Source organism: Lepisma saccharinum, chromosome 13, assembly GCF_977018435.1.
Source record: "Lepisma saccharinum chromosome 13, izLepSacc3.1, whole genome shotgun sequence".
Taxonomy (NCBI): domain Eukaryota; kingdom Metazoa; phylum Arthropoda; class Insecta; order Zygentoma; family Lepismatidae; genus Lepisma; species Lepisma saccharinum.
Window position 1 is genome coordinate 78,657,186 of NC_139241.1, and position 60,945 is coordinate 78,718,130.

Genomic DNA, 60,945 nt, shown 5'->3' on the forward strand with positions numbered 1-60,945 from the left:
CTTTTAATTTTAATCTTCTATATGTATAAAAATGGATGTATGTGTGTGGGTGTGTATGTATGTTTGTTCCGGAATAACTCTCGAACGCCTGGAGCAATTTCAATCAAACTTGGTACACGTATCACTTGCAATCTGGAAAGAATACTTTGGGGGTAAGACACCCCTGGCACCCCTAGGGGTGGGGTGGGAAGGGGTGACATGTAAAAATAATCGAAAACGACCGATATTAAATTCAGCACAAAGAGACATCCGTGACTCTATGCTATCCCGCACAACGATAGTGTTTCTCGGGTTGTCTAACATTCAGGCTGATATGACTTTGTGTTGCGAAAATGCCCGATATAAGTGTGGAACCCATTGTTTTCGGAGTCGCTCCCAATGCCGTTCAACTCCAAGTTCATCACCTATCGGCATTGGAGGTGAGAGGGGGTGAAAAATAAAATGCTACAAATGACTTAGAATAGTGTCGAATCCATAGTTTTCAGAATCGCTAAGCTAATTTGTGAAATTCACGATCACATTTAAAATTGGTTACATTTTACACTATAGTTAGAATTCATTATTTTCCTGTCGAATACAAGATTGGGATAAGTAAATACCCGGGCAACGCCGGGTAATCAGCTAGTTTTATATAATAACAGCAGTGGCTATTGTTAGGGATGCCCATCTCCCCCCCCCCAAGGCCCATGACGCACTCCCCCCAAAAGGTAGAACATTTGCTTCCCGTCCGTTTATGCCGAATTAATTACTCAAATTATTTTTGTCGGACAAAATTTGCAGAAAAATATAATACCAGAGGTGTAACCACGAATTTTTGTCTGGTGGAGTCAAGTACCAGGATAAACGTACCAAAAATAATAATAATAATAATAATAATAACATTAATAATGGCTTTATTATTATTATTACTACTACCAGTAGTAGTAGTAGAATCAAAGACGTTTTTATCCTCATTAATTATGCAAAAAGGGGGTAGAAGTCTGTGCTAAAGCATTTGTTTGGAACAAACGATTTGAAATATTTTTTCATCACCGTCAATTTCACATTAGCTAATAATGGAAATCAAGCACACAAATTGTATTTTTGAATGGCAGAAAATGAATGATAAATTCATTCCGAAGATACACGTGTAACTTTCATGTACAACATATGTTTTACACATACGCAACATGGAGCGACATAAAATAAGAAAACACATATGCAACAAGCTAACACTAAATTGTGTACGTATTCAAAGCTTATTCAATACAAATATACAACACATATTATTTAAATACATACATCACAGAAAACAAGTAGATTGCGAGCGAACCGAGCAAGAAAATTTTTAGATTCAATTTTTGCAATTGAAAACAATATTGATTTAATATGGCGCAAATAATTTCACTGGACGACATGGCATTCTCTCTTTTACAATTTTTTTTTTAGATCATTCGGCGCCCATGGTCGACTCCCGCCGCCCCTAGCTACAGCTGTGAACTTGGCGAAAACGAGAAAAGAAGATAATGCGAACGAAGCAAGCAAGAAAATTTTACAAAATGTATTTTTATTTGCATAAAATTTGAAATCGGGGGGTAATTGCTCCTCTGTGCCCCACTGCAGGTGACCTTGTCCATAATATTTGTCCCACCTTGCCCCCTAGAATTGACTTCCGTCAAAGGTGGGGGGGGGGGAATGAGCCCCCTGCCCCCGTGTGGTTGCGTCACTGTATAATACAGATATATTTAAGCAATATATGTTTACTTTAGATACTTTAGGCTCACTACCATTGTTAGTCAACCTCAGGCACGTATCCAGAGGGGGGCTTAGGGGGCTCGAGCCCTCCCCCGAAAGTTTTAGGTTTACACTAGATAAAAAGAGGTTTTTGATTTCTTGTGGTGTGAAATAATGTGACAATAATTTAAGGAGAGAAATAATTATCGAGGCAAGACGGAGAATGTTCCGTAACCCTGTTATTGATAATAGCACGTATCCAAGATGGGGCACAGGGGGCTAGACCCTCTACCCAGGAAATTTTTCAGTTTACGTTAGATAAAATTAGGTTTTTGGCTTCTTAAATAATGTGAAAATAATGTAAGGAGAGAAATAATTATCGAGACAAGACGGAGCATGTTTTATAACCCTGTTATAGTTAATGGCTCGAGGCCCCCCCCCCTCCTTCAGGAAATTTTTCAATTTACACTAGATAAAATTAGATTTTTGGCGTCTTGAATAATGTGAAGATAATAAATTTATAAATCTGATAGAAATAATTATCGAGACAAAACGGAGAGTGTTCTATAACCCTATTATTGTCAATAGCACGTATCCAAGGTGGGAATCAGGAGGCTCGAGCCCCCCTTCAGGATTTTTTTCTGTTTACACTAGATAAAACTAGGATTTTTTCTTTTTCAATAATGTGATGATAATTTGGGAGAAATAATTATCGAGACAAGATGGAGAATGTTCTATAACCCTGTTATTGTTAATAGCACGTATCCAAGCTGGGGTTGAGGTGGCTGGAGCCCCCCCCCCCTCAGGGATTTTTTTATTTTACACTAGATAAAATCAGATTTTTGGCTTTTTGAATAATGTGACGATGATTTAAGGAGATAGACAATTATCGAGGCAAGACGGAGAATGTTCTATAACCCTGTTGTTGATAATATTGCACGTTCACTTTTCTTGTGCTTTCGGTGTTCTCGCAGCGTACTTGAGCACTATGTAGAGACTTGTCAGCATTTGGAAGCTGCACAACAAAGGTAGCGCCACACTTAGGGCAATTCGTTGTAATTTCTAATCTCTGGAAGGCGGGAGAGGGTACGTTCTTGAATGAGAGGAGGAGTCAACTACTGGCGGTATTAACGAATCGTTTTATCTGCGGAACGTTCTAGAATATAATGAGGATATAAATACGCGGATTCAATTTTTCGGTTGATCTGTACAAAGAATCGGTTAATGAGATTTCAGAGGTAAGTGTGACAATTCATACAGTCGTTGGTGATCAGATCAGTCAGCGTCCTCTGATTGCTTTATAAGATATAGTGATTCGAAAATGAAGACATTGACAACAGCAGAATTTCCGGGGCCTCAGTGTAGTGCTAGTTCGGTTCGAGGGCCGAAGAGATCAAAGGTCTCTCTCTAAAGTGAATATTTCAGCAGTACCGGATATTGGAGTGGTGTTAAAACAGAAATAAACTGCATAGATCAACTGAAAATCAAAGTTTTGAGTGATGATTTAGTTTTGCCAGAACTAAATTTCGTATATGCAGTCCGAGAATTTCATGGTATAAAAAATACTTTTGTTTAAGCCTACTGGGTTCGAAACACATTCGAACACTTAACTACCATAAAGAGACAGCCGAAAATTTTATGAATGTCAAGAAGAGAATGCAAGAAGATGTTGCATATGTAGACATTTTAGGCGGTAATTGCAGGCTCTGCCAGGACCCAAATCAGGGCTCTACCAACTGAACCACCTAGCCATCCTTGACTTCAACCGATTTTTCGTTAAAATGTCTACATAGTACATGCCCTGTGTATGTCAAATCGTAAGGTGTTGCCTGTATAGTGAACAAGCACAGAAAATATAGGAGAGAGAAGAAAACTGAGGAGCATTATCACCGGTTGAGGATAATTTTTTCTGTGGTCAACAAGAGCTACTACTTCGAGGTGACAATGACAGTGGCCTAATAAGGGAGATTTCACACCCTGTCGCCTGAGGATTTCACAAATCGAAATTAGGTTTGTGCGGCCTTTTGTGTCGCTACGGTGTGAAACGTTGCTGCTGATTGGCCCATTCCATACGACATGTATCACGTGTCCCTTCGAACTGAAACCTTCCTAAGTCTTGAAAATCCAAGTCACAAGGATGGAAAATTAGGGTCTTGTTAAGGTTAGGTGTGAAGGCAGGCAGACGACAGCACCCTAAAGGATCATATCCAACCCTACAGGAAGAACGCATCTTACTTCAATCTCCAATACGGAATGATAAAAACTTCTGGTGAGTTGATTTTAAAAAATGCCCGAGATAAAGAGAGGTGTGCCCAGGATTTTTGTAAGGGAGAGGGGGAATACTGGGTCAAATGGGGTTATTACCTCACCAAACCTCCCTTGGGCACGTCACTGGAGATAAATGCGTAAGCATTTGATCATACTGGGAGACGAAACATTAGATGTGTTGGGAACGGAAGGGTTTTCACTGTGCATTAATTGTTTCGTGATCCATCTGTATTCGAGAAGACTTCGTTTGTTTCGTGCCGATATATGACAAGACAGAGGAAGCTGTGACAGGCATTTTTGAACACTTGGGAGTGCTAAGGCCTGAATCTGAACAATTTGGTGGGTTTCGGCTTTTATAAGAGCTGAAAAATGGGAGGACAAGACAGGTTAGTGGTGTTCAGGCTCGAATCAGAGATCCATATTCGAGAGCTGTCTGCGTCCAGTTCGCAGCCCACAATTTGACTCTCGCGTTGTCGAGTGGATTGTCCATCCCGTGCATGTGTAACAGCTTCGTAAAAACACTCAAAGACACCATAGATGTTTTTATGTCTGATGAGATGAAATGGACAAACCCACATACTGAGATGGTTCCGGCACACAATATTAATGCATGGAAACAGAGGAGTCGAGTGGTAAAAAATGTTCCGATTTCACGTTCTGATTAAAATGACAGCCTTACAGTGGCAACGATTTAAGAGATAGTTGTTCCCCATTTTTTATTTTTTTGCCTCAACATTATGACCTCTTAATGTTAAGCCTTGGCTACCAAGAGAAAGTAAACTTTCCTTGCAACGCCCTCCGCACCCCCCCCCCCTCGTTTTGGAACCCAATTGCCACCTCTGGTCTTAAACACACAATTGTGAGGTTCTTACTATACCCCTTAAAAAATGGTGTTGAGCCCCCCCCGAAAGGAATTCCTGGATACGTGCCTGGTCAACCTTATTGTGCACAGTTTGTCTGCTCGACTAACCTTGTATTAATGCGAACAGCACGCACCCCCCCTTCCATCCAAACCGATTCTAAAGGAATAAGAGGTGGTGTTTCATTTCAACCCTATCACCGCGATCAGCCACAGGTAGGTACAAAAACTACACGTAATAACCAAAATTAAAAATGAATAACAAGTCAATCAAACGATACGATCCCCAATTCTGTCCCTCCCCTGTGGGCACCCCTGGTTTGAAGAATCTATTTATGATAATTTTGATAGCCTTTGCATTGTTCCGTAATCCTACAAGATAAATAATGTAGCTACACGAAGTCACACACGTCACAAAATTTGTCACACCCGTCACAGGCAAAAAGTGTTTATTAAAAAAGCATGCAGTAATATTTTTTAAAACTAAAAGCATCTAAATGCCGAGTAAAGTGTGGTTTGTGGAAATAAAACAATTTTTTTTTCAGTAAACCCATGTTATTCCACTGATGAAGGTCATAAATTACAAAATATGTATTTTCCGTAGCTGAAAATTGAGATAAGGGAGGAATATTCTGAAATTAAATAACTTTCATCAAGGAAAATTAAGTTACATGCATTGATAGTGTCACATATTTGAAGGTGCTAAGAAAACATAAAAAAAAGGATGTAAATTCACAATGGAATTGCCCTAAATGCCATTGTTAACCACGTTTAAAAAGTTGTTCGAAGACAATAATCCTAATCGGCGATCATTTTAAGGGGGGGGTTCAGTTAATTGGTTTTTTCGAGTTCTTTACTGCTTTCATTTGAATATTTTGATTTTCTCAAAATTTCGGGGGAGGGGGTTGTAACCCCATCAGCTCCTCCCTGCGTACGCCAATAGCTAGACGCTACATAATAATATCTGAAAAGGAACATGTTCGGGGAAAATAGGACGTATATGGTAACCCTAGATAAATGTCATCGAATATACAGGGTGTACCAAAAGTCCTATTACCCCCCTTGTTTATTTTTCTCATATTGATGAATAATATTCATGGTTCAGTAGCATGATAACAGGAGATACATTTGATCAGATAAGGCTATAGAGTGTATCTGTGTATGCCATCATTTTCATAACAGAGAATTATTTGCCTTCAAGTACAATGAGAAATTCTCCTCAGTATTGCTGGAATGATTGAAGCAAATGCATTATGAGTGGCTTCTTTAAGTTCGTCAGTTGTCTCGTAACGTTTGCTAGTCACCAGTGGCGTAGCATGGACATTTCGGGTGGGAACGCCAAGTCCGAAGGAAGGGTCGGCCCTTTCTTGGTATTAGTCGCCACAGGTATTGTTTATTTGCCTGAAGTCAGCTGGGTTTTCAATAAAACATCATCCATGCATGTTTTAGCTAGAAAATTAGATGCCTCACTATGCCACAAATGTTTTGAACTCTGGTGTTTTATACCTTTCTGCATGACGCAAGTCATTAGAAAACCTACCTGAATCACAAGCGCCTTTGAACAACAGCAGACGTCATTGTTGTGGTTGATCCAACTACTCATTGATTTGGTTTATTTTATTTAGCTTTTCTACCACTTTTGGTTAATCGCGAATATGAATATGAGTGATGATATTGATGAAGGGACACTGACAAAGAACACCCGTGCTCACGCTGGGATTCGAACCAGGGACCTCTGTTATCTTGGCTCACTGTGCAAAGCAATCTGACATGGAGGTGGGCGGATGATCCAACAATGCAGTGGCCATTAAGAAGCAGTATATTTGAGATTGGTAAAGTTACGTCAGTCAATATTGCGTATTGTAGCATCACATACCACGAGTTGCATGAGCGCGAAGAGCGAAGAACCGGGTAGGAATTCTACGGCTGTCGTCTGCTTCAGAAGGCAGGAAGGGTCACATGAACCAATCGCGGTAGACCTCTCGTACGCCGGCGTAAGAGAGCCCATTTACGCGCGTGCTGGAGAAATGGAAGCTTTCCCTCCATAAAGGCAGCAAGGAATATAGGAGTCCTGTACGCCGAACCTGCTTGGCGTCCGGCCGGGAAAGGCATTGAAAAGGGATGCTAGAACGAGTGTTGAGAGTGGAGCGTTGCAAGCGGATCGCGAAAAATAGCTATTATAATGCCATGAAGGTCAAACATATTTGAAATTAGTCACGTTTTACTTTATAATCACAGCATTTTAGCATTTTTGAAATTTTAAATCTGGGAACGCCGGGCGTACGGGCGTACTATAACGCTACGCCACTGCTAGTCACCTGTTTGATGTAACCCTACAATGCATTATCACACAATGGCAGACAGATCCGGACTTCTGAGTGGCCACTCAGAAGTGCTGGCAAATGTTCAGAAGCTCTTCCAATCCATTTGTTTCCAAACCAATAATTGAGATATTCTCATACGGCAATAGCTTAATGTACTGGTGCACCATCCTGCTGGAACCGGACTCGACCGAGAAGTCCTTGATTTTGGCGTTCAGGAATAAAGCAGTCATGCACCATGGTGAGATTATTAATTTCGTTCAGAGCACCTTCAAAGAAATATGGACTAAACAGGGATGTGATAGATATTGCAGGCCACATCATCACCTACTTGAAGGCGAATATTTCTCTGTTATGAAAATGATGGCGTACACACATACACTCTGGAATAAGTTGTTGTCTATAGCCTCATCTGATCAAATGCATCTCCTGTTATACTATACTGGACCATGAATATTATACATCAATATGAAAAAATAAATTGAGGGTAATGGGACTTTTGGCTCACCCTGTATATTAATTAAACAACTAAAAATATCATAATAGAACTTTGTATATGAGATAGGTAGGTGGTATATATCCTATGCTCTATATGGCAACACCATTGCCGCAGATGTTTTCAGAAACGTATCTTGAGACACAGGGACGTCTGATCACCCCCACTGATTTATCCCCCCCTCCCCATTTACTCAACACCCGCATTAATGACCTGATGGCTTAGCGGTACCGTTGTCGCCTTATAATCAAGGGGTCCCGGATTCGATATCCGGTGGGGTGAGGTACATAGTGGTTCGGATGCCACTTTAAAGATTGATATAAGGTTGAAACGTCACGTTTATAGTGTGTTATTTTCCAATAAATTCTGCCTTTGTCAGCTTTTTGAGTGTTTTAATAAAAGCGGACTTTAAAACTCAAACTGGCACAGCACGCTACGACGCCAGGAGTCCCGAGTTCGAATCCCGGCTTGGGTGTTCTTTGTGAGTGTCCCTTTATCAATTTCATCGTCGCGATTAGTCAAAATGTCTGAATAGCGGCGCTATATAACAAAATACGTCGTATGAGAACCAGATGAACCTAACTAAACAAATGCGGCTCTCAATTTTGTTTAAATGATCGACATAAAAGAATGATAAGAAAAATAATACTTCTGAAACAATAAATATAATTATACCCCATCGTAGGCCACTTCCAATCGTTAGCAGTAAGGTGGAGTCGTCACGTATCTTCCTAAGAATATATTATTTCCTCTCTCCTGTAAATTTGATAAATTGGAGTTACCTATGGTTGTCACACGACAAAATATAGAAACACTTGAAACTTAACCCCATGGCATTTTTCACGAAGACCCAACTTGTCATTTTTGTTCTAAATTGGCCCCCACCCTCCAAATAAGAATCCCGGGTTCGAATCCTGGCCTGGGCATGGATGTTTGTGAGTGTCCATCAATTTCATCACTCATCCACATCTTCGCAAATTAGCCAAAAGTGGCACAAGAAGCGAAGTAAAATAAAGCAAATCAATCAATCAATCTAAATAAGAATTTATAATCCCCAGTTAGGAAATTGTGGCTAAACCCTGGATCACCAGAGGGAGCCAAAAACGTGTCACATTATTTATTTAGAACATTCTAAATTTAAAATATTCAATTGCATAATCGTCTCAAATTCTTCTGGATGTATCGTTGAAGTGGGTTGAAGTCGGAAGCTCGAAAGTTGGCGTACCAACTGGTTGGCACCTTAACAGATTTTGCACACGGAAATGGGAGGTATCAACTATCAAAACTAAATCAGATCTGCGAGCGGGCGCGGGCACCATTCAAGGACGACCTTCGGATATCCTGGTGGGTGCTGCCAAGGGTGGCAAACGCTGGAACTGCAGCTATAGTTGTTAGTTGTCGTCATCGCCATATTGGAGGCTTGGTTGACGTTCCTAACATCATTTTGACGTGTAAACTTGTGTACGATGATAAATTACAGTGCAATTGATACAATGTTTGGAGTTATTCTTTTGGATCATCATTGTGAGCTCGTCTGTTCCGTCGAGAGTGCCAACACTGTCGATCGTCACTAGAGAAGGTAATTATTCAATCGTATCAATCAAGTATGTAATCCCGTCATCAACGGTACTGTCAGATTTTGATTGCAGATTATTGAATTTGCCAAAGATAGGCTAGACTGTTAATTTATTTTGTTCGTAATGAATTGTCTTTCCTCAAATGTTTACCTACCATAATAAAAGAGCAATCTGTAAGTTTTGGCGCATTAAAATCTTATAATAAATTTAGCATCATCATCAGTTTTATCATAGATGAGGATATCATTTTTGATGCAACTCGAATCTTACTTGTCTAGCAATCTCTGCACAGCATTCAGTTGTAAAACAGTTGTACTCCATAAAAAACATTGCATTTCATTCACGTCAAATATTTTATTCGCGGGGATGTTCATCAACTATTATTTCATTATGCAGGAAATGCTTCAGCAATGTTCGTCATGTGAACGACTTCAGAAGTATTTCTTGCATAATAATAATGGATCATTACAAATGCACCGTAACAATTTGTTTTAAGTGACATGAAGGTGAGGGGGAGTGGTTGAAAGTTACAGTAGACTACAAGGTTAAATTGTAGTATTTTCGTGAGAAATTGATTGAGTTTGTAATCGAAAATACAGGCTACTCAGAGGGAAAGTGCTACTTTATTATGTAGAATTTTCATTTAGAGGTGGAAGGGGGAGGTGCATTCTTGGATGTTGTGAACTGATGTAAGCTGGAGAAAAATTAGTTAAATGATTAGCTGCAATTGTAACCTATAGGTACATAAAAAGCGGAAGTGAGAACATGTAACTTTGCTTGCCTGATTGAATGAAAAAAGAAAGATGAATCATGTTCAAATGTTCAGTTATACCATGAAGTTAGTAGCTCAGTTTGTGAGCACTGATATAGGATGATGAGGTCCGATGTTCAAGTCTTTGTTGAGCCATTAATTTCAATATTCATGAGTAGTAACGTGTGTGATTTTATAGTTCAAAATTGTGCCAAATGATATCTTAATATGTAATTTTTCTTATCTTTTTCAGGCTTTGTTTACTGATAATGGCAGCTTAAATTGTATTTGGTGTTTTTTGCCCCCTCGTTGGGGGCAAGTAAGGGGGCTGTGTCTGTGCTGGTCTTTCAGTAAAGAGTGAACTTGCGACTAATCTTCATTTGGAGTTTCTTAAACCTGAAGAACTTTTTGTATGTTTTGGAGCGTTCTTGTTTATTTGCTCAAATTGTCAACACTCTGAAGATGTGCAACGTACATGACATCCTTGTTTCCAGTGAGAAAATGTGCACTCTGACCTTCCAATGTAAGTGAAAACATTGTGAAGTAACCTTCTGGACGTGTTTTTAAAAACACAAGTCCGATAGAAGGTTTGTTAGGCATTAACGCCATACCACAAGATTGCTGCTTGGACAGTGTTTAATCTTGTTCAGTGGTGCACTTTTTCCTCACATTCTAATCTGTTCAAGTCAAAAATTCAGTTGAGAATTTACTAAAGTCAAAATCATCAGCGAACATTGGGCAAATTTGAATTCAGTTCTGTAATTTTTTGTTCATGAAAGTGCTTCTGTTGTGGATTAGTGAGAGAACTTGAAACTTTTCTAGTCCTATCTTCCTGAAGGCGTAGACTGTGATATTTTCACTTGAAAAGTTAATTCAATATATTTTGAGATATTTACAAAGTGCTGTATTTTTGTATGGTTCTGAACTTATATTGGGCACTAGCTGTGTTGTGGTCCATACCATGGTTCATCATTTTGAGGATACGTGCGTGATAGATTTATGTGTGAAGAGTGAATGCTTTCGTGTGCACTTCAGTTGTCTTAATGTAGATTAAGCTGGTTGCTACAAAGATACTGATTGAAATTGATTCAAAGGGAAAACAGGACAACAAGATGAACCAATCGGTTTCAAGTGTGGTTCAGAACGAACCGGAATGCACGCGGCGATGCCGTTCGAAAGTTCACGGCTCCATCATTATGGCAGCAATTACCCGAGGGAGCGAAGACCAAGTGCTGTCTTATCTGGAATGGATATGCTGCAACTACAGTCACGTCATCGATTCAGCAGGAAGAACTGCTCTCCATGTTGCTGCGGCTTGTGGGAAGCGGAAGGTGGTCGAGTGGCTAGTTCGGTACAAGGATGCGGTCATCAATGCAAGGGATGTCGAATCTGGATACACACCTCTTCATCGTAGTGTATTTTACGGCCAGCTTCATGTTGCAAGGAATCTTATCAAGGTAAGATACCCGAAGATTACGATCATTATATTCTTGTTAATTAGACAGGGTGTTTCAAAAGTCATGGCACTTTGATCACTTGTACCTAGAGTGACTGATTGCATACCCTTTTCCAACAAATTGATTTACCACAGAATGTTGCACCCATATGCTTTTCCTCTGAAAAGATTAAGAGTATCTAAGAGCCTGATGAACACCATTGAATGAATTTGAGATTAATGTACTTTCACCTAGTGATTGTGATATCTACAAATCACTTATGTGCATTATTCTTAAAGAAAAGCACATTAAGGTGATGGGGGGGGGGAGTAAGTGCGCCTTCAAACTTCAGGGTTGCCTCTAGGTACCCATTCATTTGAGGCTGAGTGACTTTATGCGGGGACAAGTCTGGAAAAATTCCGATCTTAGATCATTCACCCTGTGTCTCCCGCATGGTAATCACCCTACGAACTAGACCACCATGGCTCTTCCCCTAAATGTGTCTTCATGTCATGGTGATATATGCATGGGAAACTTTACCTTTAGCATTATTTTATAAATTATCTTTTTTTTAAAAAAAATCGCATGTTTAAATCAAACGATCTTGCTCAACTTTCGGGCCCAAGTTCCTTTTGTTTTACTGCGATTTCATGCTATGAATGCAATTTTGCTAAAAATCTGATATTCCCCAGACACCTATAACTTCTTCGTTTTGACAATTTTTGACATTTGTACTTACCTATCTGCTTCGCGGAACATTCTTTAAGGTGTATTCACGTTTTTCGTCCGGGAATCGGTGGGAAATTTAGACTAAAAAATTATTTTTGTTTGAAATTTTTGAGTCCAAATTTCCCACCGATTCCGGGCTCCGCCCCTGGGGTAATTCACCTACCGCCCCCAACTGCTAACATGGCCCTGCCTCCGCTCCGGCTTCCTGGCTTTATCTATTAGAGTCCCTGTTAAAGACATGTTAGAAATTGGCCGGAGTCACCTGCCCCCAAATGAGCCCCAAACTTTTACATTTGAAGAGATCTGTTACATCACACAAAACACCTTCCAGATGTTAGACAATGCTACAGGAACTTGTTACCGTAAGTAGTTTCTTCTGTAAAAATGAAGAAATCTGTCCAGGGAATATCAGATTAGTAGCACAATTTTTACATGGTTCGATTTCGATGTATGTCTGTTAACACTATACTGTGGAGTTTTAGCGATTACTTATGATTTTGTTCAAAATATTCTTTCGTGGTTAGGTTAGGTTCCCTTAGCATTAAAATAAAGTCCCTAAATGCATTCTACTAAGGTTCTGATTTACTTCTACGATATTTACTGTCGCTTGTTGACGGAGAATATCTTGTCCATGAGAAGTGCGCAAGGTAATTTTCAAGTTGTTTTTTTTCAACATAAATAACTTTTTTCTAGTCCAAACAGTGCTCATTACTTTAAACAAGGTTCAAATTTCATGTAACAATGATTTCCAAAATTCTACAATAATTAGTCTTTGTGCTAGGAGAAATCATAAAACAAGCGAAACCGTTACCGTCAGTGGACCTAATTCTGTTTCATTCTTATCATCAGATGGGCGCCAATGTTACATCCTTGGACCATGATGACCTAACAGCTATTGAACATGCTATGAAGGACCAGCTTCCTATTGTAGAGTACAGCTTGTCTCCGCCCTGTGAGGTGTACGTCTGGGGAACAAATATGAACTACAATCTTGGACTGGGAAACCAGCAGAACCGCCAGTTGCCGGAAGTGTGTGAGCAGTTCAGGAAGGAAAACATCAGTATTAAACAGGTACGTATTGATTAGTTTAAGTTAGTATGTTGCATTTACATAACCCATAATTTAGGTTTGTTCAGTTTGGAGAACTGCATATGTATATGTTGTATAATAACAAGAAAATACTAAAATACACACAGAGCCTCTTATTTGAAGTTGTCACCAGGTTTGGCATGTTTAAAATTACTTGTTTTAAGCATTTGAAATGCACAACTTTGTTTTTTTTACAAATGTTTAAAAATCAGTGTTTTAAACATGTTTTTTTTAGACTTGCTTAAACACATTTTTATATTTGATAGTCTGGGGTTGTTTGTGTGTTATGGAACTTTGTTTTTTCGTTCAACCCATAACATTTTGTTTACTGTGCACAGAAATCTATTTAGTGGCTGGAAATGTGTATTCAGTTAATAAGGAAACATATCGTAATGAGTACTCGTGAAACACGGTGTTGCCTTGGATAATTGGAAGATTTCTTGTTAATCGTTATTCTTGAAAATAAGTATTTTTGGCATTACGAGATTTGTTCAAAAATAACAAATTTGTACATTCCGATACCACAATTGCATTAATCTCCTTCAAAGTAGTCCCCTTGGGCTGCCACACACTTCTCCCAACGGTTCTCCCACTGTTGGAAGCAGTGCTCAAGCGCTTCTTTTTGGATTGCGTGCAACTGGTCTGTCACATTTTGCATGATGTCTTCTCTGGACTGAAATCTGGTTCCTTTCAGGGGCATTTTCAGTTTGAGGAAAAGCCAGAAATCACATGGAGCGATGTCTGGAAACTAGGGAGCCTGACGAAGCACAGGTATGCTGTGTTGGCCAAGGAAAATCTTTATCAAATGTGAAGAATGTGCAGGTGCATTATCGTGATGAAGCTGCCAATTGCCCGTTGCCCACAGGTCTGGCCCTTTTGAACCCCTCACAGCATCACGAAGACGACACAGAACCTCTTGGTAGTACTTCTTGGTGATGGTTGTACTCTGTGGTGCATACTTGTGATGATCCATGCCACTGGAGTCAGAAGACTGTCTACATGACTTTGACATTGCTGCTTCACTCTCCACTGACGTGTGGTTGTACCACTCCTTTATCTGTGGTGCCCATTGCTACATCCCCGAAGGCCTGTCAAATCTTGCGGATAGTTTCCACTTGGGATTCTCCAAGCTTGACACAAAATTTAATGCAGTAGCGTTGTTCAAGTTTTTCAGCCAGCCATTTTGTCAAAAACAAAATTCCGACGCCGCTCACTTACACTTCCTCACTCTGCTGGCGACTGACTGCTTGTGCAGGCTCAAAAAGAAAGTGCACATTAGGATCACTTACATACGTGCATCAAACGTTGCCTCCCTAACTACGTTTGTTTACACCAGAAAAATTAAGGTGGGGTACTTTTTGAACAAACCTCGTATGTTTTAATTTTTTCCCCTTCATTATAACATTTAAAACAAAAATAACTAGTTTTATTTGTTTCTTTTAAGTAATAATTGCAGGAATGCAGTGGAATCCCCATTTTTCAATTCCAGATTTTACATTTTTCTACATTATACATTCATTCCATTTTGATGTTCCCAAAATGTCATAAATTTTTCCTGAGTTTTACATTTCCCCCCCGGCCCCCTGAAAAATGTAAAATTGAGGTTTCACTGTTTCTTTCCTTCCTTTTTTTTTAACTCGTACTTAAATACGATGAAAACTAGTAAAACGAGCATATCTCACATTTACAACACTTTTTCTTTCCCTTTTCAGGTGGCCATGCACAAATTTCATTCAATCTTCGTATCACACGATGGTCGTGCATTTTCATGTGGCCATGGCCAAGGTGGACGCTTGGGGGTGAACGTGGAGCAGGCCATTCTGGCTCCTCGTCAGATGAAGATACCTGGGGATGGGTTGTGTGCGAAAGTTAGCGTAGGCCGTGACCATACTGTGCTGTTATTTGAGAACGGGCAGGTAAGTGACTTAGTGCATGAGGATGGAGTTTCGTTTTGAATGGCCAGTTGCAGCTGTTCAATGATTTTGATAAATTCAGGGTTGGTTAGAAAAATCAGAGTTCCCATTAACCTGGGCAAAGTCAGGAAAATTGGTTTAATAGTGTAAGGTTCATGAAAAAGATAATTTTGTAAAAACATTCAAGAACCAGGGAAATTGAATGTTTTTCTGCTTGACAGGTTTAGAGACAGAACAACATAATTTCACATTTTTCTCCTCTTGATTGTAGATATCTTGTGCAAGTATATTTTTTATTTTGCTTTTCTTCATTTATTTTCAACAATGTTTGAATTTTGCTTTAAGTTCATTTGGTACACATGGAAGCTAATTGGGACTGGACCTACAGTTTAAAGTGCAATTTGCAGGGGGCATAACCCCCTTCTATGACCCATAATTCCTTAAAAAAAAAAGAATATCAAAGGTGCTGTTTGCTTGTAAAATGATATATAAATATTTTATGACAGTTATTATTTAGGTGCTGATTTGGCCATCTTCAAAATATGTGACACACAGACTTATTTGCGCATTCATTTGCTTTGTGTACACATGGGGTGAAATTTTCGTGATATTGTTTCTAATTATTATCTAATTTAATATAATCCATTTTATGTAATTGTACCTCTCTTTTAAATTTAGATTAAAGTTCTATTCTGGCTTAAATCTTCTTAAATAGATGCTAAAATTAGGACTGATTACTAAAAGAAGTATATGTAATCCCTCCCTTATGAAAATCTTGGGCACGCCACTGCAATGCATAATGTCCAATTAACATTGCATGCTAACTGAGAACCATTATCACTAACATTCAGAGAACTATTAATTCCTTCCTTTTGCTTATCACTGAAAATATGATACTGCACTTCATTTGCATTGTAATTGTTTTCCAGGTAGCTACTTGCGGAATGAATACATACCATCAGCTGGGCCATAACCCTCCACCGCAATTCCTGCTGTCACCAAGGTCTCTCCCCCAGAAGTTAATTAAGGGGGAGGTGGTCGGAATTAATGCAGCACGCTTCCATACAGTCATTTGGAGCCACGATGCAGTGTACACGTTTGGACTGAATGCAGGACAGCTAGGTCAAGATCAGGGCGAGAAGACGCAGAAGATCCCCAAGCAGGTATGTGACAGTAACAAGTCACGTTCAGAATGTGTTTCAGTATTGCTGACCTTCATGGCAGAGTCTTTGTCAGCAAGATACGATGGCAGGGATCCCAGCTTCGAATCCTGGGCTGGGCATGTGTGTTCTCTGTTAGTGTCCCTTCATCGGTCTTATCATATCAGTCATCTTCATCTTCGTGATTAGCCAGAAGTGGCAGAAAAAAAGGTTAAAGCATAATTCACACCACGTGCCAACATTTTCACATACATATTCACATTTTTGGTATGTACCTTTTCTTTCTTAAGCTTTCATCATATCATAGGCTTCTTCAGGTGGTTGGACAAAATTGGGATAATATTTTAAAAGTTTAAAATGAAGGTAGCAGATGCTTCCTGTTACGACTGTCAAAAGCTAGGTGTCTACCAGTCAGGGAAATTTCCCCCTTTTGTTTTATTATTATGATTATTATTATAGAACAGTAAAACATATTTTTGAGCAAAAAATATTCGATTTGTTAATGAAATATACTGAGTATTATCAATAGTTACAGTAGAAATTGTATATTAAATACTCCAGGAGAATGGGTCATAATTAAACTACTTACCAATATCTTGTTGCAATTTTTGGAAGGATGTTTGGTAGCTAGTTGTCTGGGGTAATATATTGCTAAATTTTATTATAATTATGTATTATTTGCATTATTATTACACATTTTTAGGAAAAAAATCTTTGTTAATCAGTAGTCAATATGTTTGAAGCATTACACAGAAACTCACCCCTGATATATACTTTCTGTGCTTCCCCTACCCTTACTGTTGTTCAATTTCTCTTTGTACTATTTATGTAGATAATTTTCTAAAACTTGGTTAACTGGAAATCTAAGTGTGAGTGGTTAGTTAAAATATACCATCTGTCTTCCAGAATGTTCATCTACACTAATTTGTTGGGAACCTCGATTTTTTGTATTTTTGTATTGGAATATTTATTTTTTGTTTGTTATTTTTCTAAAAAAATGCATTTTTATTTTAAAACATTTTTCTGTGAAATATACCTAAAATTATTATACCTTCATTGTTTTTAAACTATATGGTGTACACTTTTAGAAGGAACATGAGTTCAGCCAATACGCAGCCAGTGCTTTGGGCTATTGCCAGACTAACTGCTGGCGGAAGGGAAAGAGAGAATTCGCTGTGCCTAATATTCAGCTGTTTTTTTTATAATGCATACACAGTATATATGAGTACAGTGAAATAATATAGTGGATATTTCTACACAGGATTATAATATATATCACTGCAGCACATAAGAACTCAAACTGACTCATACTCGCAATGTTGAAGAACCCCCAAGACAATGAAGGGTCATTGTGTATATTGTGACGAGTTTGACACCCATTGTTTTCCCAAGACACAACAACTCAGCTGTCAACAAGTGGCAACAAAAGAAAACAGACAGAAGGAATATGAAAGGGTTATAGTGTGTGTTGAGACGTGCTGTTTCCCAGTGTTTATTCGAGAAATGATAACTCCTGCTGTAGGGGACGGAAATTTATGGGACTTGGACTATCAGGCTCAAAATCTCTTGCCCCATCTTATGATGAACTTTAAATGCATGTTAAAGGGAATAGAAAACCCTGTAGATAATTAGTAGAGCCCGGAAGTTCAGGCATTTATTTTCGTTAAAATAGGCAAAAGGCATTTATAATGTGGAAAATAGGCACTAAAAATGAAAAAAAGGCAAAATAAACCGAAAAAAGGCACATTTGGAAGTCGCTTGCTTTTATCTATAATTTCTGGCAAAATGTTAAAATGTACATTGGGAAGAGCATTTCAATTTTCTCCATCTTGATTGCACATAACTACAAGGTGTTTTTTTTAAGTTCTCAACATTTATTGATAGTCATCTGTCAGAGAGAATGTTTTTCATAATAGAAAATAATCTTTCTACTTCGACAGAAGATATTGGAGCATATATGAAACAAGCTAATGTAGCTGGACTCATTTCGGTAACAGCATTTTCAGCTTTTAGAATATCACAAATTGTTTTCAATTGTTTCAAGTCCTCATTTGCACTCACTACCCGTTTGCACTTTTCCGCAACAGCTGACCCCTTTTCTCCTGGCACTTCCATCATCTGCTGCATAGATTCCTCGAAGATTTTCATGGATGCTATAAGAGTCTCACCTCTTTTTTTCTAGTTTTGTAATTGTCTCTGGCAGTGCACCATAATGTGCAAAAATAAACTACAGTTCATTCCTCAGTTCTGAATAGCACAGGAGTTTTTCACTTCATGAATTGAAGCTGCTTCATTTTCTGGAAGAGCATCGATCACCTCACTGATTTTTTCAAGGTGGTTAGCATAATATATAGCTGCTGATATCCAGGTCCCCATCTTGTCAAGACTGGTTGTGGAGGTAAACTAAGCTCAGGCGCAACTTCCTGAAATTTTCGGGTTCGAGAGGGAGATTTCAGAAATATCTTCTTTGTGTTCGAAATCAACCTGTCCACTTCAGCAGTCAATCATGCACAAGGAAATCTTAATCTTAATCTTAACCGAATTCTAACTGAGCATGAAATACTTTTATCTCACACTTTTCTCCTTCAGCAATGTTGGAACATGCGTGAGTTCAATATTACTTAAATAAGGCGAAAATTATTCACATAATAAACGGAAGAAAAATAAATGCCAACAACGCTTTTTGGGAGAAAAATAGTTTATATGCACATTTTTTTAAAAAAATGTTCAAATTTCATTGAAAAATGCAAAAAAAGGCATTATAATTAAAAATAGGCAGTGGGGTCCTAAATAGGCAAAATGAAAAGGCTTCTAAAACATTCGAAACAACATAAGAAACTTATATCCGGAAAAATTTTATCAATATATGCAGTAGATAAAAAGAGGCATTTTGCCAAACTCCCGGGCTCTAATAATTAGAATATGTATGTGAGTACTAAAATGATTTCCGTGACACTTACTTGTAAATGTTCGATTAAGTTCGGTGACCTCTGCCACCATCCACAATTAAAATCACTTTAGTACTCGCGTATGTATTCTGATGAACTTTAAAGTGGCTTGTTTTATGAAGACTTATTGCGTGCAAGAAAAATACAGAACACGGCGTTTAATTTGCACGCTGCAGTTTTGTAACCGTACAACGTTGCACTCCTGCCATGAGCTGGTAGCCAAGGACCCTTCCGATATCGCTTCTAAAACCGTACGCTGTATAGTATTCTAATGTGTATGCCAAATGGCCGATGCGTGTTTGTAAGTTTCATACTTAGCAAACGATTTTTGAGGAAGTGATGTGATGCAACATGATAAACTTGATTTTATTGAATAGCATCTGATGTTAAACACACAGCATTTGAAGACCCAGGGGGAAAAACGATGAATGTGCCTGAAAAACGCATTATTATTTTTGGATATATATTCACGTATATATGAATAGAAATACTTGTTTTTCATTTCCTGGCAAATCGTCTCGAATGAACATTCATCGTTTTTCCCCCTGGCCCTTCATTTGGTTAGTAACATATTAGAATATGGATAGAACTGCATTTTAATATTACCTGAAAAAGTCTGAATTTGCTGAATTGGGGAGGGGGGGAGCCCAAGATATCCAACTATCTTCTATTATGCTTTCAATGCAATCTTCAAGATAATGTATTTTTCCTAAATTGCTGTTTTTTTGTTTTTAGGTTTCAGCTCTCAATGAGAAAGATTGCTACATAACTCACGTTGCAGCTAGTGATGGTGCCACAGTGGTAGCCACAAGAAAGGGAGACATATATATACTACATGAATACCAGCGCAGAAAAATAGCTTCCAAGTAAGTGTCCATACTTTTCATATTGTTACGGGATATAACCTGCTGTGAGTAGGTTATGCATTCTCTTGTGTTTAATATTATATGTGAAATTTTAACCAATCTAAAATAGCATACATTAGGAGCTTCTTTTAGTTATTGCTTCAAATAGAAAATATTTCTCTTGAAGTGGTGCAGAAATAGAAATATTAGGGAAGTTATCCTATTTACAGACATCCCCAATGACATAGAGGTAACGTCAACACCTTCTAATCAAGGGGTGTAGGGTTTGATACCCAGTGGATGCACATAGTGGTTTGGATCCCACTTTAAACTGTAGGTCCAGTCCCGATTATCCTTTCTGTGCATAAAGTGGACTAAAAACAAACGTAACGTACTTACCATATTTATGCGAGTGTCATGCTCATCTTCGATTCCAAAATTCAAGCCGAAAAACTGTGTGGAAATGTATTGATGTAAGATATCTGCTTCAGGATATCCAGCAATTAATGGGTCCTCTATCCGATACAGGTTTATCGGTAAAATTACTGATTATATTTATGCCTGTAAATATCTTATAATTTAGTGCAATATTCTGCTATTTTGTTATAATTTTTATGAAAAGTAACTCTAAATATGCAGCTTCTTTTGTGTTGCAGTAATCTAATAGCATACATTTATTAAGGAGGTCAATGAACAATTGAGGTTCTTCAAGGACCATTTGGAATTTTATATCGGTACTTTATCGGCCAAAATTTCATGTTGCTCTATCCCTAGTTTCGCCAGTTGGACACGTATTGATATAAAATATTTATTTCAGGCAATTGGACATAGGGCAAATCTCAGTTGTCGGAGGTCACTTGGATTCTCGCGTCGACACTGGTGTGCTGATGGAGAAGGGTGGTGAGGAACTCAAAGTTATCGTTCTCACAAAAGGAGGAAAAGTCATGCTGTGGCAGGAATCTTTGCAGCAGCTTACGAGGTAAGAATATTTGTGTACATATGATACAATCTGAACAAAATATTGTCTTGGAATAAAATAAAATTCACATTTTCAAAACTTTTCACCAGGGGTAGACAAGTACAGGGCACCCTGCCACCATGGTGGTTGAAATTTTCACCGGGAACCTGAATTTTCAAATTCAGTTAAAAAAAAATTAAAATATATATATTTTGTGTTTGTTGATGGGAATTCCCATTACATTTCTTTTAAATAACAAGTACAGTATATGTTTTTTGGTGATTACACATGCTGTTGTAAATTTTTGCACTGTTGCTAGCGGAATTTTAAACTGCAACAATATGCTAGGGTCGGCCAAGTAGCTACTCACCTGGAATGATGCATGAATTCTATGTGAATTTTTCTCCAAATACCATTGAATGTATACATATTTATTTATTAATGCCCTGATGCAAGTTTTTCACAGTTTAGTTTTTTTTTTATCAAAGAAGAAAAAGAAGAAGAAACCTGCATGGAAAATAAAACCAAATTCTCTCCGTTAGTTTCCTTTGTTGGTGTCCTTTACAGAACAATCTATCTGACAGACGGAAGATTATTGCAAGATATCTTGAAGTTGATAGGTGAATTGGAGTTTGAAATTATTTTAGAATTAAACATTTTTTTTGTAGATTAATATAACCCGTAACATTTGTGACTTGTGTTTGTAGATGTATTTCGAGTGGAATAATGGGTCGGATTAAAAAACAACCTCTTGAAACCTATTAGTACACGTATTTCCGTAATTTGTCTAGTAGTGGGCACTCAAATGTACATCGTGAAGTGAAAGATGCCGTGGAACTTAAGTGAACAAAGTCATCATCTCCATGTTAAAAAGGAATTTAGTCTATCTTACCAATACATAGCAATATATGAAAATGAATAAATAATTATGGGCTGAAACTAGTGATCAGAACGCTACATTTTAAAATGTAGCTTCGCTACAGCTACAACTACATTTTACCAAAAGTAGCTCGCTACGCTACTCATGTGTGCTACTCGCTACTTCGCTAATTTTGCGCTACTTCTGCATAAGAAAAAAAAAACTTAAAACAAGCAGAAGCCCCTAGTATGATAGTTGTACTTACTGGAAAATACGATCGTAGATCGTTATACGAGCGTAATTTGTTAGATGTTTGCTCTAACATTGCGGATAGCTGGGGGATGCTTCTTTGGTATAGCTAAATGAGTGATAGGTGGAGATATGCTTTATGTAAGTTTCCTGTTGGGAATGTTTCCCTGAAGGCACAGTGGAAATTTTGTCACCTTGTAATCAAAGGGTCCCAGGTTAGAGACCTCGCGGAGGCACTAGTGGTTCAGATCCAGTCTGGATTAGCTTGTCCCTGTGCATAAAGTGGACTCAAAAAAAAAAAAAAACTAGGAATGACACATAGTTGGGAGGATGGATCCTCCTGCTCCTCCATTCCCCACACTGCTCATCATCATCATTCACCATTCTTCCTCATTCTCAGAATTAGCCAAAAGTGGCAGAAAGCGACTCTAGATAAGAGAATAGCAAAATAAACCATTCATCCTCATTGTCATGATTATGAAAAGTTACATAAATGCGACGTAAAAGTAGAAGAATTACATACATTTGGAAACTGTATATTAACTAAAGAAAATTATCGTTTCTGCAGAAAAGTCAATATCTCGTACATACTTTTTACAGTATCATAAGATATATTGAGGAAAGTGGTGTGTAAACTTGAGTGTTCTAAACGTATTGCAATTTTAAAATTTCTGAACAAATATTATATCGAAAAATATTAATTCCAGAAAGTGTATGTCTATCATTCTTGTAACAATAATTTCTTGCTGGTGAGATCCTATATGCTAACAATGATTAATGCTGAACCATTGATTGCTGGCACTATTGCTTTGTCATTGCAGTGTAGACTTGATCGCTCGTTTTTGCACTGCAAGTTGTGTTTTACACAGAGATTAATGACATTTACCTGCCTCTTCCACCATGGATATCAACAGGATTTGTTCCTGGGCTGGCACAAATGAGTCCTTTTTTTTTAGGGCTACCACAAACAAGGCATGTTTCTCCCCAAAGTAGCGATGCCGCTAAAAAAAGTAGCCGTTAGCCAGAATATATTCATATATGCCAGTTCAGTTTAGTTATCTGGATTACGCAGATACCTATAATCTGCGATATCAAGATATTTATAATCTAGATTATTCGTATTTCCATGTAATACACTGTCTTTATGAACCTCCAAAAGTAAGCATTAGTGTCGATTTTTTTTAATGCTGTGGTCACTTTCAAAAGTTTCCTCATAATGCAGAGAAGAAATGTAGCTATTTTCGCTACAACTACAGGAATTTTGTAGCTTCGCTACAGCTACAATTTTCAAAATGTAGCGCCGCTACAGCTACCGCTACAAATTTTATAGCTAGCCACAGTAGCGACGCTACAAGTAGCACGCTACTTCCGACCACTGGCTGAAACTACAAGTACGAATTTTAAACATATATTTGTCCGATTATTGTCACACTGAAATGATATTTGATGTTCTATATATTAGAGTGTGGGAGATTCGATCAAGTTTGAGTGAGTGGATATGCAGTACTCTAGTACTCACACTGGATGTCATATACTCCTGGGTTGTTAAGGGTTGAGAGGAAATATCATTTGTGTGTTTTTTGAGTACTGGCTATTTTGGTCACTGGTTTGTGTGCTAGTGTGATGTCAATCTGTCTCAGGGTCTTGGCAAGGCTGTTGGATGTGCTATGGTGGTAAGGGATGTAATTTCTTATTTTTGCTACATTTTTAACAAATTACATGTTTAATCAATGAATCAATCAAATAATTTTGAAGCAAGTTAATTTTCTCTCTCTCTCTCTCTTTCTAGGTGCATATTTTCAATCAATCGTCTGCTTGTGGTCACTGACATGTGCTTCAACAGAAATCAACTGCTTTTTGTCACAAAGGAAGGGGAAGCTTTTCATGGAGAGTTTCAGGGAAAGAAAAAGAGGAGTGTCCCGGATTCCCCCCAGGATAAAGGTATGCATTTGTACTGAATTCCAGGGTTGTTATGGTTCCAGGAAATAAATTCAATTCTTGTTGAGGAGAGAAAATTAGCAAGCGTAAATGGGTTCTGGACCGTAAGGAACGAGTGACAACAGTAAAAGTAAATTATAAAGATTATAAAGTATTTCAATGCAGTCTAGGAACATTTTTGTCCAAATGAACTTAAATACGTTCCAGGAACCTTTTTAAAGATGAATTTAAATATGATCTAGGAACTTTTTTTGTTGATCAATTTAAATTCGATCGAGGAACCTTCTTTCCAGATGAATTTAAATACTGTCCAGGAATCTTTTTTCTAGTTCAATTTAAATCCGGTACAAGTTCTGTATTGAAATGAAACAATACACAACTTGGACCAAATTTAAATTGTGTGAGAAAAAAATGTTCCTGTACTCTATTTAAATTCAACAGCACCCTCAGCACAACGCAATGGCCATTGGAGAAAACTAGGGCTTGCCGGGTGATTTTTCGCTGGGTGGTTTATGGTGAGAGCATATTATCTGGCTTTGCCTGCTACTTCTTTTCAAGTAACTCCCAAAATGCCCTCATGGTTCTGGGTTTGTCACCGATATTTTTGAACCCCAGATAGATCCACATATTTATGGATAACAGAATATCAAGATTTCAGTACAAAAACTGGACATATTTTGGGATGAAAATGGTTAAATTTGATTTAAAAGCTATTATTACACAAAATAAACTTTTTCCTTCTAATATCACATTTATGTAGTTATCAGAGTATTAAGGGGTTGTGCATTTATTTCAATATTGTCCGAATAAATACTGCTACTAAAAAAAAACTGCATATAAGAGTATGAATTTCTCGTCAAGTTACAGGTGAAACCATTTTTTATGTTTATTATTAAGCTAGACACGATATTTGAAAAATATGATGAATAAGAATTTTCAGAATCTCGTGTATTCCTGTGGGCAATCAGCTTCAAGTTTCAATTTTTCTTCCCATCAAGTACCTATTCAATCTGTCCTCTTTCTGTTGATATATTTTTCTATGCCATCGGAAGTTTGAGCCAAGAGAACAAATAAAATAATACTCCATAAGTGCATTGCATTTCTCCTTGCCTCCTATGGCAGTGTTGCCAAACCTGATGTGCATAAAAGAGCTAAACTTCATCTTAAATGGAATTAATACTGACTTTCAAGGAGCTAGATTTACAAAGGCTGGATAAAGTGCATATTAGGGTAATTTTAGTTGTCAAGGGGGTGGGGAGCGATGCCATTACCATTAACTTCAAAGTGATCACAATTTATTCTAGTTTTCACCGTGTAGATCCATCGGCATCACCATGTCAATAATCCACCAATGGTCGTATGAAATAAAAAATATTCCCAGATAACAATATTATGTCATCTTCATGTCAGCCACGGTGCTATAAAACAGTAGCTGAGAGGTAAGAGGGAGTGGGGCGATGCAGCACATATAACTTATAATACATGTGCAAAATGTATACTCATGGCAAAAGTTGGTCTATGTGGGCCAGAGCCAGTGATGGCATCATAGTGGGGCACGGAGCTGGCTGCCCCAGTTCACAGGCAAACAAGTGCATGAAGGGGCCAGACCTGGCTCCAAAAGAGCTACGTTGACAACATTGCCGAGGTGGGAAGCGTCTCGCAGAAACTGTTCCTCATGCTCTTAAAGTTTATTTCTTTGTAAAGGAGTCAATTTTTTTTCTCAAATATTTACAGCAGAATTAATCAATTTTCTGTGATTTCCATAACTCTCAGGATATTGTCACTAAATAAAACTACATTTAATTTTTAAGATATTATTTCGCATTTTGCAGTCCATTTTTGTATCATTTTGTAACAAACGTGGTAAGAAAATGCACCTCATATGTTAAAAACATGAAAAATGAGCATGTTTTATTTAACATTTTGTGTTTTTGTTAACTAAATATTCATGCTTTGACTCTCAGCAAAGGCAAGAGAATTGATCATTTGGTTGTGCAAGATCTTATTTGTACTGAAGCAGCTATGTGAAAATAGCATGTGGCACACAGAAGATATATTGATTCTGCATCTTATCACTCATTCTCATTTTCACAATTAGCCATGAGTGGCAGAAAAGTGAAGTAAAATAAACCAATTCACTCAAAACCTAATTAGTTTATTTGGTAGAAAATTTCGAGTAGCGTAATATGCTTTATGCTCAGTTATGAACAGTTGATAAAGACGAATGAAACTGCTGTAGTCATTACTAGAGCCCGGAAGTTCAGGCATTTATTTTCGTTAAAATAGCCAGGCTAAAAAGCATTTACAATGTGGAAAATAGGCACTAAAAATGAAAAAAAGGCAAAATAAACCGAAAAAAGGCACATTTGGAAGTCTCTTACTTTTATCTATAATTTCTGGCAAAATGTTAAAATCTACATTGGGAAGAGCATTTCAATTTTCTCCGTCTTGATTGCACATAACTACAAGGTGTTTTTTAAAGTTCTCAACATTCATTGATAATAGTCTGTCAGAGAGAATGTTTTTCATAATAGAAAATGATCTTTCTACTTCGACAGAAGTTATTGGAGCATACATAAAACAAGCTAATGTAGCTGTACTCATTTTGGTAACAGCATTTTCACCTTTTAGAATATCACAAATTGTTTTCAATTGTTTCAAGTCCTCATTTGCACTCACTACCCGTTTGCACTTTTCCGCAACAGCTCACCCCTTTTCTCCTGGCACTTCCATCATCTGCTGCATAGATTCCTCGAAGATGTTCATGGATGCTATAATTGTAATTGTCTCTGGCAATGCACCATAATGTGCAAAAGTAAACTTGAATAGCACAGGAGTTTTTTTCACGTCACAAATTGAAGCTGCTTCATTTTCTGGAAGAGCATCTATCACCTCACTGATTTTTTCAAGGTTGTTAGAATAATATATAGCTGCTGATATCCAGGTTCCCCATCTGGTCAAGACTGGTTGCGGAGGTAAACTAAGCTCAGATGCAACTTCCTTAAATTTTCTGGTTCGAGAGGGAGATTTCAGAAATATCTTCTTTGTGTTCGAAATCAACCTATCCACTTCAGCAGTCAATCATGCACAAGGAAATGTTAACCGAAAGGCAATATCCTAACTGAGCATGAAATACATTTTTCTCACACTTTTCTCCTTCAGCAATGTTGAAACATGCATGAGTTCAATATTACTTAAATAAGGCGAAAATTATTCACATAATAAACGGAAAAAAAATAAATGCCAACAACGTTTTTTGGGAGAAAAATAATTTATATACACATCTTTTTTTTAAAAAAAAGGTCAAATTTCATTGAAAAAGTCAAAAGAGGGCATTGTAATTAAAAATAGGCAGTGGGGTCCCAAATAGGCAAAATGAAAAGGCTTCTAAAACATTCGAAACAACATAAAAAACATATATCCGGAAAAATTTTATCAATATATGCAGTAGATAAAAAGAGGCATTTTGCCAAACTTCCGGGCTCTAGTCATTACAGAATTATCTCTTTTCATAAGCATGTGCCTTAAAAAAATGAAAAAGATAGAAAAGAAACACCTTGATGTGGAATGTTAACTTCCTTCAATTCTGGGTGAAGAAAATAATTGCAAATATTGTAATGTAGCATGCTTTGTAATGCAAAAATCTTGGCATAAATATATGTTACAGTTTTTGTGGTATTAATTGTCAAAATAATATTGAGTTCAATCACTAATGTACATATAATGTTCTGTATATACTGTATTTCACCTCATAATCATCACAGATATTAAAGAAAATTGTGCTGATACTTAAAAATCATTTAATACTTCAAAATCATTTATTACTAAACTTGTCATTGGTGCAAGGTTAGTATGAATGGAATTCTCGTGAATGTACATTAAAATTGAATAGTCCAAATCGACGCACATAATTTCTTAGTGACAGTTTAGCAATTACTTTTTCTGGTATGAAAAAGTAAGTCGTTTTAAAGTATGTGCTTGTATTTGCCCATAAACGTTTTTTTTAGACATTTTCTTACCCTATGTTCATTGGCGAACAAAAAGGGATGCACCATGTGAAATTGGTGCAAGGTCTGATGCAGTACCTAATAGCATGTCTTGGATGCCAAATTAATGAGGGCTCCAGTGGGCCCACACATTTGTATCCTTGGAGGACTAATTGGGGGGGGGGGAGGGTTCATCGGTAGGGGACAGCAGCAGGAACCCTCGAATAGGTCGGGTTCCTATCCACTGGCCTGAAAAAGTCTATGAACAAGTGCCATTTACAGTTCTCATAGCGCCATTTTGAAAAACTTGAAAATTCAACATGGCATCATATTTTTTTAAAAGTAAGTTTGGATTCAGAAAATGCCTGGGCTGGCAGTTTAAATGCCCCGCCCAGAGCTGGGCGTGAATGTGTTAACACCTTATGTTTTATTGAGCATTTTAGTTGAAATATTGCACTTGAGAAAATATACTACAATGTTGCGAAGTATGGACTTACAAAATTTAATCATCTGTGTCTGAAGTTGGTGTGCTGCTGTATTTATTTTTGTTGTCTGACATGACGAAGCGATGAAAAGTTATAAACCAATTTTTGGACAGAAAAAACAGTGTGCGACGATCATGCGGTGGTGACAATTATGCTGTGAAATACGGTAGTTTTCACATTAATTCAGTAGAACCTCGATTTTGTGTGAAAAAAAGTCTTGAAATGTAAGAAAAAATACATTTTTATTACATGTTGCTCTTTTGGAACCATGAAGATTAGATGTTTGATGAGAAACTTATAAAATCCAGGAACATAAGATCAGGGTTTCACTGTAGATATGATATTGTGAAATTTTATTAACTTTAATTTTCGTTTTGTAATAGGTGCGAACGGTCAGAAATTTTCCAGCAGTTTCAATGAGTTCCTCGACAAAGACCAGTGCGAATTTGTGAGGATAAAGAAAATTCCTCATGTTCATCGAGCAGTTGCCATTTCCAGTGATCCGAAGGGCAGAAATTTTGCAGTTATACAGGTAATGTATTTTGTTACAAGTACAATAATTTATCAATTAGAACGGGAGATGAGTTTTAATCGTTAATATGCACATACTGCTTTGATGGTACATTGCAAGTGACAAGTTGTGGAATCTAAATCAAATAATGAAATCAATAATCATAATCAAAAATTCATAGCAACCCTGAACGTGCAAAGTACATGTTTCACATGTGGACAGACTCTGTTATTTATTTTCTAACAGCCTGGTGTTTTTTTCCACGGTCCAAAGGTAATAAAAGCAGCAAGCTTTTGAAGTTAGTAGATATCCTTAACTTCACCATGTAAGGTGTGTTTCTATTTTGAAAGTAGTTTTAAGTGGTAGAGTATATGTATTACTACATTACAATTATATCTGTCTACTTACAATAATAATGAAATAGTTGATACTTAATCTGTAAAAAAATCCTGTCCAAATTGGGACAATGTCATATGCAACTCTGAAATGGCGTAAATAATATTCCAGACATTTGTGCTTGATTTGTTACATACAATTTTTATATTATCTGCAAAGGTGCATGCAAAAATTTTACATGTAATTTTTATCTACTTCCCATAGAGCCACCCGAAAATAGCCTTATGGGAAATTCCACAGATTCAGAGATCACAGATGAGAGAGCAGTTGCTTGATTTGCTTCAAGAGGCACACGAGAACGACTCTATTCATGATGTAGTCTTTGAGGTGAGGAGAGGAAGTGAATTGCTACTAAAATTGTTTTATTCCCCCTAGTATTATAGTTATTGCAGTTTTGAAGAACGAGAATTATCTGGTAAGCTGTTAAAGAGAAAACAAGAATACATTACCAAACCATTTATTGGAGAAAAGCGACAAAAATTATATCTCGTAATATAATGCACAGTACAATTCAGGTTCAAGAAATGGATTTCTTGGTTGTAAAGTGCTTGACTCATACCTATTCAATGAGTCACCTGTTGCTATGTGGACCAAGCGGAGAATATAGTCTTGTGCATACAATGAGTTACCAACCCCCACCACCTCCCCCCTCTCCCTCTACGGTGTTTAGCATCCCAGAGCTTTCACTTTTGTAACCAACTTTTTTTTTCTGTAGTAGAAGAAAGCAAGATCAAAATTACATTATTGATTTGTAGCATGCAGGAAGTTATTTTACATAATTTCTCCCATGCCTGACAAATACTGCTTATATGCCTCTCGTTAACAGGAGATACGTTCTTGAATGCTACAAAAATGGTGCCGCTTTATTGATGTCTCAAATACGTTTCGATACAAAGTGAAAAATCATTGGAAACAGCTATTTCACTTTTTTTTGTTTTTTTAAATGATTATTATGAAAGAAATTCAACCTTGTAATTTGTATTTGCGCCTATTGATATATACATGTTATACGCAGTGACACGGTGACAACTTGTGTTTTCTTGTTGGCTCTCTGAATTATTCCATGCATAATACGCACCTCAGATTTTGGGGGCAAAATTTTTAGAAAAAAGTGTGCATTATACATGAGCTATTAGTGTACAAACCATGCTACTTTTCGGCATAGTAACCCCTGTTGCTGAGGCACTTGTCGTAGTGGGGCACCAGTTTTTGTGTATCCCTTTGTCGTAGAGTGATGCCACCTACTCTCTCTTCGTCACTTCGTGGAACCGGAGACCATCCGAGAAGGATTTCAGGTGCACAAACACATGATAAAAGCAAAGGGAATGATCAAATTGATCCGAGCCAAATGTTGTGATCAGATCTTGTGTTGCAACTAGGGCTGAGCCGATGCAATGTTATTGGTATTGGAAAGTATCAGTTGCATGTTAATTACTGATACCAGCCAATACCTTTCTAGTGTTTCGGTCTTTTGTGGGGTCCGTAAAAATGCCGCACGACACACAAAGTCTAATTATCATGGAAGTTATATAAAATGCAAAGTCTCCATTTATTTTGCATCAATATTGTGTGGAAAACTTTATTTTGTAATTGAATAACAGGTATTTTGATATTCTAATGCAATTCTCGAATATTTTGAAGTAACTTTGCAACGGTTGTTTCTAATTGGAGTGGAATACTCACCCACTAGTTGGATAACCCTTTCCGAAGACACACAAATGTCAACCTCACTCCCATGTAGTACACCCTGGACTGCATTTTGCAGACTAATGACACTCTGGCATCTCGACCCATGGCTGTACTTTTGTTGCATGTTGTCCACATGTGTTTGTCCCTTCATTTCTCTCATCTTAACACATTCATCATCATCTTTGCATTAGCTAAATGTGGCAGAAACGAGAAGTAAAATCAATCAATCAGTCACCCACTAGTATTAATCAATATTTTGAACAACTTTTAATTATTACAATTTCCTAGATTCAGTATGGATATCAGTTCAAAGTGATATCGGCTCAACCCTAGTTGCGATGGCAGCCTTGCCAAGAAACATAACAACAACAACACTGCCTAAGCATGGTCCATTGATTGTAAGGCTTTGAGTCAAGAAGTCCACAGGCAGAATTCATTTTCTGGACATGATGGACATGATCTTCTGAGTGGTCTTTGGATGAAGTGTGCCTCCAATCCATGGACTAATAGCATGGAAAATTTATTGGTAGAGGCACATATTTTTGGTAATTAACAAAGCAAAATTTTAGTACTAAAACAGTCATTTTCGGGTTCAAAAGTGGTAAGTAAAATAAAATTTCAGTGTTGTAGTGGTGTAAAATTAAATTAGAAGCAGTATATAAAATGTCATTTTGGTTTTAAAATTATGAATATAATCCTAAATTTGATTTAAAAACTGCACTTATTCCACAAAATTAACATATACCTTCTAATAGCACATTTATGTAGTTACTAGGGTATTAAGTTTATTCCTGTACAATGTGGTCGACTTTTGCTTCTCAAATATTTACAGCAGAATTAATCAAGTTTCTGTTAATTTCTTAACCGAGAGGATAATTCAAAGTTCAGAAAGTGTTCCATCAGTAAATGAACTCTTAATTCGTGTTTATCCTATTCTTTACCACCTATCTTTTAAAAGATACCTTCCTGTAACCCCCGGGGGACCACCTATCTTTTAAAAGATACCTTGTCATGTTCGTAGTTTTTACGTCATAATGTCGCTATTTTGTGCTTGAATTTCGATTTTCTTCTTTTATATTATTGTTAACACGTATACTGCACAGTAAAGACTCTTGCACGTCTTGTTCTTCCATAAAAAGGGGGGGGGGAATGGCGGGAAAATGGCAGCTTTTTTTTAAACTGATTCAGTGGCGCATAGACATGTACATTGCTCGTATGATAATAATGCAATTATTTTCTTGTTGCAAATATGCCTGTGATCATTTCCATGTGTATTTTGACAATGTCCTGTACTTTGTTGTCCAGGAGGAGGGAAGGGGCATTTTTCTTCAAAATTTTTGAATTTTCCGGTTCCTCCCCTCCCCCTGTATCCATGTATACACACTCAATGTACATAAATTGTATGTAGTCCGAATCTATGGTTCATTCCACATATAACGGTACTTGATTCGTCTGTCTAAGGCAATTAGCCTCCAATATACATGCGTTTCAAGGTAACTCTGCAATCCGAGGCTTGACTCAGTGGTGCACAGACATGTCGTTTGGAGGGGAGGGGCTACAAGTCATGTTCTATTGCTCATATGATAATAGCGCAATTTTTTTTCTTGTTTCAAACATGCCTGTGATAATTTACATGTGTATTTTGACAATGTCCTGTACTTTGTTGACCAAGGGCGGCGGGGGAAAGGGCATTTTTCTTCAGAAATTTTGGAATTTTCCAGTACCTCCCCTCCCCCTGCATCTATATATATGCTCAATGTGCATAAATTTTATATAGTCCGATTTTATGGTTTATTCCACGTATAACGGTACTACATTCGTCTGTCTAGGGGCAATTAGCATCCGATCTACACTCATCTAAATTCAACTCTGCATTTTGCTTAAAATTGGCCCGGTCCCAGAGGGCTGACATGGCAAAATGGGCTTGGTAATCAATAATTTAAGAGTCTATTTTGCATCATTTCGTGACAAAACATGGCAGAAAAATGCATCTCACATCTTTCAGAAACATTAAAAATGAACATTACAGCATGTTATTTCACATGCCTCTGGTTATTGGATATCAAGCTGTGGTAGTGCCAGGGTTATTGAAGGAGATGTGCATTTTATATTTGGTATAAAAATATATTAGCAGCCTGGAACTTAACTTTATTCTGTACTTCCAGGTTGGTTTCAGACATTTTGCAGCACACCAGTGTATCATAGCTTCCAAGAGTGAACCACTCATGAAACTGATAGGGGAAGCAGCATCTATGTGCGATGACGTTCCTGTAGTCAAATTGAATCAATTTCAACCAGATATATTTGAGCAAATTCTTCAGTTCATATATACTGATAGCTGTGGCTTGCTTAAACCTGGTCCTTGTCCTGTCAAGTAAGTATCTGATAGCATCATCTCAGTCGACGCCATGTAGGCAGTACATAAGCTCTATTTTTTATGCTAATCGCTCAGTGTTATTTTAACCCTTAAATCAATGTTCTCGCAGACCTGGAAAATCTGGAAAACCTATAAAAGTCAGAGAAATCAAGCTGTAGGTGAAGTCAAGGAAATGAAATTGAGTGAAAAGTTAGGGAAAGGTTATTGGAAATCAAACTATGGTTGAAAATGACAATGAAAAGTTAGGGAAATCAAGCTATGAGTGAAAAGGTCCATGAAAAGTCAGGGGAAACAATTATATCTATATCAGACAAATGATATTGAGCCATTTGGCAAGAAATGATTAGCTTTCTCTTACCTCAGTAAAAGGCAATCACATAGCTTTCTCTCTATAGCAATTAGAAAATTAACTTTATCTTCTTACATGTAGTTATATTCTCAATCTTAATGAAAATCCTGAATCCTTTAAAGAAAAGATCAACATATAGACATATTTTCACCACAGCAGAAGATTGAGAAATGATAAAGAAAACTGATAAGAAAATACTAGAGAGTCCAGAGCCATCTATTGTTCACCACAGCAAACCATAGCTTTAAATAGTAGCGATTTTTTTTAAAAAAATATTTTGCTTTCAAATTGTTCAATAATGAGTTAAATTCATGCAATATTGTCAAAACTATTCAATTGTTGTTATTACAAACTTTGTAACAAAATATGTTAGTTTGAAAGATACCAGTTTCCGATCTGCTTCAGGCAGATAAGGCTTGCCCAACGCAATGCAAAGAACAAAAGCAGGATATTTAGCACAGGCCAATGTGGTTCAAGGGTGCACTGCCTCTTCCCTTCTTTCCGATGCAAGTGAGAAAAAAAAAAAGAATTCCATGAGAGTCTGGTCCCGTGGTTGCAGCTGATAAGAAAACCTGTATGGGATAGTGTGGCAGATGTTTATCATCACAGAAATCTTGAACTCCAAGACCACCATTCTTTACAGCAAGCACAGCTAAAAACGTATAACTGAAGTCTTTTCCTTGTTGGGACTGAACTTGTTGAACTTATAACTGAAATATAATAGTATGCGGCCTTATGGAAATTAGCAGAATAAAACGTACTATCACAAAACATATAACTGCAAATTCACTGCATTTGAAACAATTGAAATATTGTGTTAAAAATAAAAACAAATATATGCTTAATAAAAGTAGGTGAAAACTAATTAATTACTTATATTATTTGTTCTTTATCATAAGTTTGTTTTATTTTTTAGATTAATGAAGCCAATAGACAATAATAATGTTAATTGCTCACCCGTGGAAGAAACATTGTTCGACATATCCAAAGAAAATCTCCAATCCATCTCTGCATATGAAGTTTACTCTGACAATAAGAAGAAAAGAAAATCAAAAGGAAACAAGACAAACGAAACTGGCAAGAAACCTGCATACTCCAATCCTCTACAACTAGCACGAGCGGCAGCTCGAAAGCTCGGCATGCACACGCTTAGTAAACTGTTAGAGGGCGTTACTTACGAGGATGGGTACATCAAGGCAAAGGACGAAGGTACTCCGCAGGTAGCACGCATCTCCTTCGACAGAAAGGAACACATGGACCTGTACGACGTTAGCATCAAGTGCGAGGATGGGTCTGTTTTGAGGGCGCACAAGTGTATTTTGGCTGCGCGTCTGGAATACTTCCATAGCATGCTTGGCCAAGGGTGGATTGAAGTAAGTGTTTTCTGTATGAATTAAAATTATGCAGGGTGTTTGCAAAAGAGAGAGAGAGAGAGAGGGAGAGAGAGAGAGAGAGAGAGAGAGAGAGAGAGCTAGAGCTAGCTAGCTAGCTTTCTCTCTCTCTTCCGATGAAAAGTTTCGGGAGTTAAGTTTGTGAATTTTGTGCTCATGTTTTAGTACCTTAATGGATAGATATTATGTATGCTCAGTCAACTGAACCTGATGCTTGAAAATTGTAACAATTAAAAGTTTTTCAAAGTATTAGTTAATGTGAGTGTGTGAGTATTTGCACTCCAGGGTGGCTACTCACCGGGCCTTGAATTCTGGTAATTATGCGTGAATTATTTTCTCCGGGAATTATGCATTATTTTTTTTTCCGTAGACATGAAAAATTTAAACTTTTATTAACCTGATATTTTACCTGCAAAACGAAACTTATCCGAAGTAGATTGCTCCCATAGTGCCAGAGTTATAACAATTTTCTGAGCAATATGCAAATTATCTCTTTTTCGTAAAAAAACAGAGTTTCACATTTTGGCTTATTATTCAACTTGTATGGAACCCAGGAACATGAAACATGTTTCATTCTCTTTGGAAACGTCCATTTTTTGAAGAGAATACTAAAGTTTGCACCCTCTCCCCAAAATAGTGGGAGAAGAGGGGGCAAACTCCAGACTTTTATGTTTTTTCCATTGAAATTCGGAGGTCGTGGCCCCCCCCCCCCCCCCCCAAGTAGATTGCTCCCATAGTGCCAGAGTTATAACAATTTTCCTCCAAAGAGAGTTCAAATTTTAAATTCCCACCGAGAAGCCTGATTATTAAAATACACGTTATGTAATTTGAAAATCCAGTTGCAAAGTAATATAATACAGTTATTTTGTTAGTGGTTTTTATTTTTTCTGCAACACATTCTTGTTTCCCAGAACTTTTTCAAGCTTGCACCAAGATAAACACACACACACAATCTTACATTTTCAGGAGGTGATTGTTGAGAGTCAAAATAGTGAAAAAAAAGTTAATAAGTTTTAAAAAGTACCATAAAGGCAGTATTTTTAGGGTGCAAAATAAGAATTTAACTTCAAAGTAGAAGTTTGCAGACACTATAAAAATGTATTATCAGGTTCGAAACATGAAATGAATTGAAAAGAATAAAGCATACATTTTAGTGCAAAGGGAGAAAAATGCAATTAGCAGAAACTATTTTCAATTATGGGCATTAGTAAATTTCATATCAACACTCTGTCGGTGTTGACAAAATCCCTCCTAAATTGTATTTTTATGTATTCCAGTCGGCAGCAAGCAGTACACTAAGTCTTCCAGTACCTAACGATGTTCTGGAAATCATCATTAACTACTTGTATCAAGATGCGTCTCCCATAATTGAACAGAGTGAAGATTTGGAATTTGTGTGCAATGTGCTGGTAGTTGCCGACCAGCTGTTCATTGAACGACTGAAAGAAATCTGTGAAGTTACCCTCTCAAATTTGCTGAGCCTGAAGAACGTCTGCGAAATTATGCAGTTCTCTGCCACATACAATGCCAATCAACTAAAATCGTGTTGCATGCAGTTCATCTGCTTGAATCTTTCGGCAGTTTTGGAAAGCAGGTAAATTCTGATTACTTTTTTGTTTAGTCTTTGTCTTGGGATGAATCAGGAATTTTTTTTAGTCTTGCACCACAAGATAGCAAGTTATTCAGTGGGCTCTTTATTGTATGTTTTTCAGAGGATTGTTTTTAAGAACGTACAATATAGGGAAAGGAAATATTTAAAAATATGTTGCTTAATTTGAACTGAAAATGCAAAATGTATGGAGCATGAAAACATAGCATTCAAGAATGTAAAATCAAAGTCTCATACAGATTCATTTTCCACTCATTCAAATTCATTTTCCACTCATGCAAATTCATTTTCCACTCATGCGAATTCATTTACCTCATACAAATTCATTTTCCTCCCTTACAAATCCATTTTCTTCTCATATAAATCTGCTTTCCTCATTTACAGAAATTTAGGTGTAGTAAGCGATGAAGTAATGGAAGAGCTGACAAAGTATTTACTGTGAGCTGAACCCTGTTATGTCAAGACTTTAAAATATAAGATCTTGGAAGTAATATTTACATTTAGTCGCACTGGGATTTTGAAAATAAAGCAGATTTTTTATTTGACACAGAAACTGAAAATACATTATTATTCACTAGATATTTACATACAACACAAACACATTGATTAATTTTTTAAAAGAGAAAACTCCTTGTTTATTTTATCAGACGGAATGGAATTGGAAGAAACCTGTTATGGATTGCATTGTTTGCTGAATCAATTCCCTTGTTGTTGACAAAACACATAATCGGACATTTATTTACAAATAAACAGTTAATAATAATAATGTATTTTTCTTCTAGTTTATGGTTGTTACCAGCAGTAAACATGTTTTTTGTGTTACATTTTGGGCAAACATGTTCCCTTCATGAGACATTTGTTGTAGCTTGATAAATCTACCAATGTTACAGTTATTAACTTGGTCATACTGCAAATAATGTCTGATAAAGGCAGTATGTTTTCTCATGAAACTTTCTATCAAAAAACGTGTTTAAATACTGGTGACAACTGTAAACTACAAGAATTATACAATGGATGATGCAGTACATACACACAAGAAAAATGAGTAATGTGTTACTTATATTTATATCACCATCATAACTTTGTATGTAAAAATACATGTTACTACCAAAATAAATTTCATTTTTTGCTTATCAATTTGGTGATTCTCCGATACTATTCACAAAGTGGTTATTTTGGACCTACACACATGTTTTTGCATCCTACTCTCTCACTAAATAAAAGTTTTTGTGTAATGGATTTGGCACATACAAGAGATGCAATTCATAGAAATTTTAAGCAGAAATGTAGATTTGACCAGAACTCAAGCAAGAGTCTCTGTGTGTTCTTTCTTAAAACATGTTACTACATTTTCCTCTCATGCAAATTCATTTTTCTTTCATACAAATTCATTTTCCTCTTACAAAGCCACTTTCCTCTCATTCAAATCCATTTTTCTCATGCAGATTCATTTTCCACTCAATCAAATTCATTTTCCACTCATGCAAATTCATATACCTCATACAAATTCATTTTCCTCCCTTATAAATCCATTTTCCTCTCATATAAATCTGTTTTCCTCATTTACAGAAATTTAGATGTAGTAAGCGATGAAGTAATGGAAGAGCTGACAAAGTATTACTGTGAGCTGAACCCTGTTATGTCAAGGAGAGTGATCACACCTTATTCAGATGGACCAACTTTTGAACAGCTTGAGTCTGTATGTGATAAACACCCAGTGGCGTATGATGAAGGAAATGAGGATATGAATGATTCCCTTAGAAAGGAAGGTTAGTAGCTCTTGTGTTGTCTGGTTTTATGTATTAAATTGAAGAATTTGAAATTGAAGCCCTGAATTTAGGATATCTAGAATTTTCATGTACTTAGACCAGGGATTCAATCCAAGTGAACATTCATATATTTAACAATTATTAATAAAGCCACATATTTATGGTGAATAAAAGATGAAGATTTCGGTACAAAAACATGCCATATTTTGGGATCAAAAGCAGTATATAAAATGGCATTTCGATGTTAAAATGGTGAACAAAAACAAAAATAATTTATATAGTTATTATAGTATTAAGTTTTTTGCACTGTTGAAAGGAGTCGTCCATTTTTGCTTTTCAAGTATTTACAACAGAATTAATCAGTTTTCGTGATTTACATAACTGTCAGAACAATTTAGACCTCGGAAGGTGTCGCGTCGGAAAATAAACCCTAAATTTGATGTCTTAAGAGATGCACCTCTTTCAAAATCGTATTACGCTGTAATATGTTATTTCACATTTCTTGTTTTTGTCAAAAACTAAATATGCCCCTTGGTAATTAAGATTGAAATTAGTGGAGAATCTCAGAAATCAAAGAAGAAATATTAAAATATTCATTAAAATTATGACAAAATGGCAGAAATTTACACTAAGTTACAGGCTATTTATGGATATACATATATCAACCAATACTGATCGAGTATGGATTAACCTGTCCCATCCTTATGAAAGATGTTGAAATTATGAAATTTTTAGAGATTTATGTTTTATATTTGCAGATGGAAGTGGGCGTAAAAACAAGGTTAGGAAAAGGCGTACAAGAAAGTCTACGGGTGGAGAAATAAAATCACCCAGGACCAGAAATGAGTCGATCAGCTCAAACGCCTCACTTGGGTCAGATGATATGGAGAATGGTAGTGTTCACGCTCTCTCATTTGAGGATCTAACAGAGAGAACATCCAACGGACAAATCAACGGCAGCTTTGAAGCAACTTCGCCAGCATCCAAGGAATTGATTTCGTTGAATAGAATATTATCGTCGCCCGAAGATAACCGTGCAGGATCGAACAAGGCTGACCTTCCTTGGGTTAAAGTGATGATGAAGAAACAAATTCAACAGCAGCAGCAGCCACCCCCAAAAGTAATTGTTCCGAGCAACAAAGCCATATCTGTAACTGACCCAGGAGTGTTCACGGAGATCATACCATCTCGCCCCCAGGTCCCTGTGGTCAACAACGCCAGGATGAATATTGCAAGCTCATTTCCGTCTTTGGAGCAGGCAAACAAGACATTGGGTTCTAGGAAGAGCACCATCCAGTATCCTGAAGACCAGAAGCTACCTGAACTGCAAGACGTAAACCTGAAACAAGCAGTTAAACAGAGGTTAGTATTTTGTTTAATGATAGTTTCTTACAGGGTGTAAAATCTGGGTTCTTGGCCTCCCCAATATCGTAGTGGTATCCTCGTCGTCACCTGGTAATCAAGGGGTCCCAGGTGGTATTGGGCGATATATCAACCAGACAATATATCACGATATTAAAAAATATTGTCCATAGATGATATATCATCATGATATTTTGGCGATATGTATAGTCTCAGCGATATATTGTCACGATATTTTGGTGATATATATATATCATGTCAATGGTGCAACATATCATCACAATATTTGGCAATATATATTGTGTCGGTGAAATATCATGATATTTTAGTGATATATATTGTGTCAGCAATATATGGTCATGATATTTTAATGATATATGTTGTTAGCAATATCATCACGATATTTTAGCGATATATATTGTGGAGACAATATATCGGCGATATCATGATACGGAAAAGATGTATCATATCATCTGTGATGATATTTTCTTGACGATATATCTGTATATCAAATTTCCGGTATCGTCCATCCTTAGTCCCAGGTTCAATACCTGGTGGAGGCACATAGTGGTTCGGATCCCACTTTAACCGTAGGTCCAGTCCTAATTAGCCTATCTGTGCATAAAGAGGACTTGAAACAACAATTCAATCTGGGTCCTACTATATACAGGGTAATTCATAATTTCCTTTCAAGTTTCAAACATTTATAGTACAAGAACTATTAACACATACAGCAAAAAGGTGCATATAAGTACATAAAGAATCTCTCCCAAGTTTGATACATACCTTACAGGTGCTCGATTTGTGCACGCCCTGGTGGCAAGGCAGACATTAATCCTGAAATCAAGTTCCTGCCACAAAAAGTAGTGGTACACGTTATGTACCCAACATATCACGATCAGTAACAGTGACCACATGAATGGTCCTTTCTTGCAGTTGTGTAAAATCATGTGTACTTTGTGTTTATTCATCCCATACACAAACGACTTTGCTAAATCTACAATACGTGATAGGGCCTATTATGAGAGTGCAAACTTGGAGATATTCGTTATATAATGATATGCATATTTTTTTTTTGCTGGTCCTGGGTTCGATACCCAGTAGAGGCACATAGTGGTTCGGATTCCACTTTGAACTGTAGGTCCAGTCCCGATTAGCCTTACTGTGCATAAAGTGGACTTAAAACATCAATTCAACAGCATCTTTTTTGCTGTACGTGTTACAGTTCTTGTACTTGTACTATAAACGTTCGATACTTCTGAGGGAATTATGATGTAATCATGGTGTAAGGATTCTGACTGTAATATAATTAAATTGACAAATATATGGAAATGTTTTCAGATTTTTCTACAATGCATAATACGAGGGTAAGTCAAGAAAGTATATGCACTTTCGCCGTAATTTTCATGAGGCTCGCCCCACTGCCTTCAGCGCGTGTGTGTTATAAGTAGGAACCGGATGTTGAGGCACTAAAAACATATAAAATAGGCAGGCAAATAAGCACTTATAATTTTCAAAATAGGCATTAAAATACAAATAGGCAATAAAAAAGGCAATGAAATTTAACTGAGAATAATGAAGATAGACATACAAAAAGAAATAGGTGTTTAAATAATATAGAAACATACCTGTACATTCTTTATAGTTGCTTAAAATAAACCAGGAGCTCATCATTAGAGACAGCAGTCCAATATTGTACTTAATAAATCACTGCAAACAGGAGTCTCGTCAGCCCAAAATTTTCCGTTGTGTAATGGCTACACGCAATAGTCTGACAAAAGAAATTGTTGGCTACTTCCAACCAGTATGCAAATTATTTAAATATACACTTTATCACTGCACACAGGGTTATTTCAGTCAAAAATTTACACTATATATTCCACACAGCAGTTCAAATTAAGAAACTGTTTAAATGCATTTCAAGTTTGTACTGTACTGTTTGGCAGTCTCTGAATAAGTAGCACTAATTGCGGTTGCACATCACAACAAGGTATTTCTTCAGGTGATCAACCGACAAGTTATGTCTGCGATCGGACTACACATTTTTTAGAATTGAAAAAGATCTTTCAACCTCCACAGATGTTGCGGGAGCATACTTAAAGCATGCGAGAACATGTGGATCTAACTCAGTTTGTATATTTTCACCTTTCAGAACTTGTTGAATTGCCCTTAATTTGTCCAAGTCCTTATTAGCTTCAATAACTCGCTAACTGTTATTTTTAAATTTCTTGGAAGCATGGGAAACTAATCCTGGGAACATCAAATTGTATGCATCGAGTTCAGTCATGTCCCAATTTTAAAGAAAATACCTAAAAATAGGCAATATCTGACATTTATGAAATAATATAGGCAATATCGTATGAAATAGGTAAAATTAAATTGACTTTAAATGAATCTAATCCCTCCCCCCTGGCCTTCGCAACATTCGTTTTCATCATATCTCTAACAGGAAAGAATAGGCATTTTGCCTAACATCCGGTCTCTAGTTATAAGGTTGTACTTTTGTGGTCATGTCGCTCCATTTTTCTTTCTTTTGTTACAAATTAAACATGGCCGCTCCACTGGCAGTATGCACCAAGGAAGAACAGAGATCAGTGATCCGATTTCTCTGGTCTGAAGGTGTGTCAGGGGTTGAAATTCATCACAGCCTTTCAGTACAATACAGGAACAGTGCTTTACCACGTAGAATTGTGTATAAGTTGATCTGGAGGTTTAAAAATGTCTGGACAAGCGTGAAACACGAAGTGGGAGTATGCCCATCAACCTCCACCACTGATAGGAAGATTCAACAAGCTTGAGAGATGATTCTGATACCGATGATCACCCATCATCCAAAGAGAGTATTCTGACATCATCAGATGTACTGAAAGGCTGTGATGAATTTCAACCTCTGACACACTTTCAGACCAAAGAAATTGGATCACTGATCGCTGTTCTTCCTTGGTGCTACCACGACCTTTTTACCTCGGCTTTCTGAAAGATGCGATCGGGATTGTATTCAAATTTAAAAATAATAAAGAAAATATTTTCAAGCTTTTACATGATAAAATACAAGATCAATTTTATATATTTTCCGTGATGTTAAATTACTGACACAAGTATGTATTCACCTTTAGTACTCAAAGAAAATTACCCAAAATCGAGTATTAATGCACTGTATATTTAAACAAAATTGAACGATGAATTAGACAAGTTCACACATAAATTCTGTACATTCTTTAGTAAATATTTGTACAATAAAGCATAAATATTGCTTTACATCAACCTTTTGGCATATTTCAGGTTTATCTTTACTTTTATTACTTCAAGTCAAATTGTTTCTAAGAAGAATTGCTTCCGATCTTTCGCAGATTTGTACGTCGTAATTCGGCAAGAAATGTTCGATAATCAATCGGCGAAAACCAAGACAAATTATGTAAATAATATGTTCAATTCACTTTCCACATCCCAATTAAGCACTTTTTGTACATTTACGATATAGGCCTTTCATTTAAAGTATCTACATGCATGTATAATATTTATTCGTAGATTCCTTATAAAATGAAGATGGCTGCCATTTTATGTGATTCCAGCCGGTCACCAAATATATGTCCTTTGGACCTTTTACGCCTTTAGCGATGAAGTTTCAACTTTTAAAAGTAAACATAATACTTATCTGCGCTGATATGCTTTAAAATATCGACGGATCTTCCCTTTTAATCAAATTCTTCAAATTTCACTTTCCGAAACATTTTGTGACGTCTCGTCAGTCCCAGATGATCTTAAAGATGAAACAGTGTATGCAAACTCTCACTGTTACCACTTTTTTCACAGAATACAAACTCGCGGATACATTTCAAGTTACAAATTTTGAATTGTACAAATATCATGCATAAAAATGCTTGTAAAATAATTTAAATACAATACAATAGACGTTACAATATTCAATTACATGATTATGTATTTTATTTTCACCTTTTTCAGTTATTTTTAGTTTTACAATTTCGGTGGGAAAAAGGTTATTTATGCGCAACTTAGATTTTTCCCTTAATCTGAGTTGGCTATGTTTCACAAGTTTAGGATTACTTCCAAGTTTAGGATTACTCTTCATGGCGCTACTTTTTAGCAAATCGTAAGTTTTTATCGAAAATCAACCAAAATTAATTTTTAATGGTTAGTACATGCTAATAATACATTTTAAATACATGTTTGCGCCCATATACTAATGAAAGAGCAAATAAAAGCCATTGAAACCAAACATATTTGTGATTATGCATAATCTAGCAATTTTCGTGATACTTCACTAACCCAAATTACATCGCTGATTTATTAAAATGTTTTATATGTATGAAGTTTACATAGTATCTCAGTTATAACAAAGCCAAAATAAGGTAAACTAATTTTCCACTAATGTAAAGCACCAAATACGACCTCAAATCGTAAATTTCAAGTAATAAAATTATTTTATTTTTCACATTATGATGGTACTCATTCTGATACCGTCATACTGGCGCCCAATGGGCTTACCCACGCCAAACTATAAATTACAATTTTCTAAACTTATAACATCATACGAGATCAAGGTAAGATCTGTTATTACCAAGAAAATACAAAAAATTGGTAAAAGAACATAGTAACCATACAAGACAATTCAACATTTGGTAAGAAACAAAATTATCTCATAGTGTGTGTATTGTTGTGTTGCTATAATTATCATGTCTCTATTTTGGTAAACCTGAGAGTGCCTTAAGCAAACTTCTCTCTGTGTCACAAGTTAGTATGATGTGTGGTGTTTCTATAACAATATTAGTGTGTATGTAAATAAACTTCTTCATGCATCGCCAGTTAATGTAGGGTGCATACTTGTAATACATCATAAAACAGACAAGGGAGATCTTGTACATAGAACCATACTATTAAATCGACTGAGAATACACTGACCTTATCTCTTAATGAGATATTCAGAAAGCAAAAGTATAAGTGTTACTCTAATGACACAAATTGGTTAAACCTTAAAAGGATACAACTAAAGTACTTTTTTATCAACGAGTAACTCTTAAAACTCTTCAGAACCAAACTGTCCTTGAAGACCATGGTAATAAATTGTATTAATGCATTTTAAATATGAAGCACAAACTTCAAATGTAAGGTGAAGTTTAATAACATGACGAATATTAAATGTCAAATGACAAACAAAAGCAAAGATTAATACGTTATCACATTTGTAGCTACATGATTGCTAGTAGAGTGAGCTACAAAAAATTATACATTTACACTATGGTTAAATGAATGCAAAACATGAAATTATTATAAGCTATTGTTTATTTGTGACAATACTCACAAACTTCACCATTTACAACATGGTTACTGCTCATTACATATTAACAAACAAAAGACACAATATTAAAATAAACAACTTGCAAAGTTATCATATCACAAGTTTACTTGTTTACTATGTAACATACATGTACACTAAATATTTAAATTATATTTGACTCAACACTACCAACATATGTGTTTCATTTATCATCTTTGTTATTATGAACGAAAACATTGTTGAGAGGAAATTCACACTGCTGTGGACGTGAGAAAACTTTCAATTGAAATTTTAAACCAGTATTTTAGAGTATACTTAATGTTAAAACTGTATGCACTACTATGTGAAGGAACTTCACCATTTGCCAGATGTGAATGTTACTAATTTAAGCAATCAACACATCAAAGAGCCAGGAACTATCAAGTATCAGAAAAATTTCTTGGATTCAATCTTAACGTATCAATAATACTCGTTTGCCCAGTACCAATAATGTGTTACTCAACTATCCCAACCATACAAAAAGATATTGCTTTAGTAAGGTTTCATCTTGTGAAGAAAACGTACCATCCCAAATTCTATGCTAATAAAACATATTCACGTTCTTAAAATTCACATTATCTCACTTTTCACATTAAGTTTCTTGAGTGGCACTATAGGACTTACTTATTGCCTTTTTACGTGAACCTACCCCAAGTTTTCATACTCTATGGCATGTCAGCATGTGCAAGAAGCTCGGATCAACTCATGGATCACTTTGCTTACCTTTTGCAACATGATGTGAGTATTTGATTCAGTTTATGAAATCAAATTACTCAAAATAATTCACATTAAAATTAGCATTTGGATTTTTGGTACCATTCCCTGGGTGTCATAGTATAAAACTTGAGTAACTTGTTATTTGGACAAAAATATGTGAAACTGTATTCCAAGATAGTTCAACCAACAATTATTACTAAAATGTGACATTGATGCACTTAATTGTCTTACATTTTAATAAGTATCTCACTGTCCATGAGGTAAACCCTAACAACAAATTCAAAATTATTACTCTAATAAAAATGTATTTAAAGTACGACCATTTATAGGCCAACCATTAAAAAAATATGGAATAACTATAAGAGTTACTTAACACATTAATATTTTATACGAGGTGTACTACCAATTTTAGGCCAACCTCATTAATGGTAAGTTTGTTTCAAGAACAAACTGTGCACACATCTGTAATGACAGATGAAGAAAAATCACTTTTTTCTTGCATTGTTTGATCAAGTATATGTTGCACCACATCTTTATGTGTGCTACCTGCATCTAGCAAAGTGTTCAACCAAGAAATTTTCTTGTCCTTGGAACATTTCCACAATTTTACATGTTCAATAGCAATGTTTTCCTGAAGAATCCCATCACTGCAACATAGGGCAGATATACGAGAGTCACCAAAGTTTTTTATACATAAGTATGGACCTTCATACAGAAAACAATATTTTTTAATTGGATTATCATCCATATCTCTTTGTCTATTTCGAATAAAAACAAGATTTCCAGAAGAAATTGATATTTTATCTAGTTGCTTACAATTCAACTTGTTTAACTTATTAGATCTAGCTGCATGACTTTTAATTTGAGCCATAAGCAGTTTGTCATTCCATGACTGAGGTGTACTATCATCATACATGACATTTCCTACTTGTAGGTTAGGTTCTTTATTTAACCTTAATTCTATTGGAGCGAAACCAGTTTGTGAAGAGATAGCATTGTTTAACCAATGCAAAGCCATGGATACTTGCTGGGGCCATTTAGCATGGTTATCGATGCACAATACTCTCATTAAACGGTTAAGTTCCGAATGATACCGTTCAACCATGTTGGATGAAGGGTGGTAAGGTGGAGTAAACATAAGTTTGACACCATATTCTTTCATTTTAGTATTAAAAAGACATGAACGAAACTGTGGTCCATTATCCAAAATTATTTTTTCTGGAATACCCAGATGTACAAAATATACATGACACAATTTGTTCAGTACCGTGACAGCATTACAGTTTGTCACTGGATATGCCACTAAATACCTGGATGCTGCATCCAATATAGTAAATAAGAAGCGTTCACGTTTAGGACCCATGGTGAATGGACCTTGTAAATCAATGAACAATATTTTCCCAGGCTTGTCGGTTATGTGTACTTTGGCTAAATGTTTAGACGGATGCTTGTTCGGTTTAGTACGAATGCATAAATCACAGTCTGCTACATATTGTTGTACATCTTTCTTCATACCTTTCCATTGGAAGTATCTATATATCTGAGAAAGTGTACGACTAGCACCAAAGTGTCCCGATAAGTCATGAAATTTATTCAAAATTGAACCTACTAATGTAGTTGGAACACAAATTCTAATCTTTTGCACATTATGAAAGTCTCTAACACACAAAATATTGTCTCTAAGAAGATAACGTTGACTCCAAGTCCTACTTCTTGGATTATCATTAAGAATTGAAGAGTGCAAAATATATTGCCTAATTTCCTTCAATTCATCATCTTTTTCTTGAGCAATTATCAAATCATCTATATTAATGAAAGATTCTAATATTTCTTTAAATTGCAAAGAATTTACATGATACAAGAGATCTTCTTGCGTCGGAAATGTCCTACTTAGAACATCAGCAATTATATTTTCCGACCCTTTACAGTATTGTACTTGGAAGGAGTACTGTTGTAATTGTACAAACCAACGAGTTAAACGTGCATTCCAGGTGTGCGCCGTTTCTAACCAGGTAAGTGCTTTATGGTCAGTTATAATAATGAAATGTCTGCCTTTTAACAGAGAATAAAACTTATCAATAGTAAACAATATGGCTAAAACCTCTAATTCTGTAGAAGTGTATGATTTTTCATAACTTCTGAGCAATCTGCTCACGAAACCGAGAGGTTTGATGTTACCATCAATCAGCTGATAGCAGTATCCTGCAACACCTATTATTGATGCATCAGTTTGTACATAAAAAGTGTGTAAAAAGTTAGGAAAAGATAAAAGTACTTGTTCACTAACTTTATCTTTTAATGTTTTAAAAGCTGTAGAAGCTTGGTCATTCCATTGCCATTTCTTACCGGCCTTCAACAAGTCATACATAGGTTGTGCTATGATGGCATAATTTTTTATGTATTTGCTCAACCAATTAAAACAACCTAAGATTTTTTGCAGTTGCTTAACTGAATTGGGCACAGGCAAATTCATTATGGAATTAACATACTTAGGATCTTTCTTATAACCCTGCGAAGTAATAATGTGACCCAAAAATTTAATTTCTGATCTACAAAACTCACATTTTTCAAGTTTCAATGTCATGCCTGCTTGCTTCAATTTTTCAAGAACTGTTCTTACATGCATTATGTGAGATGCAAAATCTTGAGACTTTATGATAACATCGTCAACATAAACTACAACGAAATCTCTACAGTCCTTAAGCACACGATTTAAAGCATCGACGAATACTGCTGTACCATTTACTGAACCAAATACAACTCTTTTAAAATGATATAGGATACCCTCGAACATAAACGCAGTATACTTTCTGCTGTCAGGATGTAGATTTATTTGCCAAAAAGCATTCAAAAGATCCACTGAAGTGAAGTATTTACAATTTTGGAATTCTACCAATAAGTCTTGTATTTTTATGGGATGTACTTGAATAAGCTTAACCTGCTGGTTTACTCTTTTGAGATCAACACATAAACGTATGCCCCCTCCAGATTTAGGAACTACTAAAAGTGGAGACAGATATTCTGAATTAGACAACTCAATAACATCCCAATCAAGCATGATTTTTATTTGTTCACGTACTTGATCTCTATAAGCAAAAGGTATAGGATAATTTTTGCCTACAATAGGTAGATCTGTATCTAAAACCATTTTGTGAACGTAATCGTTACACAAACCAGGCTTATTAGAAAATATTTCTTGATATTCGAGTAGCAACTCTATGAACAATGTTTTTTGTTCGTTTGTTAGCAAATCAGCCCTATTCATACAATCTTTAAACTTAATGGATTTTTCCTCAAAGCCATTATATTTATTGACATGAGAACATTCAAAATAACATAAATTTTTACCATCTTCCATTATTGGCATGAAGCGCGCGAAAGTGCGTTCTTCATCGGAGCCACATGTTATTGTTTGATCTTTAAAATTTAATGATGCCTGAAGTGCATATAACACATCTAATCCCAAAATGATATCCACTTGTAAATTGTGAACCACCAAAAACTGAACGTAACATTGTAAATTACTTATTTGAATGATCAGTTTAACCATACCTAATACCTTGGTTTTCTTATTACCAGAAAAATCTACTAATCTCACATTATCTGCAGGTGTGAGTCTGGGTCTACTGGCCTTAATATTAATTTCTTTCCAAACAGTATTAGAAAGCAGACTAATTTCCGCGCCAGTGTCACAGAGAGCAGTATAAAAATTTATCAAAAATTAGAACTTTTAATTTTGCAGTAAGTGTGTTACTGCCGAGAGCATTAATTGGTGTTGGAATTTCTTTTGATTCATATTCATCACTGTTATGAAATTCTTCCCATTTACCTAGATTAATGTTATCAGTAGTGGGATTATTAACTTGACCTTCATCACCCACTTTAAAACAAAGGTCGCTTGTTAGTTTTCCCGTAAGGACAAAACGTTATCCTCATCGGGATAACTATCAATGCTGTTTGCATCCCTAAAATGACTAACATTGACATTGTGCACAGTAGCTTGCACTTTTACATCTCTACTCACTTTATCACTTGATGTACAAGGTGTATTACCAAAACCCATACTATACATAAATTGTTTAACCTTAGTCATTCCTGCATAATTCCAATGTATCATATCTACTCTACCTCTGGAAGGGTGACCAAGGAATTTCTGGAATAATGAGCTATCTATGTGGTCATTCTCCAAGAAGAATAAAGGTGCTATATTGTATACTTTTACATTAAACTCGTCGTGTAGTGACATCAAATACAGATTGAAATTATTCCATGTCTGCCACAATTGTTCATGAGGAGATGACATATATTTAGGAAGAGGTGGCAAACATAGTATCGTAATTTCAGCACATTTAGATTTCAATGAATTCAAGAGTTTGCTGAAAGACATTTGCATTTGTTCGAAGTTGCGTTTCCTAATTAAATCATTGGTACCTATCATGACCAATATTTTGTCTGAGAGTTTCTTAGCATTTGATACACGCCTATGCAGATCATCAATGGTCTGTCCCGAGACACACAAACCTATGAATCTGGAAGCAGATTCATTCATATTCCATTTGTAACCCAAAATACTGTTGGCATACCTAACTAACATACTGTCACCAAGTAATTGATGATCTCCTAACTTAGGAAAGAATTCACTTAAATCACTCTGATGATTATTTTTTACTTCACTTGAGCGTGCATTATACTGAGATTTGGTAAAAGGAGGATTTTCAACCGCTTTGATGCTCAAGACACCTCCTGTATCAGGAGCATCTAAGAGTTTTCCTGCCTTGAACCCAAATTCACATTTCTAGAAATCTGATCATTTCTTACCCATGTCCTACCATTAGCATAGGATTTACAAGCAGATCCCACATTGTTATTACACTTTAAATTTCTTAACCCATTTCTGTTAGACATACTTCGGTCACTTTGCTCCTTAAACATAGACACATTAGCTACTTTAGATTTATTCTTTTGGTTACCATAAGACTTACTAGAATCCATATACCTTATTGGATTATTTTTTAAAGACTGAAAATTCTCTATCGCTTGCAATGTTTGCCTCAGTGTATGAATATTATTCACCACCAAGTGTTCACTTATTTTATAAGGTAACAACGAAGATAACTGAGCAATAAGATGTGCTTCATCAGCATGTGGTTGTATAGATTTCAATTTTTTGTAATTCTTATTCGCAAACTGCAATAAGTTCTCCTTGCTGTCTTTGTCATAAGGTGAATTTAGAACTTTAGTTAAATTTACAGATTTCCACCTATCGTTTTGATAATGGGATAAGAAATCTGCCTTAAACTCAGCATAAGTCTTAAACTTTAATTTATTTTCAATGTACCAGGTACGCGCACAATCTGTGAGTAATTTAGGTAAATAATTCAAATATTCACTCTCATGAATATTGTAAATTTCCAGGTATTCCTCTACCTTTTCTAAAAATTCTGATGGTATTATATCTGAAGAAACACCATCGAAATGAGGAAAGTGCCTCAAATCTTGCGGCTTAATTACTGGCTTATACCTAACCTTAAACGTCTCATTCGACGGATCAACTTCCGAAAGTTTAACGTTTGAAACATTAGTCGGAGTAGTTATGTGAGGAGTATTGCTTACATTCTGTCCAACCCTACTAGTTAACCTGTCATGCTTTAACTTATTACTCTTATTAGCTAGTCTAGTATTACAATACGGACCATATTCTACACATGTACTATCATGAATTGAGTTGATGCTGCAATCAGTTTCTGTGTCAGAAACTGCACCCGAAAGGTGTCTACATTTACTGTAGTCATGCTGAACGTAACCATCATCAGGTCGAGTAACAACTTTATGGCTTTCATGTTTTATATCAGCCTGCCTATCATTAAGCTCACGAAAAACATCTTGCTTTAAATTCAGATTTTCATTCTTCGATGTCAAATTTGTTCTAACCGTAACAGGAGTCAGTACATCATTGACCATGGTTGTTAAACTTGACTCAATCAGAGACATAGCCTTTCTAATGTTGACATTTAAATGAGTAACTGCACCATCGTTTACCATGTCACTTTTTGGAGCAAACTTAACATATTGTACATTTTTACCTTCTTCACTATCATTATTTACGTCAGGTGTAAGTTTGGATGACTGACTGACGTGTTTCACGACATCTGATTCGTAATCAACATCACACTTGTCATAGCGATCACCCTTAACTGTCATATTCATTAACGGTTTTTTGAACTGTAATTGATCTATTGCACTATGAACCTGACCTAAATTTTTACTAACTTTACACAAAGACATTGCATTCTCTTCACAAGCTTGGTAACATTTCTCTAGCTTCTTGTCAAATTGTCTTGACAGATCGTCTATCACACTCTCGATTTTATTATCAACATCTTCCGCTAACGATACCAATTCAACGTTTACTTTTGTGTCAAGCGTATGCAAATCTTTCTCTACTTTTTCATACCTAAGCATGCATTCGTTTCTAAATTGACCTATGTCAATTTTAAGATCTTTGAACTCCTTGGTATGAGCTTTGTTTGCTTCTGTTAATGCATGCAAAGCTGCGTCCACCTTTTTGTTTTGATCTGCTTGCACCTGCAAAGCAGTCTTAATATCACTATTTTGTTCTGCTTGCACTTGTAAAGCAGAGTCAATTTTACTATTTTGTAACTGCAAAGCAGTGTCTAATTTACTATTTTGTTCTGCTTGCACTTTATTTTGTGCATTAATTAACCCCACAATGTCCGCCAGTGTGATAATACTCTCAACAGTTTCAGTCATTGTTAATGTGTTTAAACTAATTAACAAAACAAATACAGAAATCTACTACTTAAATAATTGACTCCTTATTAGTCAAGAAACAATATGAGCTTCAGTTATTTTAATAGTAACTGAGACTAAACTTGAGTCTCATAATCTATCTACCTCGACCTTTTTACCTCGGCTTTCTGAAAGATGCGATCGGGATTGTATTCAAATTTAAAAATAATAAAGAAAATATTTTCAAGCTTTTACATGATAAAATACAAGATCAATTTTATATATTTTCCGTGATGTTAAATTACTGACACAAGTATGTATTCACCTTTAGTACTCAAAGAAAATTACCCAAAATCGAGTATTAATGCACTGTATATTTAAACAAAATTGAACGATGAATTAGACAAGTTCACACATAAATTCTGTACATTCTTTAGTAAATATTTGTACAATAAAGCATAAATATTGCTTTACATCAACCTTTTGGCATATTTCAGGTTTATCTTTACTTTTATTACTTCAAGTCAAATTGTTTCTAAGAAGAATTGCTTCCGATCTTTCGCAGATTTGTACGTCGTAATTCGGCAAGAAATGTTCGATAATCAATCGGCGAAAACCAAGACAAATTATGTAAATAATATGTTCAATTCACTTTCCACATCCCAATTAAGCACTTTTTGTACATTTACGATATAGGCCTTTCATTTAAAGTATCTACATGCATGTATAATATTTATTCGTAGATTCCTTATAAAATGAAGATGGCTGCCATTTTATGTGATTCCAGCCGGTCACCAAATATATGTCCTTTGGACCTTTTACGCCTTTAGCGATGAAGTTTCAACTTTTAAAAGTAAACATAATACTTATCTGCGCTGATATGCTTTAAAATATCGACGGATCTTCCCTTTTAATCAAATTCTTCAAATTTCACTTTCCGAAACATTTTGTGACGTCTCGTCAGTCCCAGATGATCTTAAAGATGAAACAGTGTATGCAAACTCTCACTGTTACCACTTTTTTCACAGAATACAAACTCGCGGATACATTTCAAGTTACAAATTTTGAATTGTACAAATATCATGCATAAAAATGCTTGTAAAATAATTTAAATACAATACAATAGACGTTACAATATTCAATTACATGATTATGTATTTTATTTTCACCTTTTTCAGTTATTTTTAGTTTTACAATTTCGGTGGGAAAAAGGTTATTTATGCGCAACTTAGATTTTTCCCTTAATCTGAGTTGGCTATGTTTCACAAGTTTAGGATTACTTCCAAGTTTAGGATTACTCTTCATGGCGCTACTTTTTAGCAAATCGTAAGTTTTTATCGAAAATCAACCAAAATTAATTTTTAATGGTTAGTACATGCTAATAATACATTTTAAATACATGTTTGCGCCCATATACTAATGAAAGAGCAAATAAAAGCCATTGAAACCAAACATATTTGTGATTATGCATAATCTAGCAATTTTCGTGATACTTCACTAACCCAAATTACATCGCTGATTTATTAAAATGTTTTATATGTATGAAGTTTACATAGTATCTCAGTTATAACAAAGCCAAAATAAGGTAAACTAATTTTCCACTAATGTAAAGCACCAAATACGACCTCAAATCGTAAATTTCAAGTAATAAAATTATTTTATTTTTCACATTATGATGGTACTCATTCTGATACCGTCATAGTGCATACTGCCAGTGGAGCCGCCATGTTTAATCTGGAACAAAAGAGAGAAAACTGGAGCGATTAAGATCAGACCTCGGCCACATGACCACAAAAGTACAACCTTATAGCACACAAGCGCTGAAGGCAGTGTGGCCAACCTGAGAAAAGTTGACGAAAGTGCATATACTTTTTGACTTACCCTCGTAGAATTTACTTTCTAAATAGCCCTGTAAGTACATTTGAAAATCAACACAAGTGATACCTGGCAAGCTGGCCTGGAATTGAGTGCAGTAACTATGAACTTACATGGCACATAATTTGAATTGAGAAGATTCATTTCTCCATTCACAGCGAGAAAAAGATCACAAAATTGTCTCAAAAGCAGAGGAAGAAATTAGCAGCCGAGCAAGATCAGCAGGAGAATACAAATGCAGTGGTGCAGTCTAAATCAGCATGGGGTAACATTTCCCAGAGCCCCATCCTCTCGGTGGGAGACATCATGAAGAAGGAAGCTTGGGATGCCAGGAGAAGCTCTCCGGTGCCTCGAGAGATCAGTCGACAGCCCAGGTAAGATGCACTGGTTAGCATGGCCGTATTTAGAGGTTTTTTTTTTAGGGTTCAACCCCCCCCCCCCCCCCGAAACTTCTGACATATTGGATGAATGGAAGTTTAGAAATCAAAATTTGACACATTTAAAAAAATTATTTGCAGTTTCACAAAAATACAACAGCGAGACAATTCTGAAATGATCGAGCTAGAATTTTCAAACATTTTGAATTCTTCAATTTGAGCGAAACGGGTTTAATTATCAGAATCGCAGCCCACCCGCGACCCCTTCATTTTCACTTCTGTTGTCCTCTTTCCAGTGCTGTTCCTATATCAGACTGAAAGTTCCCTTGTGATTGTCCCAAAATTTCCGTTCCAACTTTTAAATTTCCTGTTCGATAAGGGTTTAAAAACCCCTTTATAAGAGTTCAAACCTATTATATCCAGCTTCGTAGCGCATTACATTCACTACTCTTCACCCAGTGGTCGATATAGTACATACATTTAACCTATATGCGGTCCTATAAAGGACATACTTGTAAAGTGAGTAGTGGTTGTATATAATGTTGTTTGGTAAATATAGGAACAATATGAGCGTCGGAAAGTGGGATCGAACTGGTCCATAGAACCCCCTCGCCCCGAATTGACATCGTTTATTGCAAGTTACAAAATAGCAGAACGTTTTTTAGTTTTATTGTTAATAACGAAAATAATGTCCAGTTAGTATTCGAACAGAATAACCAAAGAAAAATGACGTTAGATCGAAAAATTGAGGTTACAATACAGGCACCATGTTATGTTTTACCATTTAATCCAAAGAATAACTGGTTCCACAGTTTTCAAAAATCCAAAAATTAAGTTCTATGTGAATGGTCAAACAACACAAACTTTATGACTAAAATTTCTCTTACTTTTAAAGCTTTTCCTTGAGGTACCTAAAACTTAATAGCAAAATATAATAACTGTGCATCTCAGTACACACTGCATGAAACGTAAAAATAATAATAAAAACATTTGTGCTGCATATTCACACTTCTGATGGATAGAGTAGAAAAGTCTCCTCAAGGATATAAGGACAGTAATAATAATAATAATAATAATAATAATAATAATAATACGTTTGTATCAATTAGTTATTTATAATGAAATTTTAATTATTATTAATTAATAATTATTATTGTTATGGGAACAATTATGAGTGACCCCCCCCCCCCCCCCCGAAACCTTTTCCTGCCTATGGCCATGCTGGTTAGATACTACGTACGCAATGAAGACTATTTCTGATATATCCATATGGGTTGAAAATTGCATATCGGAAACAGTAAAAAAAGAGATATTTAAACTGATTCAGATATTCAGTATTTTCCTTTCAAAATTTTGATCGTACAGAAAAGCATTTAGTAACTTTTATTTACCGTGAACCCCCCTTTAAATATATTTTATTGTTGTGGATCCCTTCAGGAACAAACTCAAGATTTAAGTCCTAAAGTGAATCAAATATTTATTATAAGTTGCTTATCAAGTGTTTTTTGTACAATATTTTACATTATACAGGGTGTCCAAAAGTCAGAGGATTTACTTTTTCTGGAAAAGTCATAGAAATGTTGGGGCAATTTACTGTGTTTTTGGAAAAATTAACATTTTTATCGTAGTGCATTCAAGTAGGCTTTTGAGCAAGGAAAATAATGACAAGCAAGGAACTTTTAAATCTGTTGAGGACAAATTATAGTTTGGAAAGGAGGTCATGTTTTGATGTAGAAATAAATATACTACAATAATTCCATATTGGTATTTTGTCATTTATTCAAAAATATTGTGATTTTCATCCAGACATATTCATGTACACTAATTGCCCTAATGAATTGGTTTGGTTAACGTGGGAAAGCCAGGTTTTTTGTTGTTTTTTTCAAAATTGTAGACACCCTGTTTCAATACTTACATTTTATTGTAATAATAATAATGATAATGTAATGCCAAACACTCAATGATGGTTTAATATTGAAATTAAAAATTTCACCTTGAAAACCTGAAATTATTATCTTTGTCTTAGAGTAGCCACTCTGACAAACCATTTTTATTCTTACCATGCTGAAAATGGCATTGTGTTTTTAGTAAATAACAATTAGACTCAGTTAGCTCCAATTTGTATATATCAGGGAGTACATCAAAGTGGGTAATTCATTTAGACCACAATAGTCTCATTGTGAAATGTTTTTTGGGAAAGTTTGTTGCCTGAATGAACATGAATTTCAGCTTGCAATTTTTAAAATAACATGAAGAATCTCAGGTTTTAATGTGATTTTTAATGTTATTGTGCTTTTGCAGTTCTGGTTCCATGACTGGACCCATGAGCCAGAGTCCAATAGAGATTCCATCAAACCCTTGGATGGGAGTTGGCTCGCTGTCACCAACATCACCCACTCAGATGAATTTCAGTGATATTGTTGCTGATGAGAAGAAACAGAGAGACAACCTAAGGAAGGTGAAGGCAAAGCCTTTGGAATATACTCAGGTATGTTGTTCCAATGTTAGCACATTCCCACCTTCAAGCAACCATGGTTGTTTTAAAAGTAGGTGCTTGTATTTGCCCGTAAACGACTAAGGTTGTTTAGCTGCGGTGTCCGTTTTTCAGATTTTTTGGCATTTTCTCTCCGTGTATTGATTGAGGAATGATAAGAGGTGCACCACATGAGTTTGGGGGAAAGGCCGATAGAGTACCCGAGAACATGTCCGGGGTGCCAAATTATTGAGGGCTCCAGTGGATCTGGATCTTCGGAGGACCAATGGGAGAGGGGGGGGGGTCATCAATAAGAGACACCAGCAGGAACCCTCATAGAGTTTGGGTTCCTCTTGGCCGAGCTGATAAAAACTCTTCTCTCCCTATCCTGGTCAAGATCAATCCAATTTTTTACATCCTACCAATTTCCTTTAGGTCCATCTCAACCTTATTTCTCCATCTTCGTCTTGGCCTTACAACAGGTCTCTTAACATCAGGTTTCCCAAACAAAATCCTGTAAACTCTTCTTTCCTCTCCCATCCGTGCTACCTGGCCTGCCTGCCTGTCTTCTTTAATTACTCTAATAATATCTGGATATGAATACAAAGTGTGCAATTATAAATTATGTAACCTTCTCCACTCACCTGTCTCCTCATTCCTTTAAGGTCCAAATATTTTTCTAAGGATCTTATTTTCAAATACTCTTAATTTATATTCCTCTTTTAATGTAAGGGTCCAAGTTTCGCATCCATATGATACTACAGGCAAAATTACTGTTTTGTATATTTTAACTTTTAGTTTCTTAGATATTAAACGAGAAGACAAAAGTTTATGAAGAGAAAAGTAACGTGCATTTCCTGAATTAAGTCTGCTTTTTATTTCCTATTTAATATTATTTTCATGTGTTAGTATTACTCCTAAGTACCCAAATTTGGAAACTGATTAAAACGATTTTCATAATTGGGAGAAGAGAGACGCAGTGGTAGATAAATATGGAGAAACTAGTACTCACTTTATCCACGAAACTGTTTTCTTCTTCTTTGTTCTATTTATTTCAGTGGCCACTGCCACCATCCTCGTTGGAACTTGTTGTACTGTTGCTTGGCGTGCTTCTATTGTGACCAAAAAGTTCCACACACGCACATTGTAGACATTGCAGCTTCAAATACAAAAAGTCCAGTCAAGTCAGCTGTAATTGTTTCTGTGTAAACATTATTGTGGGACACTCTGTATGTGCAAATATATGAGATTTACTGTATCTGTTTTTTGTATCTTGTAGATGGAGGATAGAGCAATGGAGGCTCTTTTGCAATTTTACAATGCGGCAAATGCTACCGAGGAACGTATCACTGTGCAGCGTATTCTACAAGGAATGATTGCTACACCTGTCTGGATAACATCACATCATTAACAACTCTCTGATAAGGTTCTAATTTTTGTGTCACTGTGAAATCACTGTATTTTTGTTGTCCACTCCTATAGTCTGTGTATTTTTTGGTAAAAAAAATTGAAGTCTTATTAATATGCACATTAGAAATTGCTGTATTGTACCTGGTCTATATTTGTTGTTATTTTGTGTTTATTCATGGTTTATGGGGTGTTTCTCATTTTTGTTTAGAAGGTATATGGATGTTAATAATTTTATTTCTTTGACTATTTTCGACAATTTAGATTCTTTGTATACAAAGCTCTATTTATTGCAGATGTACTGTCCCTGATGTACTTATTCTTAGTGTAAGGCCTATTAATATAAACAATAATAATTACACTATTGCTTGAGTGAAATAGATGCTCTTTCAAATATTGATTTCCATTCTTAAGAGTGAACAATGGTATGTATTCAAACATTTTTCAAGTTGATTAGTGCTTGTAGGGCTGCTTAATCAAATATAGTGTACTGTGTCTGCATTCTGATAACGTGCATCCTACAGATTCATCTATAATTGTATATTTTCCTGTTTATCGATAGAAGAAGTCAATTAATGTTTGATTTTTTAAAATTCTTACAATATATAGAATGTATTGTTATATCATAGATTTTATTTTTTTTGATCTAGTTAATTAAGTTCTTTGTGCATATCATTTATTTTGTATTAATTCTTGCCACCTCTCCTATGTCAGACATTTATATATTCCTATGTACTGAGAGTCATAACTAGTACGTAGAAGGAAATATATGCTTGGTATATACTGATCTGGAATGTTGGTATTGTAATTAAATACAAGGTAGTCATTATTGATGTTTTGAGATGTATTAGGGTATAATTGTAAATAGTGAATTATATGTTAACTTGATGTTCAAGAATTGATTGTGTTTGACAGCAACAACAACAAGAAAATTGATTTTTTTTTTATTTGTCTTCTTTCTGTTGCTAGCAAAATGCACTCTCTCTTTAGTCTGTAGAAATAATACAATAAAGTTCTTAAAGAAGCTGTATACAAGATTACATTGCAGAGGCTTAAGGTTAGTTATTTTTTAGAAATTGCTGTTAGTAAACAAGCATTGTAATATTTGCAGTGTGACCTTGAATGAATTGCATAATGAGCAATGGTGAAAATTGATTTTTACATCCTTTACATGTGGTGCGGAAAGGGTTGTAATGGGATGTGTGGGACCAAATATTTGTGTTTCCAGGGTACTTTCTGGAAAGTGGTGAATATTGTGCATTTATGGTCTGAGAATATCATCAAATATGCAGTAATGGAATTTCTGAAAAATCATAATAATTTGCACTGCAAGTTCAACTTGATTCTAGTAATAGCTTGTTTTATTTGTTAATCATGCAGGTATGTTTGTCGAATTATCCTAATATGTTCTAGTACTATAAATAAACATGACTCTAATTATAAGTTGAAGAATATAACATAGTTGGTTTTTGCAGAGCTGTCTCTACCATTAGATCAGACACTTGTTGCAGAGCTGTCTCTACCATTAGATCAGACACTTGTCTCTACAAATAATAGTGTGCTTGTATTAGAATTCAATGGTATTGTAACATCAACAGGCTGTTCCCCAATAAATGTTGCGCTAAGATCATATTTTTTGATCTTGTGTGTTTTTATTCTACTTTAATTTATGCACAGTTGCCAAATCTACATTTGTAAATTGTTACAGGCCAAATCTTCACAAACATATAGCTAGTGAGAAAGAAATAGTGGAAAAGTTTAAATTTTTGTGGTTGCAGGCTGCATCTATACCTGTAAATAAAATACTGCAGAAATGGAAGCGAGTGTTCGACCTGCAAAGTTGCAAAGTCCAGATCAAAGATATGAAGGGTTAAGAGCTCAAGTGGCATAACTCCACTTTTCATGGAAAGGGAATTAAATGTAGAACTTAGAACCGTGAAGTATCAACATTTCAGTGCTAGAAGCGAGTAAGTATCTC

The 60,945-nt window shown here is 35.9% G+C and overlaps 1 protein-coding gene across 1 annotated transcript; it reads left to right on the forward strand.

The window, feature by feature from the left end:
- Window positions 1-9,025: 9,025 nt before the first annotated feature.
- LOC145997451 (inhibitor of Bruton tyrosine kinase) lies at window positions 9,026-60,599 on the forward strand. Its single transcript, XM_083134517.1, has 18 exons — window positions 9,026-9,236; window positions 10,239-11,442; window positions 13,000-13,221; window positions 14,952-15,155; window positions 16,082-16,315; window positions 19,996-20,126; window positions 20,923-21,084; window positions 23,961-24,112; window positions 28,964-29,112; window positions 29,692-29,814; window positions 33,342-33,550; window positions 34,819-35,275; window positions 36,571-36,887; window positions 38,472-38,671; window positions 39,430-40,033; window positions 54,869-55,084; window positions 57,389-57,575; window positions 58,840-60,599. Exons 2-18 carry the CDS (start codon window positions 11,098-11,100, stop codon window positions 58,969-58,971), a joined length of 4,044 nt encoding a protein of 1,347 aa, XP_082990643.1. The 5' UTR covers window positions 9,026-9,236; window positions 10,239-11,097; the 3' UTR covers window positions 58,972-60,599.
- Window positions 60,600-60,945: the final 346 nt, after the last annotated feature.

Bases quoted from the DNA above. Each gene is read 5' to 3' on its own strand.
- LOC145997451 (XM_083134517.1), top strand. From the start codon at position 11,098: ATGAACCAATCGGTTTCAAGTGTGGTTCAGAACGAACCGGAATGCACG. The intron at 13,222-14,951 runs GTACGTATTGAT...TTCCCTTTTCAG, and splicing joins AAAACATCAGTATTAAACAG to GTGGCCATGCACAAATTTCA. The intron at 29,113-29,691 runs GTAATGTATTTT...TACTTCCCATAG, and splicing joins GAAATTTTGCAGTTATACAG to AGCCACCCGAAAATAGCCTT.